This window comes from Pituophis catenifer, unplaced genomic scaffold (genome assembly GCF_029215685.1).
Source record: "Pituophis catenifer annectens isolate HBS135680 unplaced genomic scaffold, rPitCat1.0.hap2 SCAF_1, whole genome shotgun sequence".
NCBI lineage: Eukaryota > Metazoa > Chordata > Lepidosauria > Squamata > Colubridae > Pituophis > Pituophis catenifer.
In genome coordinates this window covers 309,097,946-309,170,034 of record NW_027256881.1, presented here as the reverse complement: position 1 = coordinate 309,170,034, position 72,089 = coordinate 309,097,946, and the positions used below count along the sequence as shown (strand labels likewise).

The window sequence follows — 72,089 nt, the reverse complement described above, 5'->3', positions numbered from 1 at the left end:
TGGAGATTTTGCAATATCCTTCCCCCAGGAGTGGGGAGGGTATGGGGATTTTGCAGTATCCTTCCCCTGGAGTGGGGTGGGAATGGGGATTTTGCAGTATCCTTTCCCTGCCACACCCACCAAGCCATGCCTACAAAGCCATGCCCACAGAACTGGTAGTAAAAAAATTTGAATTCCACCACCGGTACATTTTAAAAAGAACTTTACAACATAGGCATTTATTTATGTCTAAATAACTTGAGATAAATGAGAAAATGTATATAAAAAAAGAAAGAGCACAGAAATATTTGTACTTTCAAATGAGCTGTTTCGGTAATTTATACGAACAGTTTCATATACAGGCAGTCCTCAGTTTACAAGCATTCATTTAGTGAGTGGTTGAAGTTACAGAGGTGCTGTAAAAAGTGACTCATGACTATCACAGCATCCCTGAAGTTATGTGATCAAAATTAAGACACCTGGCAAATACGTGTCAGTATTTATGATGGTTGTAGCGCTCTGAGGTCCTATGGAAGCTCGCCATTTGTGACCTTCCTAGGGGGCTTCCAATAAGAAGAGTCAGTAGGGGAAACCACACTTACTGATTGTGTGATTTGCTAAAGACCACCACAAAAAAAGTTTGTGAAATTAGGCACAACTCACTTAATGACATCACTTAGCAGTGGATGTTTCTCGATATGTGGTTATAAATCGAAGAGTGACATAAACCATTCCGTGTCAAGAGTTTTACAAATATATGTAATATATATTACATATATTTTACAAATATATGTAAAATATATGGAGATATACGCAGCTGTACATCTCCACCCCAGGCCATACCAACGATGCCCTTGAAGTGATGTCCCGGTGCCTGGAGGCCGTGCGGATCTGGATGGGGAATAACAGGCTTCGACTCAACCCTTCCAAGACCGAGTGGCTGTGGCTTCCGGCATCCCGATATAGCCAGCTGATGCCAATGCTGGCTATTGGGGGCGAATCATTGCCCCCCCCGGAGAGGGCTCGCAACTTGGGTGTCCTCCTGGATACACGGCTGTCTTTGGAAGAGCATATGACGGCCATGGCCAGAGGGGCTTTTCATCAGGTCCGCCTGATTTGCCAGTTGTGGCCCTTTCTGGATCGGGACTCCTTACGCACAGTCACTCAGGCGCTCGTCACTTCCCGCCTGGATTACTGCAATGCTCTCTACATGGGGCTCCCCTTAAGGAGCACCTGGAGGCAGAATGCGGCCGCGCGGGGGATTATGGGAGCAAGAGGGCGCTCCCATGTGATGCCTCTCCTGCACGAGCTGCATTGGCTTCCAGTGGTCTTCCGGGTGCACTTCAAGGTGTTGGTCACCACCTTTAAAGCACTCCATGGCATCAGACCTGGGTATTTGCGAGACCGCCTTCTGCCGCCGATAGCCTCCCACCGAACAGTACCCTCCCACAGAGAGGGACTCCTCAGTGTGCCGTCAACCAGGCAATGTCGGCTGGCGACCCCCAGGGGGAGGGCCTTCTCTGTGGCAGCACCTGCCCTCTGGAACGATTTGCCCCCAGAGATACGAAGGATACCAGATCTCCGGGCCTTTCGCCGTGCCCTAAAAACTTTTCTTTTCCATCAAGCAGGGCTGGCATGAACCCCCCCTCTTTTTAAGCTCTTTTTAGCTTTTTAAGGGTAAATTGGGTTTTAATTGGATTGTTTTATATTGTGGGCCAAAGCTGTATAATTCTTTTAATTGATTTTAAATTTTGTATTGGTATGTTTTTTATCCTTGGCTGTGCACCGCCCTGAGTCCAATAGGAGAAGGGCGGTATATAAATTGAATAAATAATAATAATAATAAATAATAATAAATATTTGAAAAAACTTTACATCTTTTCCCTTAAAATGGATAGACTGCTATAACTCAAGATAAAAGATAAAAATGAGTGAGATTTCTATTGATTTGGTGAGTTCTATGCAAATATTTCTACCTTGAGTTTGATGATCTTTTATTGGTTATCTTGCTTTTTTGGGTGGTGATAGAGGAAAGCATTCAATTTCCTCCCCCCAGCTTTTCAGCTTCAAAGGAACTGAAAGCTGGAGTCATTTTTTGTTTTTGATGTGGATTTGGAAGCAAACATTGATCAATTTTGTTTTAATATTCTAATATTTTGCCAATATCGCTTATCATTTCGTATTTCATTCTTATTTTTGAGTAAAATATGGTATGTTTTCTATATACGGAAATTCTGCAGCTTTTCAGTTTTTGTTTAAATGCTTGTATCAGTCTAATGCTGATGATTAATTCTAGCAGAGGGGGGAAAAAACCCTGGAAACAAACATTGTCCAAATATTTAGCACACTATTATGAAATCCACCCACTATTTGGCTGAAAATCTTGTGTGTCTGTATACAGATCGTGAGTACAGACAATATTTATTCAAGAAAGGGGTTTTTTTTTGCAAGTGAGGAATAACATATTTTTAAACATATTTAAGAAACTGTCCATGTATAATGCATTTTATGTTGCATAATATATAATGACGTTGCAATCTTCCTTCTTGTAAAAGAGAAATAATTTTCTGTGCTGTAGAGTTAGGGGTTTTTAATTTCCCCCCATGATTTACTTTCTAAATTAAGCATTTTAATTTGATCTGATTTATCTAAGTTTGACCGAGCTTGGACCAAGATTAGAATCATAATTGCAATTGCTTTAGGCTGAAGCAGAAAGAACATCAATTTGGATGGGGCGATTTAGACTCAGTCTAGGGATTCAAATTAAAGTATTTGTGATAGATGGCTGTCCTCTTTCAAAAGATCAGTGTAATCAGGTTAGCTTTCTCTTGAACACGTTCAGTGAAGGGAGAGTAATGGATCTACTGGAAAACTTCACTTAGTATCAGATTTTTCCCCTAACTTTCAACATGTTGTTTCTCTGTAAATTCATTATTCTGTGTCCTGCTTTCTAGGTTGATAAGGATAGGTCTTTCAGATATTTGATGAATTCTTTCATATACCTCCTTTTTCAAAACTAAACCTTCTTTCAGTGTTTCATCCATAGAACTTAGTTTCCAGTCCCCTGTTCATCACTGTTGACCTTACAGACTCCTTTAATTTTTATTAATTTATGTATTATTTTATAATTTTATTGTGGAAAGGTTTGTAGTTACTGGTTGTCTTTAACATACTGTTTTGAATTTGTTGCTTATTATATGCCTTGCTAAAAGAAATTCAACAATAATACATTAGATAGGTATAAGACTCTCTTGAGTTAGGTTTAATTCTTGACTTATAGCAATAGCAGTAGCATTTAGACTTATATACTGCCCCATAGCACTTTACAGCACTCTCTGGGCAATTTACAATGTAGAAATATTATTTGCATATTGCCCCCAACAAGCCAGGTCCCCATTTTACTGACTTTGAAATGCTGGAAGGATGAGTCAACTTTGAGGCTCATCAGAATCAAACTCCATATACGGTACTTTTCTTGGCAGTATTATTTCTTCTGGAATTTTTAAAAATTATTATTGCTTTTCAATTGAGCTAATAATCCTAAAGTTTCCCAGTGATTGCTCCTCCAAGGTCCATCTGAAACCTTTTTAAGTGTATTCTAAGGAATAGCAATGAAACTCAAATACTTTGGCTACCTAATGAGAAGGAAGGACTCACTAGAGAAGAACCTTATGCTGGGAAAGATTGAGGGCAAAAGAAGAAGGGAGCAACAGAGAATGAGGTGGCTGGATAGCATCACTGAAGCAGTTGGCGTGAACTTAAATGGACTCCAGAGGATGGTAGAGGTCTGGAGGAGCATTGTCCATGGGGTCGCGATGGGTCGGACATAACTTTGCAACTAACAACAACAATAAAAGAAATAGCAACAATACTCAAAGTAATTTATTTATTTATTTATTTATTTATTTATTTATTTCATCAAAAATGTGATTAGATAACAGATACAAGTATAAACATGATTATAAATACATGAAATGGATACGAATAACAGGGAACATTAGGACGGGAATGGTAGGCACGCTGGTGCGCTTATGTACGCCCCTTAAAAACCTCTTAGGAATGGGGTGAGGTCAACAGTAGACAGTCTACAGTTAAAGTTTTGAGGATTTGGGGAAGAAACCACAGAGTCAGGAAGTGCATTCCAGGCATTGACCACTCTGTTACTGAAGTCATATTTTCTGCAATCGAGTTTGGAACGGTTTACCTTGAGTTTGTATCTATTGTGTGCTCGTGTATTGTTGTAGTTGAAGCTGAATTATTCATTGACAGGTAGGACATTGTAGCAGATGATTTTATGTACTATGCTTAGGTCTGACCGAAGACGGTGAAGTTCTAAGTTGTCTAAGCCCAAAATTTCATAAGGTGACATAAGGTATTTTGTTGCGAGCAGAGGAGTGGAGGACTCTTCTCGTGAAATATCTCTGGACTCGTTCGATTGTATTAATATTCGATATGCAGTGTGGGTTCCAGACAGATGAGCTGTATTCAAAATGTTGATATGTTGATCCCTAACCCCAGAATAGGGCTTGTTGCAATGCCAGTTTTTCTTTCTTCATCTATTAAGTATGATGATGAAAGCACAATGTCTTATTTTAAACAGCTGGCACACATGTTGTATTCCTAGAGAATATCAGTTGAGCAACACTGTTCTAATTTTGACTTTGTATGCTCTCACAAGATGGTGAGCCCTCCATCTCCCTGCATTTGGGAAGAGTAGAATGAAATCTCACAGAAGTATGAGGTTATTAGAAATTTGGTAAACTAACTTTGATTACCTTGAAAGAGTTTAAATCTTCAGAAGATTTGAACTCTTGTGCTCAAGTCTTGTCTAGAGCACTAAGGATGGTTCAACACAACCTTATGTAACATTTTTGAGAAAGGATGGTGTCACCTGCTAGGTGACTGGAGGAAGTCCAGTATTGCACCTATATTCATAAAGACAAGAAGAAAAATCTATAGATAAAAGACCATCTTGATATCAGTAGGATAGGAGATATTTGGCTTGGTTAGTTGGATTTTCTTTTCGGTTAGTTGGATGTTCCCTTTTTTTTTTTCCTTCTGAAAACTGTTAAACTACAGAGTATATTCTGCCTCCACATAGAGATAAATCACATTGTCAGGTTTTAGCAGTTGTGATTGGAGGGCTCTAAACACACACACACACACACACACACACACACACACACACACACACAGAGAGAGAGAGAGAGAGAGAGAGAGAGAGAGAGAGAGAGAGAGAGAGAGAGAGAGAGAGAGAGAGAGAGAGAGACATACCACTCCTTGAAGCTCTGGGTCTATCTGTAGCCCTGGAGGCCCAGATTGTTTTTCCCTGATGTGTAGAAGGTTTTGATGTTGTGTTTTTTCCTCCTGGCATAAAAAAATATAAATGAATTTTCTGCCTGGATGCAGAAAATTTATTAGGAGGCAAGCACCACTGAAGATGAAGGAAGTAACCGTTAGGTAAATGTTTGAAGGCTGCCCAAAGAGTCCTACTTGCTAGGAATAAATGGTAATATCTGCTGCCACATTCTATTTATTCTGCATGGACAAATAGAAACTGACATTTAGTAAATAATGCAATATAAATTGTTATGTGACTCTTGTATTTCTTCCTTCCTAAGGCAAGATGTAGGGCAACAGCATTTTGGTTTTCAAATGGAAAGCTTTTAGCCAAAATAATAGGAATTATTCCAGATCTGTGAAGAGAAGCTGCTTGCATTTAAAGGGAATTTTTAGTAAATGATTTCTCTTTTCTGTCTGGGATGTTGTCCACCTATAAAGCATGGCATAGGGCCAGTGTAATTAAGGGACAACCTCCCCATTGTTCCTACTCATCCCATCAGGTATGGCAGAAGGAACATGGTCCAGATCCTGATGATTAGTGAACAGTATCTTAGCAGGATCCAGGAAGCATAATGTTTTGTCACGATGGCCATACCACCTGAGGTTAGATTGGCCCCAACCCTGTTAGCTTTTTGGAAAGTCCCTGGCTGTTTTCCTCAACATGGGATTCAGGAGAAGAATTGAGCCCATGTGTGTTGGTTGCGTGGTTTCCTTGGTGGCTATTTTATGTGTCTTATGTTTATTATACTGCACGAGTCAAAAAGAGGGCCATGAAAATATTTACAGACCCCTCACATCCTGGACATAAACTGTTTCTAGTCCAACCCTCAAAATGACGCTATAGAGCACTGCACACCAAAACAACTAGACACAAGAATAGTTTTTTCCTGAATGCCATCACTCTGCTAAACAAATAATTCCCTCAACACTGTCAAACTATTTACTAAGTCTACACTACTAATAAATGCAATCTTCTCATTGTTCTCACCACCCATCTCCTTCCACTTATGACTGTATCACTGTAACTTTGTTGCTTGTATCCTTACAATTCCTAGTATGATTCAATTGCTTATTTGTACCTTATGACTATCATTAAGTGTTGTACCTTATGATTCTTGACGAATGTATCTTTTCTTTTATGTACACTGAGAGCATAAGCACCAAGACAAATTCCTTGTGTGTCCAATCACACTTGGCCAATAAAGAATTCTGTTCTGTTCTGTTCTGTTCTGTTCTGTTCTGTTCTGTTCTGTTCTATTCTATTCTATTCTATTCTATTCTATTCTATTCTATTCTATTCTATTCTATTCCCCTGTTAATATATTGTTTTCATTTTTTTTTCATTGCCCAAAGTCATATTTAGCAAGATGGGCAGCCATATAAATTGATATAAACAAACAAACAAACAAACAAACAAACAAACAAATAAATGTTACTTCCCAAAATATTTTTGGATCCTGAACAATCCCAAAAACACTCAATGTTGGTATTTTTAGAAGAACCCTGTACTGGAATTGGGGGTTAACAGATTTGCAGAGAATGACCTGTAGTCTGAGAACTTGAGATAAAGAAACAATTAAACAGAGATTCTTCTTTTCAGATTAGTTGGTATAATATTTTGATGAACATGGTTAAGATCTACCTGAGGGAATTTGACCAGTGCCTGAAAAAATTTGTTTAACCCAGGAAAGCGATAGGAAACAAGGGGGGTGGGGGGGTGAAGGAATCAGGAAGAGCAAATGTCTTCTACAGTAAACAAAACAGAATCAGAGGTGTTGTCAATACCCAACAGAGAGTCCTTGAGTGCTATAAAATAAGTGGCTACTTCTGAGTCTACAGAATTGACATGACTAAGGAACACAAGCAGCAGAAGTCTTCATCAGGGATTTCCAGGAATAATTAAAATTAAATGAAAGGGTAGTAGTTGACTTAATGGCCTTCTGTCCCTCAGCATATCCATCTCCCATCTCCCTTTCATCGAATCTGTTACTGAGAAGGCCAATAATAATTTACTTTTGCTTTTCTGTCTAAAATTCTTGAAGGAATAAACAGAGGTGAAAGCAATCAATACAAGTAACCTTACTTTAATGGCTTATTTGTGCAAAAAGAACATTTGTTATTCCCAAATGTCTTCTAAATTAAAAAAAAGTCCATCATTTGTACCAATTTACATCATTTGCTTAATGTCAATACACAAATATAATAATATGGATGTCAGAAAATTAAGATAAAGTTAATCTAAATTTATTTGCCTTGTCTGGATTGTTTGGATGCAATAAATCTCTCTCTCTCTCTGTTATTTCTCGGGGATGTCCAGATGGATGTTTGTCTGTTATATTTAATGTCTGCTAAGTGGTCATTGTTAAAGTAAGATTTCCTTGTAAAAGGGAAGTATTAAGTATTCCGGTACTTTTAGCATCTCCTGAATTTATTTTAATCTCATAGAATCCAGGGAGTTTCTAATTTTTCATAAGTAGAAATAATTGAACCTTTTCCAGGTGGCTCATAAATGTTTTCACTGTAATTTGAGAAATGAGTGGGATTAAAGCTTGATGGAAGAGCAACTACTTCTCAAAAGAAAACCCAGGTTGAAACAAACTCTAGTTAAAAGGATCAGCCAGCATGTGATAAGACCAGTCAGCGAGGAGAGGAGAAGCCTCACCGGTCACAATAAATAATGTCACACAAGATGCAGAAATAGCTTCATACAAGATCATTCTTATTGCTGAATACATCAATATGCTTTTGCATTTGTGTATGTAGATTTGCTGTGCCCCTGTAAAATGAAAGTTTAGGGCATAAAATGGCTTCCTGTTTGTAAGCAGATAGCTGTAGCTAACACTAACCATTCCAAGAAACAGGTTTTTTTTAATCAATTCATTGGTTTGCCTGTCTGGGTATATAGGCCAAGTCAATGGTTGACATAGGAAATGATTTATTTATGTATTAATCCAGGGGTGAAATATAAAATCTGTTACTACCGGTTCTGTTGGTGTGGCTTGGTGGGGGTGGGTGGGTGTAATGTGACTGGGTGGGCGTGGCCAACTTTAAAAAAAAAACTTTTCAAAGCATTTTTTCTGATGCTTTGAAAAGCCTCTCTGCTGATCAGGAACTCAGCTGGGATCATCAGAGACTTTTCAAAGCATTTTTTTTTACCACCTCTTTGGCTAAGAGGTTGCAGAAAAAAAATGCTTTGAAAAGCCTCTGATGATCCCAGCTGAGCCTCACGATCATCAGAGGCTTTTTTTTTTAAACTTTTAAAAGCATTTTTTCATCGGAAGAGGTTGTAGAAAAAATGCTTTTAAAAGTAAAAAAAAAAAAAAGGCCTCTGATGATCGTGCGGCTCAGCTGGGCATGGTGGGGGTGGGGGCAGGGATTTTTGCTACCAGTTCTCCGAACCACCCACCTCCATTGCTACCAGATCGGGTGATCCGGTCCGAACTGGGAGCATTTCACCCCTGTATTAATCACATTTATATTCCCACCTATCTCACAAGAAGCAACTCTGGGTGGTGCACAACATCTGTCCTACATCAGCAATATTCCTTTAGATTATCCAGGGAATTGAATCAGGCTTCCAAACTCTTCCTTTATAATGCATGCTCAATTAACAGATGTGTCAACCCTGAAGCTGACAGGACTGATGCCATTTTGAGGCTTCAGGGCTGCCACAACTGGAGCTAAGGGATGGGGGGAGGGGGAAGTAGAGATAGTTGGGATTTGTAGCCAAAACAAAATACTTTTTCTTGGGAAACAAGGACATTTCAGCAGGTGCTTAGAAGGAGGGGACTGAGGTCACCTAGCAACTGGACTGTACCCTGATTGGACCATGTGACTGATTGTTTTGAGAAAGTGAAAAACTTCTACTTTTAATTAGGTGAAAACCATGGGAACATTTAGAGTTGGTTTTCACCAGCCTGTGCCAATATAGCATATCCAATAAAGCTATTCTTTGAGGAATCTACCTGCCTCAGAGTTTTGTTTGCTGTGGGTATGTTACTTGGAACCCTGACAAAATGGTCCTTCACTTACAAGAGTTTGTTTAGTGACAGTTCATCACAACAGCATTGAAAAAAGTGACCTCTGACCTGTTTTCACATGACCACTGCAGCATCTCCATAGTCATGTGATCAGAATTCAGACTCTTGGCAACTGACTCATATTTATGACGGTCACAGTAATGCAATCACCTTTTGCAACCTTCTGACAAGCAAACTCAAAGGGGAAACCAGATTCACTAACTAACCGTGTTACCAATATTACAAATGCAATTATTCACTTAACAACTGTGTCAAGAAAGGTTGCATAATGGGGCAAAATTCACTTAACAACTGTCTCACTTAGCAACATAGATTTTAGGCTCAAATGTAAGCTGAGGACTACCTGTACATGCATGCATCACATTAGCCCTGAACCAAAGAAAGACTACTGCCTAAAGTATAGGAATGTCCTTGTAACAGCTATGAGTTACAGGCGAAAGGCAGAGGTGATGAATATTTGTCTTTAAAGTATATGGTAGTCCTTATCCACTGTTGTGCAGTTCATCTGTGGACACAGAGGGGGCCTCTGCAGCCCCAGTCTCAGGTATAGCTTTGGGCCACCTTTTCTGGAGTTAGTCTCCATGTCATACAGAAATATAATAATTAACTCTCAGTAGCATTTTACTATTTTGTTAGGTAATGTTAAGGGGAAAAAAATGGGATAGCAAACTGAGAACTTGTGAAGCTGCAAAGATGTAACATTTTATCATTCTGTTATTTTATTCATTCTACTTATTTCCAGAGAATCTTTTGGATGAGAAAAGGGCTGTATTAGAAAGTCGAAAGGGAATTTTCCCTCCAGGGCGATGAACAAACCACTTACAAAGACATAGAGAATGCAGAAACAACTTTTACTAATGCATAAGTATGGCTGAGTGTGCATAACAACAGCTTACTTGGCTTGGCTATTATAGGGTCCTTCAGATTCCCATTCCTAAACGTTCATCCTGCAGTAATCAAACCAGTGAATGCTTTCATCCTAAAAGAAATCAGATCTTGTCTTCAGCATGAAAACTAACTCTATCTGCCTCTTTCTATCCTCAGAAAAATGTAATGAATAATTATAATACAGTCTTTTCCACCAAAACTGTATTCCTCGTTTTCAGTTGTGTGCATAGAATAAACCATGGTTCAGAAGAAAAATGAATAATTTAGTCTGATATTTTAATGATGAAAGGATTCCCTTGTCTGGTCTTTGGCCCACATGAATTGCATACAAAATTTGTATTTTTGGTTTTTCCTTTAAATCTTATACCTTCCTTCTTTGCCTCAAACATGTCTAATTTTTATTTTTAAAATGCACACAAATGCCTCTAGACAGTTCTGTTTAGGAAATCTGCTTCTTACCCACAGCTGCTTAACATCTGAGCAACATATTTTGTTGTCTGAAAATTCTCACATTGAGAGGGAGAGGGAGGGAGGGAGACGGAGGGAGAGGGAGAAGGAGAAGGAGAGGGAGAAGGAGAAGGAAAGGAGAGAGAGAGAGAGAGAGAGAAAGAGAGAGAGGGAGAGAGAGAGAGAGAGAGAGGGAGAGAGAGATTTTTAACAAATATTGAAGCCTAGCTAGTAAGAGACTAGATTTACTTAAGATATTAATGGTTTCCTTCCCCATAATTTCATTGCTTAGGATCAAAGCAATCTGATGGCATAGTAGTAATACTAAAGACACTTTCCTTTTTCAGTAAAGTGAACAAATTACTTTGAATGTTGCTGTAGAACAACACCACATGCTGCCCTGAGGGAGTTACAGAACATGGAAACCGTGACAGCATATTGAAGTGAAAGAGAGCAAATTAGGAAATGTTAACTCTTAACTCTAAGGCATTCCAGCAAAGTGTTGGTGGTGTCTCAAGTCAGGATTGCTTGCAGTCAGGCTCTTGTGACTTATCTCCTGCACCACTACCACACTTTCTCTCACATGACTTGCATATTGAGCTGTGGCCAGTTCTGGATCTCTGCTGCTGAGCTCACCCATAAAGGATTAATACAAACCCATCTAGGATTCACAGATTCAGACAGCGGATCTAACCATATAAGGGTCACATTAACACTGGCTATTTATCAGTGGTGAAATCCTCTGCAGTTTGCCACCGGTTCACTGCCCGTGCATGTGTGGTGTGCACCAAACGCACGCTGTGTGTGCATGTGCAGTGCGTGCCAAACATGCTGCGTGCATGCACATGCACAGTGTGCACCAAATGCACGCTTTGTGTGGAAAAAAGAGGTAAATAGGGCAGGGGGGGGGAACAGCTGTGCCGCACGATTTAGATTCACTAGAAAGCAGGATTTCCTGCTTTTTAATGAATATAAATCACATTGCACAGCTGATCGTCAGAAATACTGGTTCACACAAACCGGTAGCTTTTTTTTACTACTGATTTGCCTGAACCGGTGCAAACCTGTAACATTTCACCCCTGCTAGTTATATAATTTTAGCTATTGTCTACCTGTTTTAGCCAGTCCAGCTATATATATATATTTCCAAGTTTCTTGCATTTTGACAATCAACTTTTGTGTAACAGGGTTCTATGCAGATACAGTTTTGCCATGAATATCAATTGCCATGAATATCAATTGCCATGAATATCAACACCATTTCACTTTAGTAACTAGGTTTACAAATGGTGCAATCTTTAGAGCTTTAATGTCAACCAAGAAAGTGATTGATGGAACCCCAACTTCATTTCCCCTTCTGCCCAGAAAATCATTGGCGGGAGATGTTGATGGGACATCTCTGCTTGTGTCCATATAGTGAAGGGTTTAGTCCTTCAGGTTGCCCTGAAAGGTCAATCTCTTAAATTGCTTAAGTGAGACATCATCATTCTGCAGTTGTTCTAAACCTTGACCTAAACCTAAAAAACCTAAAACCTAAAAAAACACTTGGGTGACTTTTGAACATAGATCTTGTGCTCTTCTGAAAAAATACTACATCTATATGAAAAAAGAGAGCCTGGCTGATAGGTTGCAGATTTGCAGAGAAGAAGTGTGGACTGAACTTGAGAGTAAGCATTCTTAGCAGTTCAGGACCAGGGCTATTTGCTCCTGTTTCACTCTATGCCCTTTGTCCATAACTGTAATCTGCCATTCAGGCTATTTCTGAACAGAAGCCTAGAACTCTTTGGAAGCTCACTAAACCTGTGACCAAAATTAGTCCAGGTGACAATTTGGTAGCAAGGAAGAAAGGTTGTGGAGAAGAGGGGCACTGGGAACAATTCCTGACTTTTTACCTCAATCCCCTTCTCATCTGAAGAACAGCTGCTGGAATTGGATATGTCTTGTTTAATGAAAAGAAGGGCTGGGGTGACATGATAGAGTGTTCCAATATATAAAGGGCTGCTACAAAGAAGAGGGAGTCAAGCTATTCTCCAAAGCACCCGGAGGCAGGACAAGAAGCAATGGATGGAAACTAATCAAGGAGACAACTATGATTAATGGATAATGGTAAATGGGTAGAAGCCTGTTAAAGAGAGATCCAACCTAGAACTAAGGAAAAAAATCCTAACAGTGAGAACAATTAATCAGTGGAATGACTTGCCTCCAGAAGCTGTGGGTGCTCCAACACTAGGCTTTTAAGAAGAGAATGGACAACCATTTGTCTGAAATGATATAGGGTTTCCCGTTTGAGCAGGGGGTTGGACTAGAAGACCTCCAAGGTTCTTTCCAACTCTGTAAATCTGATCTGTCAGTTGGACAAACAGGGATGGAGGAACGTTGTGGGGCAAAGCAGAAGGAAGTGCTGGAAGCAAGTGCCTGCAAAACTCATGATTAAAATAAGTTCTTGTGGGAGCAAATAAAATGGTGGCAAACTCTCCCCAAAGTAGCAATTGGCCACTGGCAAAACCTAGGTCTTTTCTGTTTTAAAGTAACATCTGCAGAGCCTCTGCATAGTAGCAACCCAAACCAGACTTTCATTTCTGCTTTAAAATGCAGGTCTATTGCTCTTGCAAAACGGTGGTAAAGCATTGTCAGAAGCAAAAGAGGTCTGTTTCTTAGTTGGGAGATATGAATGACACATGGACTGCTACATGGAATAGAATAGAATAGACTAGACTAGACTAGACTAGACTAGACTAGAATAGAATAGAATAGAATAGAATAGAATAGAATAGAATAGAATAGAATAGAATGATTGGAAGGGACCTTGGAGGTCTTCTAGTCCAACCCTAGATTAAGGGACTGGAGGCTAAAACATATGAAGAACGGTTGCAGGAACTGGGTATGTCTAGTTTAATGAAAAGGACTAGGGGAGACATGATAGCAGTGTTCCAATATCTCAGAGGATGCCCCAAAGAAGAGGGAATCAAGCTATTCTCCAAAGCACCTGAGTGCAGGACAAGAAGCAATGGGTGGAAGCTAATCAAGGAGAGAAGCAACCTAGAACTAAGGAGAAATTTTCTGACAGTTAGAACAATTAATCAGTGGAACAACTTGCCTCCAGAAATCGTGAATGCTCCAACACTGGAAGTTTTTAAGAAGAAGTTGGATAACCATTTGTCTGAAGTGGTGTAGGGTTTCCTGCCTAAGCAGGGGGTTGGACTAGAAGACCTCCAAGGTCTCTTCCAACTCTGTTATTCTGTATTCTGTATAACCCCTGCTCAGACAGAAAACCCTATACCATTTCAGACAAATGGTTAGCCAATCTCTTCTTAAAAACTTCCAGTTTCTGTGCTGTGCTCTCAGAAAATGAAAGCCAGCTTTTGAAAGGTACTTTATGAAAGTGAGGTGTCAAGATTATGGATTTTTATAAAGGAAATGTGTGAAAAACATGTCCCTTACATTGTTTATTCTGGTAGATGTGTGGCTCCGCTGTGGTCTTTAATTAAATTCACTAGATTTGTAGATTTTTTCTTTGATGTATGTGGTGTGAGGCGTCATCCCTCTGTGCCTAAGGAAATCAATATTCTAAAGGATTTCCTCTGTTTGTTTATTCTTTCCTTGAATTAATCAGTTTTAACAAGTCTGGCTGAAAGTGTTTAGTCTGGCAACTTTGTATTATTTTGCAACACTGTCTCATCTTTGTAACCTTGTTTCTTCCGGCTACTGGCAAGTCCATTTTAAGCAAGATTGGCACTAGTACAACATTGGAAAACGGATCAAATGCCAACGGATCAATTAGTAATCCAGAAAATTTACAATTGTGCAGAAATGGATAAATTAACACTTGAGTTAAAAGACAAGGTAGACTCAAAATACTATATGGTATGGAATAGATGGTATAAGTGGATAAGTCAAAAAAGAGAGAGTAAAATATTTTCTAACAACATCCTTGATCATGCCCATTGGAAAACTTGTGCTGAGAAAAAAAAGATAAAGTGTACTTTAAAAATAAAACAGTTACAGCTGCCTCTGTGTTGGACTGGAATAAGATGATCATGGTCTTTTAAAATAGTTAGTGAGATACTGTCTGGTCATGGTTAGTGAGATACGTTTAACTCTTAAATTAAACCTGCTATGAATGGAGGCAACTATACGTGTTCCAGGATAATGTTGTGGGATCCAATCTGGCTTAGTCACTGGGACCAGAGGTTTAGTCTTCCAAGCTTTCAGACTGGTGCTGGAGTTAATCATAATCTTAAATTTATTTGTCAAGCATATATAAGATAACAGGTAAAAGTATAAACATAATTTGAATACATGAAAAGAGTAAATAAAAAGGAATATTAGGACAGGGACAGTAGGCACGCTGGTGCACTTATGCACGCCCCTTACAGACCTCTTAGAATGGGGTGAGGTCAACAGTACATGGTTTAAGGTTAAAGTTTTGGTGCTTTGGGGAAGAAACTACAGTCAGGTAGTTCATCCTCAGGGAACTCTCTCTAGCAGAGTTCAATCCTAAAGGGGAAAAAATTGTATTATCATCCCTAAACCTGCTATATTAGGGATGGCAATACCTTTCCCTCCCTTTAGGATTGAAAACCTTGCTTTTCAAGGTTTGTAAATAAGGCAGAATATGCTGTGGTACAGAGGCATACTTTAGGGTGATTTCAGGTATCTTACAGCTTTCAGTAATATTACTAATATTACCAATTATTTCTCAGCTCTGCCTCTTGGTCTTTTTTACCAGATCTGCTGTCCCGTTTTTTTCATTCACAGTTCACACTGCAGTTTATCAGTTCTGATATGGCAAGAATAGAAACTGCCAAGTTCAGGCTGCCTGGGGAGGGAAGTAACAGGAAAAAACATTATGTGGAGAACTACGGCCTATTTAAGATTCTTTGCATGTGGGGAAAGGAGTGGAAGATGCATGTAACTCACTCTCTCTCTCTGTCTCTCTCTGTCTCTCTCTGTCTATCTCTCGTATGTGTAGTATAAAAAACACCATATTAGGACAGATCACTTTATTTTTATTTCCTTTTTAAAAACTTGTTCATTTGTATGCAAACCCAACATTTTTTAATATTAATCCTTCATCCACAGAAAGTAACCCTACTTGATCCTGAATCTAAAACAAGTGAAAATGCAGAAAATATAGATGTTCCTGAATAACAACCACTGGGGTTCTTAAGAAATCTTTCTCTCTCTCTCTCTCTCTCTTCTCTCCTCTCTCCTGCTGCCATTCTCTCTTAATTTTGTCAGTCATGTCCTGAAGTCAACTGTTAGGACTGCAAACCAGTCCTAAGTGGAATAGAGCAATGACAGCAGCAAAGTAGGACACTAAGGCAGTGAGGCTGTTCATCATTAATATCCCTAGAAATTTTGCACAAATAGGACCTGTTGCTATAACAACATAGGAAGAAGGCTGAAGCTTTTCCATGCTCCCCTTTGGCTCAGATAAGATAATATATCTGGCTGCAATGTCATTAGCACAGTTTCCATGTTCTGCTCAGTTTGCTGGAGGCTTTTTTTTTTTTTTTTTTTGAACAAGAGACATTTTAATCTTACCATTGTGACACAGGCTGATTCTAACCTGGCACTGAAAACACTGCTGTCTAAATTTATGCTGTTGGAAATGTCTTGCAATGACCTTATGGTATAAATCAAAGCTATTTAAAAAAGACAAATTAAATTGTTTTGATGATTGAAGTACCTAATAGGAAATGGAAGGGGAAAAAAACTTTATTGCACAGAAGACAAAAGATAGGAATGCTTTTAGAAGGGATTTAGCATTATTTCTGCCTGTTTAATGAAGTGAGAGATTAGGAGTCTCTGGGTAAGGAACTGAATGTTTATTTCAAATTCATTTTCATCTTCTGCCCTTAATGCTTTCTTAGAAATGCATACTTCGCTATGCTAGGGTGGGAGGAATTGTACCACAAAGGACAATGAGCAACAAAATAAATTTAATACTGAGGAAGATTCATTAGAACAACTGGCTATAGCACACTAGGAAAGTCTTACTGGCTGGAGCCAAAAACTTAGGTGTTTAGACCTTATTGCCACTAGCCATTCCCACAAGCTTATCAGAAGCCTAGTAAATGGGAGTTTGGAAACCAAAGCGGAAGCACTGTTGGCTCTTTTTTTTTTCTTTCCCTTTGCTCTTTCCTCCATATTTTCTTTCCTCGCCCAGAAAAGCAGCTTCTGGTAGTTTGCAACCAAAGCAAACTAACAGGGAAGGTTTGCATGGAAGTTTTGACTAGGGAGAAGAGTTGGCAGGGAGGGCTCCAAGCAACATAGAAAATCACCATGATCTGCAAAATATGTGCAACGTTTGTCATCTTGGCTGAAAGGCTCCCAAATTACTCCTTCTGCAAAGGAGAAGAAATTGTTTTCTTACTGACAGAGAAAGTGAAGGGATCCGGAAGAAGATATGTGTAGCTCATGGTTGAACTGTGGAGTTCTTAGTGCTCTCTGAGTTCGGTTATTTGCTTGCAGGTGTTTCATTATGTAACTAGATAACATCATCAGTGCTAGTGAATATGGGATTTGCTCCCTATTTATACACAGTAGCTTGCCTTGCTAATGTTGGTGAAGATAGTTTCTTGATTAGGGTATTTTCTACACAATTGTTTGTCTGGTGTTAATCCCTGCTTATCTAGGTGTAGGCTCCTGGAAAGGATGTGTTCTGCTTTTTTTTTCCTTCTTAGCATTTTTTGTCTTTTTTTTTTTGCATATGTGTAAATATGTAAATACATTTGTAAAATGCATATATGTGTAAACATTTGTAAAATGTGCAAATATGTAAACACAAGAGATATGCCACAGTTACACACCATGCAGATCATCTAGTCCACCTCCCTCCCCAATGCAGGATTGCACTACAATGGCATACCTTGCAGGTACCTATCCAAACTTCGTTTAAACACCTCCAGCAAAGAAGATACTATTACCATTGAAGGCAGTCTATTCTACTGTTAAAAATTCTATATGTAGATTTTTTCCCTTATGTTCAAAGAAATATATATCCTCAAAATTTAAGCCCATTATTTCTTGATCAGTCTTAAGAAATGTTTATATAATTTGTTTGCTCTGGACAGTCAGAAATCTCTTACCATTCTTTTACCTTCAGTAATTCTCTCAACCTGGCTTCATAAATAATTGGATTGAAATATTTTTTGATATGTATTCATTTCTTTATGAATCTTTTGTTTAAACCATGTAACTGAAACAAATTTCTTTCTGAATAATAACTAGTCACCGTTCCAATTCATTCTTGGGTCTCCGAGTAGCCCAGTTAGTTTCTGTACACGTTCATCTCATTCATATCTATTTCATCATGTTGCCTAGCAGAACAAATCTTTTTTCTCGAACCACTTAGTTCAGAACGTTGCACTCTCTTTCCTCCCAAATATTTGGTTCTTCCTAATCACTGTTAAACGGAGCGTAACATGCAGCTATTATCAACCGAAGCTTCCTACTTCCTTGCACATCCAAAACCACCGAGGTGATTCCAATTTATTCTTTCTGACATAGTTTTTAGCCCTTTCATTCATAATTAAACCTAACCTTTCACTTCACTGCATGTGTTCACCAACTGCAATGAGTACCAGTTTGGATTTCTGAATTGGTGCTGCACATGGTATCGTCTTTGAAAAACATTTGGAAGCTCAAAGTTTGTCAGGCCCAAGAAAACCACAGAAGGAGTTATTTCTGAATAGTTTATTGTTGGTTGCCTATGAACAGAAATCTGGCTAAAGCAACTATCTGCACAATTGTTAGGCCATCTCCGCCACCACTCCACAATTTATAGAGCTTCTGGATGTTCTTCAGGAGCAGCCCCATTACACTGATCTCCAATCTGGTTTTACTTGGTTTTTAAATATTCCCTTCAACATTTAGAATCGTTGCTGTGGAATGAATGACTATATAAACTGCTTAAATCAACATTCCATAAGATTAGCTTTTAATTCTGAGACAAATTGCTTTTATGGAATTTTGAAGATCGATTACAATCTTGCATTCAGAATCATGACTTTTCCCTATTTGACATAGTATTTCTTGGAATACTAGAATTTATGAATAAACAAGGGATTACTGAGGATTACATCATCATTTTTGGGAAAGCTTTTATTCAAATTCCATCTATCCACATGCAACATTCTAGACAAGATTGTGCAAGAAATTTCTGCTCGGATGATGAAAATCCTCATTCATTTTCTCCCTCTTACAAACCCTTGCATCTTTCCAAAATGTTTTGGAGAAGCTTGAGGTTGGAAGAAGCCAATAATTTTTTTCAATGGATATTTTTTCTGCTGATGGACATGGCATAAGATATAGAAGCTATAGTTGGATAGAAGTGGAATACAATATAACATTGTTGGCAAACCTCTGGGAGTTGAAGTCCACAAGTCTTAAAGTTGCCAAAGTTGGAGACCCCTGGTCTAAGAAGTCAAATAAATAAATATTTTAAAATTTCTTATTTTTAATTTTGAATACAGTTAAGTACTGATAGAAATGACCCACAAAACCCAAACTCTTTGGGTTCCTCATTTTTAAGAATGTAAAAAAGGTCCTGAGACCAAAATGTTTGAGAATCTAGCATCATCCAGCCATTCCTGATGAAACAAACTACTGTACTAAGAAAAACAGACCTTGTGTATTATCCCACCAGTGCATGGGGGAACGCTAGAAACTGGAAAGAGCAGCACCCTAGCACACACGCTCGGGAGCACAGGAAACTGGAAGAGCAATTTCCCGGTACGCAAGTGCGCACTGGGAAGCTGAGCTTCCGGTTTCCGGTGTGCGCATGCACATGCGCATGCATGCCAGTCACCTGGTCTTCTGGTTTCTGGTGTGCAAAGACCAGCTGGCCGGCATGCATGCGTATGCCAGAAACCAGAAGTTTAGCTTCCCAGTGTGCACATGCGCACTAGGGAGCTGCTCTTCCCATTTCTGGTGCTCCAGCATGGAACCCAAATTAGCAATGGGCAATGGTTGGTGTGCCCAGAGAGATGGCTCTGCGTGCCATGTCTGGCACATGTGCCATAGGTTCACCATCACGGCAATATAAGGATTATGGATAGTACAACGAAGAAAGATTGGGTTATAAGAATGAATAGATGATGAATATGTGAATGAATGTGAAATAAATAGAACAATGCATTTGGTCATAGAAACTGAATTAAGTTTCAGTTGCAAAAGAAATATATGAAGAATGAATGGGTCAAATGTGATTGAAGGTAATGGGCTGGATTCCCAGGAGTCAGGGGGCACATTCCAGAGGAGTAAGAAGCAACTCAGTTCAGACAGTTTGTGTGATAGAAAGAGGGTGAAGACAGCCCCTCCCTAGTAGTTCTCAGAATATATGCTTGATTTAGATAAGGGTGCTATAGTTTGGCAAGACTTTGTCTGTAGGTGTGGAACAATAAAGAAATCTGCTTGGAAGACTCACCATGTGTCTTTCTTGATTTTCGGGATCTGATAAGAAGAGATAGACTGGGACAGTTATGTAGAATGAGGTTAATGAGATCGTGAAAAAGGTACCAGTGAGAAGTTTAAAGAACAAAAGGTAACACATGAAGTGGAAAGTGGACTTGGTCACAGAAGAATTTGAAAGTTACAAAGCAGTAGAATGAATGACACTGCATAAACCCGAATTAGTTAAATTCATTATTTCCCCTTATCTTTCATTATTTCTTATTCTCTTTTAAAGATCTGCATAATACTAAATGTGCTACATTTATATGTACTTATGTGAAAAATCTGGCTTGCCTCAAATCCCTTTCAATAGAGTTCATAGTGTGGAAGATCCATCTTTGATTGGGGAATAAATCAGTTAAATAAATTCTCCTCTGGATCCAGAACAACGTGAGAAGTATGGGAGATAAAGGATTCATAAGAAAAAAACTCCCTTCACTGTTTGTACGTTGCCAAACCACAATGTGCTTTGGCTTAGCACATTGCATGACTTAAAACTATCTGGGCTTAGACAATAATCCCCACCCTGACCTAAACTATTCTTCTGTTGAAAGACGAATGACAACAGGAAGTATAGATTCTGGCTGGTTCCAATATTGTTATTCTGAAGACTTTTTGCCATTTTGCTGCATATTTCCAGAGTAGCTTTTACATTTGGGTCTTTTTCCAGTCAGTTTGTGTTTGACAAATCACTATAACAAAGGCACAGAATTTTCTCCACCATGATAACCTTGAATAGGATCTTCAGAACTCCTGAAAGTTGTCTCTGTATTGTGGTTTGCAATGTGACAGAAATGGAAAGACATAAATAATTGTATTATTTTAACTTAAACCCATTTCAGTATTTGACAACCTGCCCTCTGTTTTGGAGAAATGTCAAAGCACAAAAGTGGCTTTTGTCTTTAAAGAAAGCCGGACTTCTCTTGAGAACAGGCAATTCTTCATTTGATTGTAACATTAAATCTTTTATAAGAATTTCTTTTTTCATTGCAGGTGAAAATTACCTTTGTCACTAATTATTCAGGCTTCAAGATAGAGCTTGGCTGTCTTTAAAATCCAGAGAGCTTTCATAAGATTCTGTTCTGATCTGAAATCTTCTACAAAGCTTAGTGTTCCCAGATCAGCAACATTTGAGAGCTACAGTATGTTGATTTATTTTTGTCAGCTTTTGTAATGTTTTTGAAAGGCTGAGAGTCTATTTCCTTACTGGGGCGATCCTTGTCTGATTCTTCTTCATGGCTTCAAGCCCTAAAGGTAGCAGCTCAGACAAAAGTGATTAGAGATGAAACTGACTAGAAATTTTCTCTCTCTTTGCTGCAGAGTTTGTAGGGGATTATTTGGAGATGGGGCAATACTTTTTTCATCCCCTACTCATTGCATTTCAAACTAAGATCAGCCAGTCATTTGTCAACCATGTGCCCATATTGGAATGTGAAAACAGTGGCAGTGTTCTAGTACCAATATCCAACTCTTTTCATGATTAATGGAAAGCATTAACATTTACAAACATTACTTTAATATCAGGTTCTTTTAAAGCACAAGTTATCTATTTAACAAAGGCATCTGCAACCTACTCAGTCAATAACAATAATTACACCAATAGTGAAGACTATAAAGCATCATTTGCTTAACTCAGTCATAAATGTACAAGTCGTTTTGCAAAACCCAAGTAGAAAGAAAACATCTGGATTTTTCTCCCCTATTCAGAATCCCCATCTAACAAGACTATCTTACAAGAGTAAAAGTATCAGTAGACCAATTTATATAAGAAAAAAAATGTACAATTGATGGTGTTTCCAAAAGAATCAACAAGTATAAGAAAGTGTTTAAAGCGAGACTATATAAAGTATTTCATCAAAGATTACAAATTTATCATAATCTTGTCAATTAAGATGATAATCTATCACGTATTATTCTGTTAATTATCAATATGTAAACTTCATCTTTACTTGGTTCTGTAGCTTCTCATATCTTTTTCCTAGTGTCATGCAAGCATACAGTTTACCTGAGCTAAGACGTGTTTAGGATAGAACGTAATTGTTGGCCTTCATTATTTTCAGTTCTGACCATTCAATTCTCAGTCTTTGAATCACAACAGATTTAAAACAGAGTGTCTTGGTTAAAGACAACAGAATTCTCTTATACCAGGGTTTCTCAACCATGGGAACTTTAAGAAACATGGACTTCAACTTCCAGAATTTCCCAGACAGTCATGCCGGCTGGGGAATTCTGGGAGTTGAAGTCCACATGTCTTAAAGATGCCAAGGGAAACTCTACTCTACACAATCAGGAACTATATAAAATAATCTTTTCCTCAAATAAAATGTTAGAAACCTCTTCCAAGTTAACCTAGGAAGCCTGACGCTTGTGTTACAATATGTTAGCAAGTCAACTATACATAGCAGGACTTATTTGGACTTAATTTTCATTCTTTGTTACATCCCTCTGCGTTTCTTATCCTGGATAATTTCTACACCTATACAAGGGTAATATTTCACTTATCTCCAATTTCACCTGTGACTTATTCATGGATATCTTCCTATTTGCTTTACCTCCAAATCAGTAATAAGGCTTGAATCAATGGCAAATGTAAGGAGACTGATTTGGTCCCGTTGTTGGGCTTATACAGTACTTGACAATGGCAGTACAATCGTCAGTGCAGTGCAGATAAACTCCTGATGGGGTTATTTGACAATGACAGTGCAGTCCTCCAATTAGATGGAATTTATCCATGTTTCTCCAAAAATAAGACCCTGTCTTATATTTTTTTGAATTCTGAAATAAGCGCTTGGCCTTATTGCCATGCGCTCAAAAACTCGATTGGGCTTATTATCAGGGGAAGTCTTATTTTGGGGGAAATAGGGTAGTAGGGCAGCTCCACCCCCTCCCCACCCTAGCTTAATTTTTACCCGTGCACCCTGGAGTGGGTGAGTTCTTAATTAGGGATTATTTTTTGGGAGGGGTAAGGCGTATATTGAGCACACGTGTAAAAATCAAGCTAGGATTTACTTTTGGGTTAGGTCGTATTTTCGGGAAAACGTGATAGAGATATTTTAATTAAATATAGTACCTTGGTGTAATGCTCATAAAACTTTTAAATGGCAGTTTCAGTACCCGGTCTCTTGTTTCGTATGGACATTCTTAAAAATTATTAAAGGCAAAATATTTAACATTGCTCCTATGAAAATACCAGGTTTCTAACAAAACCAAATTCAGGGTTTTCATTTTGGCGTGCACTACAGTATAAATTTTAGGATTACTCTACTTGTCTGAATGACTATTGCCTTAAAATACTTAAGAAAAGCAGGGAGGGTATGTTTTGCAAAACAGTGGCATGTTGTGCAAAGCTTCATAAACATGTGAACGATTACCACCCGATTGCAAAAGAACAGCAAGAGAGAATACACACAGTCTCGCAAAATAGTTTTTGTATAAATAAATGATCTATCCACTTACTATAGAACTACTCACATTATAAATTTACATCAAAATTGTTAACATAGAACGTTGCAACTTTGTATACAAGATGCATTTTTATAAACAGCTTTGATTCTAAAGTTGTTGTCAAGATGGATTAGAAAATGCAAAGCAGCAACAGTTTATTACATCACACACCACCTGTTCACAGTTATCAAAACAAATGTTTCTCATTTACATTACTGAGGTTCCAAAATAATGTATGATATCGTCCCTTATATTTAAAATGAATTCACATAGTTTTATAAAAAAAGATTTAAGCTTGTAATTGTTACCAGGAATGTCTGAAGAAGGCAGTGGCCTAGCCTCAGCTGGCAAGGGCAAAACTACTTTTGTGTTGTTGCCAAAAAATACAAAGATGTCCATGAAGCCACCTGGAGCCAAACTCAGCTCAAGAAAGAATGCACTTTTACTGGTTACAGTCTTAATGCTCAAGAGGACACCATGATTTTAAAATGTTTATGAAAAATGGGATTCGTCTGGACGAATGTGATGTACAGAGCAGAACTAGAATTAATGCAGGATAGAGGATTTGAGTTAAGCTTCTTCATTGTAGAAATTAAACAGACTGTGTTAAGAAATGATGGGCTATTCCTTACTAGAGGTATTTAAGCAGAAATTAAATTACTATTTATTTGGATACTGTTAGTAGCAAGATTCTTGCACTGAGCAGAAAGATGGTATCCCTTTCATCTCCATAGTTCGGTGAGAATTAGAAATGACAGCAATCTCATCACTATGATTGATATTAAAAATTGGGTCCTTCTTTAACAATAATTGACACAAGGGATATAATCACGTACCTGCAGTAACAATTTTGGCTTCCTCACCATTACAAATAGTTATTTCTGATATGCTGTCATCTTTCTATTCTGTATTATAGAATTATGAACAATTACATGTTTAGTTAAAAAAAAAAAACCCTGACTGTGGTAATTACCAAGTCAGTTTAGATTTTTCAAGAAAAAAAAAATGCCTTGTCCAACTTTCATTTCTTTAATCGGGAAACTTCTTGGATATACATATTTCCTCCTCTGCCTCAATTCATCCAATCTAGCTGGATTGACGACTCTCAAAGCGCAATGCTTTGGAAGAACCTGGGCAATTCAGTGTGGTCAGGAAGAGAAAGGGTAAGAAAGTTTCTACTCTCTTCCACAAACAGATCTTGGGTTCAGACATTTTTGGAGGAGCAACTAACATTCACAGAATAATGAGAACCAGCAATTCATGAGACAATTCTCATGAATTGTCTCATGAGACGTTTCGCTGGCATAGAGATAGATAGATAGATAGAGAGAGAGAGAGAGAGAGAGATAAGCTCTGAACTTCTGCCTGCTAAATCCCTTTGATGTCCGGTTGTCATGGAAATGAAGGGGGGAGACATTCCTGGGAAATGACGTGACAAGAAGTCTGAAGAATGACTTGGAAGATAGCCAATGAGAAGCAGATATTTGGGGATCAGAAAGGGAGGGATTTGGGGGCAAAAGGTCAGTCTTATCCGCATCGAATCATGATCCGGTGGCTGTGCTCAATTAAAGAAAATATTTCCTTAAAGATTGACAGTTTGGAAATTCATTTATTTTGAGATAGCATCGAAGTCTGACACAATGTGGAGATGGAATCGTGCTTTCGAGGATAATTGCACATGTTCCACAAGATTACTTTTTATTCCTCTTTCTAAAACATTATCAATTCTATGCTAGTCTTCTTGTTAATTCTAGTCTTTTTTTTATCCACAGAGGATATTTCAAATTTTGAAAAAGAAAGTACAGGTAGTTCTCTACTTATAACCATTCATTTAGTGACTGTCTGAGGTTACAATGGCATAGAAAAAAGTAACATGATTATTTTTCACACCTATGATCATTGCAGCTTTCCTGTGGTCATTTGGTCAATATTTGGATGCTTGACAACTGGCATATATTTAGACGGTTGCAGTGTCCAATGGCCCTGCGATGACCTTTTGCAACCTTCTGACAAGCAAAGTCAATGGGGAAGCCAGATTCACTTAACAATCATGTTACTAACTTAACAACTGCAGTGATTCACTTAACAACTGTTGCAAAAAGGTCATAAAATGATCACGTGTCATAAGTAGAGGACTACTCGTACTGCTGACTTCGATAAAACAAATTAATCTGAGTGAAACATTTTGCTGGCAAAATCATAAAGAATGAGCAGCTGGGAGGGGGAAAAAGGAGTATAATTTGATTTGCTGTTTCATAGTATATGCAAAAGTAGGCCTGCATTGTAAGATGTGGTAGAACTGTGGACATTTTACAGAGCTACTAGAAAGGCAATGGTTAATCCTGAAGATGGAAATGTTCTTGAAATCATTAGGGAATGTAAAATTAACTTTACTTTTAATTTATGTTTTAAATTAAGTGAAGAAATTGGGGAAATTCATTTTGCGTGCAAAAGTAGCCAGAAAGTGTTGAAATCTCCTTCAACATGGAGACATTATGATAACTCCATGAAACATGGAGACATTATGATAACGGCAAGTCCTATTTTTGGAGGATCATCTTCTATTAGATGATCTTAGGGCCCGGTTATTTACGAGACCACCTTCTGCCTCCGATAACCTCCTACCGGCCAATACGCTCCCACAGAGAGGGCCTCCTCAGGGTGCCGTCTGTCAGGCAATGTCGGCTGGCGAGCCCCCCAGGGAAGAGCCTTCTCTATGGGGGCACCCGCCCTCTGGAATGAGCTACCCCCAGGGATACGACTGATCCCGGACCTCCGTACCTTCCACTGGGCCCTGAAGACTTTTTTATTTCAGCAAGCCGGGCTGGGTTAAAAATCTTAATTGGGGAATTTTATGGGTAAGGGGTTTTAAATTGGGGAAGCCAAAGATTTAATTTCATTTTAAAGTATTTTAATATTTGTATTGTGTGTTTTTAATTTTGGCTGTTCACCGCCCCAAGTCCTTCGGGAGAGGGGGCGGTATAAAAATTTAATAAATAAATAAATAAATAAATAAATAAAATATTTAAAGAACTATCTCATCTAATATCAGTTAAAAAAGAAATGACCCATCAGAAGAAAGAGCAGAGCTCATGAATTTTCTCATTGGTGGCTACCAGAATGTGCCTGCTGAAATAATTTGGGGAAAAAAAGTTTGAAACAACTAGGTCAAGACATTCATAGAAGATTGCCCCATCACTTTAAGGAGGCATCAATCAATTTCACAAAGTATCTTTTGAAATCCTTTACACAATCTTAACGGACAATGACTACTTGTCAGTTATTTATATGGGATAATATGAAGAGAAAGAAGAAAAGTTTGGTACCTCAAATCATATGACAGCCAATGTCATATGATGGTTTAGATATTGGATTAGGACCAGATTCAAGTCCTTCTTCAATAGCAATTTATCAGATAACCTTAAACTAATCATTCTTAGCGCCCCAGTTAAAAGTTCTTAGTTAACTTATTTCTCAGGGCTGCAGTTATAGTATAAACTTGGAAAAGGAGTTTCCTTACGTTTCTGGAGGAAAAACAGATTATAAATGAATTAGATAAACAAAAAAGATCCATTATGTTATAAAGAAAACAAAAAATTACACATAAATATGTTTGATTAAAAGGTTTCTAAAAAAGATCAAAAATATCCATTTTAAAATACGTACATCTCCATAAAGGAGAACATATTTTATAGCATAGTTATAGAATACTTCCAATAAGGTTCTTAGTCTGAAGAAAGATTGGCGCACCCTAATTTGTACCATAAGCTCGAGGTGAGATAATTTTTGGAGTTGCAATTGGTTGCCTCTAAATTTCTTTTCTCAAGCCCTTCAACCCTATTCCAACTGGATAGTTCAAATTCAGTAGTTTGGTTTCCAACCGCTTAAAAATACATAGGAAAATTACAACACTCTCGAAAGGAAAGATTCTTAATCCATCCATTTTGCAAAATTGCCCTGTCCAGTCAGTCTCCCCCAAATGAGAACTTCTAACTCCTAGGGCTGTTTTCAAACTCAGACATGTGGATATTTTTAGGACTCCTCGCAATTTCTTTTTATTCCCAGAGAGAAAGCTTTGAAAAATTAAATCTGGCCTACAATAGGGATCTATCCATCTGTGAAATTTCTGTGAATAATGTACATTTCACTTGTGAGGCTCTGTACTACTTAAGAGTAAACACCCTGACCATTTTTCCCTAGCAGACTTCAAAACAAATTGAAATTTCATTTGCTCTGTGTTTTTAGAGAGCAATAGAATTTACACTGCCATCTGCTGCAGAATGTAACAACTGGGGGGCTTACCCTAAAAAAAAAAAAATCAGAAAAAAGATGTATCCAATGTTTAATCCAAAGGTTATTTAAATAACCTATAGATTCACAATAGAGCCCTTGATGAACAAATCTGCTTTTCCATTTATATGCATTGACCTTTCATGTTAGATCCATATTTAATTGGCTATGGTGTAAATTATGTTTCAACTCCACATAATTTACAAAAGTCTTTTTTGTAAAGGGTATTTTGGTGATTCTGTTTGCCACTTGCTGTTAATTGGGACCTTAGATAAGAAATTACATCTACCTACCAATATGTATAAAGATTTACATTTTATATAGGTATGTGCACATAATGTTACATACATACACATACATCTGCTCTTAGGAATGATGGCAAAGCAACTCTTGTCTCCCAGAGTTGTCTTCTTTACTTCTCAAAACGTAAATGCATACACAACTCCAACAACTACAATGTTCCCAATTGTGGCTATAATTGCAATCCATAACAAAATGGCATCATTTGAAGAACGAGATGTCTCTTCTGGCTGGTTTGGCACTGAGGCAGCATTGTAGACATTGGCAGATGAATTAAACAAAGAATATTCCGTGCTAAATTCTTCATTGGGTGAGTCCATAAACACTCCTCCCATAACTGGAAGCTGCAGAAGAAAAATTTAAAATATAAATGTTAACATCCAGATGGAAGATGACTATGTAGACAAATACTGCATACAGGAAAGTAGCTTAAACTCCGCTGGTCAGCAAAGCTGCAGACTATGCTTTAGATAAGGTTACCTGTTTTTAAAAATAAGTTTCGCCTAAGCAGATGTACTGCATGAAATAAATATGTTTTGCATTCACGTTACAGCAACATCTCCTTTCAAAAGACATCAAAATTTCACGAGCTCTACTCTTCCATGAAAAGCATGAAGGATTAAGGGAGGTTTCCAACAGTGGGTGATGAAAGTAAAAGGCCCTTATAAGTAGAATATGACTATATGGCCCTCCAAAATAACACAGCAAGGTGCATCCTTGTTATGGATACTTCAGAACACACAATGCTTTTATTGGAGTTGATGGGCTGCAGTTAGGCAACAGAGTTAGTGGAGTCTGATATGATTTAATCACTCCTCACCTCCTCCCCCTAATGGAGTCACTTCCCCTACCAGATTAGAATAAACATAGTTTACCATATTATCTGAATCAAAGATATTATGTTTAGAATTTCATCCAAGCCAGCTGGCTGGGGAATTCCGAGAGTTAAAGACCACACATTTTAAAGTTTTCATGTTTGAAAAACAATTTTTGAAGGAAAACTCTACTTGGAGTGTATGTTGATTTAGACTTAGGAAAGGGATGTTGAACTTAAGCCAATTCATTTTAACCTTTCAAAGGCTCATTTTTTCCCCTTTCCTGGCTATTGATTCTGTTCTATCTTCACTCTTCCGCCACCACCACCAACTTGCATTGTGTAAATAAATAGGAAAATGTTGTCAACTCTAAAAGGATTGCTTTGGAATCTCCACATTTGCAAGCAGTTCATGATAAATACCAGTCAAATATTTCAAGCTTCTGTTAGTATTGTCAAAGTGCTATTAGGAAGGAGAAGGAAAATAGCATCCACAGAGATAGCAATTCTTCAAATTAAAGTATGGTTCAAAATATGAAAATGGCTTTAAACCAAGATGTGAAATTAGCATTTTAAGCTTTTATTAGAAACTTTCAATATAACAAAATATAGAAAATAAACAAGACCAAAGATAGAAAATAAGAAACACAGAAAAAAACCCTAAATTGACAAGAAACCTACAATTGTGTCTTCCATTCTTCTTTCTATTAAGTAATTGTCATAAACCCTTCCCAACTGCTTGTCTCATTTTCAACTTCCATGAAATTAGCATTTTAGAAAGCCTTTCATTTTGTACAGATTATGTTCAATCCATTATCTTCATTTCATATAACTTTTCTCATTCATTTAATGAAAAAAATAGCACTCCTGAATTTTTAAAAGATGTAGTAAAATGTTTCTAACATGCTCTCTGGCTAAATCATAGTTGTAAAGCCTAGATTATTTGCATTTTCCTCTTAGAACCGTGGTGGCAAACCTATGGCACGCATGCCAGAGGGGGCATGCAGCGCTCTCTGCGGGCACATGAGCTGCTGCCCCTGTTCAGCTCTGCCACGCATGCGTGCACGCCTCCCACCAGCCAGCTGGTTTCTGGTCTCTGCCACTCATGCGGGGTGTGTGGGGGGGGCACGTGTAGGGGGCACCCGTGCATGCACAAGGGGGTAGGGTGCATGCACAGGGGCCACGCATTGCATTTTGGGGTCCGGAAAAGGTTATCCACCACTGTCCTAGAAGATGACCACCTTGATATTGTTGGATACTTCAGTGGCTCCAATGACCTTAAGAACTCTGCTGGTGGATGTGGAAACATCTCATAGGATTTCCTCTAGTGATAAAATAGAAACAGGAAAGTAGAAATTAAGGGTAATCCATAATGGGGAAGTGAACATGTGAGGCTCTGTACACATTAGGATTTCCTAAGAAATGCAATCCCTAGCATTAAACCTGAAATAAGGGAACAAAACAAAAACCACTTCTCTAATAATGCCACAAAAGCAGTATGGGTTTAGCGGAAACATTTAAACAAGTTTGGGTGTCAAAGGATATGATCCCAGGTTGAAAAGCATTGGGATCAGTATTATTAAAGAAATAAGCTTCCAGATGAGGATTGATGGTGGATTAGGCATCTCTGTGAGTAGCTATCTGAGTAGGGACAAGACTACGGTGGAATTGAAGCCAGGAGCTACTTTCTGGTTGACAAAAGTCCTTCTGGAGGCAAAGAGAAAGCTTTGGGATTACCAACTTGCACTCTTGGAAGACCATAGAAACTGAGCTTCTTGTGTTCTGTTGTGGGTTGAAGTTTGGGAACTAGGGGATTTACAATGTGCCTTTAACCATTGTGCAGCCTTAATGGGTATTTGACCAACAAATACATCACTTTCTTAGACACATCTGGACTTGTATTCTGAATTTCAATACAGAATATTCTGTATTCTGAATGACAGTGAAGATCAAAGACTTTAGGTGAGAACCACCTTCTTGAAATTAAGAAAAAAAAAAGCTATTTCAGTGGTTTTTAAATTAAAAGCAAAATGCTTAACAGGATCAAACCAGTTTTAAACAGATAAAGGGGACAGTGATTCTCAAAAATTAGATCTTTTTTTGGCAAAATTGTTTCTGAAAATAACGAAATTAGACTGGACTTTCATGGGAATGCTGATGTTTATTTTTAAGGAGAGTAGACAATAGGTGAAGTTTTAAAAAACAAGATGATAAAGATAATATGTGAGACTACTATAGAGGTAATTGGGACTAAAGTACTAAAGAAAAGAAAATCAGGGGAAAAAAAGATGAGCCTGCCTTGACCTTCACCAAATTAACTGACATACTTTCATTTTGTCACAATGGCAACCACTTGAAAACTTGCTAAATTAGGAGAAGGATGCAGAGTTTCACTAGAACAACTTGCAGCCAAGGTCATTTTATCAGAATTATTGCAGAAAATGTTTGAAGACGTTGGCAAAAAAGATGACTGCTATGGTTAAAAAGGAAACAGAAGGAGGATAAAAAAGATTGAAAGGAGAAGTTAAAAAGATTAAAGAAGACAACTGACTAAATGTAAAAGAAATTACTGACAAAGTGGAAGTTTTGCAAAGTAAGACAGAAGTTATAAATAGAGAGATGGAGAAAGAATTGGACAACTTGGCACTATTTGAATTAACAGAAAAAGAATTTTGCTTGAGTTTTAGAGCAATTCCAGAACGTGGAAAAGATTGTTATGTCTGTGTCTAATTTTCTGGATTGTGAGAAAGATGACATTCAAAAAGAGGCTGGTAAGGTGAATAGTAGTAGTATACATTTCATAAAATTAACCTCCAAGGGACATCCTTGTGCACATTGTCAGGAAGAAAGCTGCAATTTTATTAGTAGATCCAGATGTCATAACATAAGCAGACCAATGCCACAAGCAACTGTAGATATTGAACCTGCCAATATTAAGTTAGGTTTCTTTACAAAGATATTAGAATCGGCACACTAAATGAAAACATGGAATGGAATGTGAAAATCAGTGACCCATGTGAAATTATGAAATTGCTGTGTGCTTAGCTATAAGTCTATAAACTACAGAAACCTATCTGTTAGCATTCAAAGATATTTGGTTAATATCAACACTGTGCCATTGTAATCTTCTATTACAGATGTAGTGAAAAAAATTAGCAGATAATTGTAAAAGTTTCTATATGAAAGGACACAAAAAATAATGATTGGAATGCCAAAGTTAGAGAAATGAAGGAATCTGGGTTGAGTCCAAGGCAGCTCAGGAATTTGTGGTCTCTTTTCTAATAGGAAGCTATCCTGTAAGCATCAGCAATAATGTTGATGTGTCTTAGACTTTTCTAAGTCATTGGGATAGGTCCATCATGTACATTTACATCATTTTTACATTGATGTACATTGGTAGCAGGGTGGATTTGATTTAAATCAAACTGATTTAAATCACGATTTAAATCACTAGTCAGTAAGGCTTGATTTAAATCATAGTTTTCTACATAAAGACTAATTCTTGCTGGTATAACTTTAATATGCAAGTAGATGAAGATTTTTAGAATAACAACTTTTCATATTAGTTTTTTTATCCCCCGTTTAATAGGTTAATCATTCATATTTGGACAACTTTTCTGTTGTACTTAGGAAGGAGAAAAATAATCATTACCTTAATAATAACAATTTAAATAGATTTATTCAACTGAAACAATAACATTACAGCATATGTTATTTGCTTAAACAAACATCCATGTTTATTAACTAATTTGGCTAAACAATATATATATATATATTAAGAAACTTAGACTGTCAGCCCAGCCTACACATGAAAAACTTAAATGCTGTCCTCTGTAGCTCACTCGTCATCTTCATCTTCTTCTTTGTTCATAATCTGGAAAAGAAAAACAAGCTTTCCTGCTTTATCGGGTCCCAAACGATTTCTCAATTTAGAATGAATGAGTCCAAAGGAAGAGAATATTCTTTCAACGCCTGCAGAAGAAGCTACTGCTGTTAAAAGTGAAATCATTACTTGAACAGTCTCTAAATCCAAGTGCTTAAGTGACTTCCACCAGTTCACTGGTGTGACTTTCTTTAAAATATCTTCAGCAAACATATATTTCTTGAATGGTTCCCCCTTAGCTTTGAAGTTTATTATAGTTGGCATTACAGATGGATGATTGCTGGATACCCATGTCATAGCTAACTCCTCTTCCTTAGCACTTAAGTTTTGACCCTGATACTGGATATTGACAATATTTGCCAAAAAATGAGCTGGAGATAGTATTTGTCCCATTCGTTTTTTTAATGCTTGTAATTTAATTCTGTCCATGTGTAGTTCTGTTTTTAAGTGTTCACTCAGTTTCTTCCAAATTTCAACAGCATCAGCAATAAAACAGCTATTTTTCTGTATTTTGTTTAAAGCTTCAGAGATGGGTTTCAGGATGCTCAGCATTATGTTCAACATTTCTCTTAAGCCCAATGTTGAGGATTTTGGCCATGACAGTGCCATCTATTTTATCTCGATTTTCTTCACAAACTATCATCAGAATAGCCCAGTTCTTGATATACTGCTCAAAACAGTCCACCATAGAGTTCCATCTAACATCTTGTGGGAGCATTAGCTTGGTTCCACCCATCCTTTTCAGAGCTGCTGCAGCAAAATGATTGTTATGGAAGTATTTAGCAATTTCAACAACATTAGTCTTTATTTCTGGAACACTTAAGTCTTTGGCTAAGAGGTGCAGCAAATGAGCACTGCAACCATATGTTATTAGCTTTGTATTCCCTTCTGCTCTTCTAAATTTCTTCTCATCTTGGATACATTTGCAGCATTATCTGTGACCAAACTGTGTACTAGACATTTGAATTTTTGTTCACATGTTATTATAGCTTTTACTGCCACCTCTTGTAAGTATTCTGCTGTGTGTGCATTTCCTGACGTATCAATTGTTTGTGCAAGGAAGACTTTCCCTTCTTCTATTGTTATACAAGCACATACAATAGGGTCATTGTGGACATTACTCCACCCATCAATACTTAGGTTAACAATTCTACCCTCCAGAGCTGTTGCACATTGCTCCATTTCTCTGTCATACACTTTATCCAGCAGTTTCCCTGTAACATCTGCTCTGCTGGGTGGACTGTATCCTGGTTTCAGTGACTGAACCATATTAATGAAATGTGGGTTCTCAGTCAGACGGAAAGAAGAGTTCGTTGCATAAACAAACTCGGCAATTTTTTTATCAATTAACTCTTTTTTCTAATCTGCTAGTTTTTATCACAAACTTATCTATGGTGGTTCCAGGAAGGAAGGATTTTTTCTTTCTTTTAGGTGATAGTGATATGTGGCTGTGGGTGTCTGATGATGATGATGCTAATGAAGCACTATCCTGGATGGATAACTCTGAAACTGTAGAACAGGAGGATGGTGATCTTGAAGGTGGATAGTTTCCAGAATCCATGAATTCCCCTAAACAAAAAAGTCAATGCTGTTATTTTATTGTTTATACAATTTCTGCTTATTGTACACAGCACTGCCCCAAAAGGAATATTTGCTTTTCTTCATAACTGTACCAAATGACAGTAACATGCAGTAATAATAAGAAATATAATTTTGCTCAAACATGACAGTTCAAGGCAGTCTTTAGAAATATGATTCAATAAAAATGTTCACCAACCTGAAGATCCTGCTTGTTCAAATGTGTTTCTTTGGTCATCTTCATCACAGCACTTCTTATGATGTTGCCTCATTCGGGCCACCAGACCTTGCATTTCTTTGTTGCAGTGTTTGCAGTTTGCACGCATGCCTGCCTTACCGATAGGTAAAGGAACTTCATTAAAATATTGCCAAACTGGGTCTCTTTTACGGTCTGCTGCCATTATAGGTTTTTTCCTCCAAGGAAAGAATGTGATAAACCTCAGGTCATACACACAAAAAGATCCAAAGACTTGTCTGTCTGTGGCTGTGCAGTATTGTGCTCAGAAAGTTTCACTTTCATTTTGTACTGCTTGTCTGCTTGCCCCTTCCTCCTCACACTTAGTTTCACTTTCTTCTTGTGCAGATCTATTCCACTCTAAACAATCAGAAAAATATTGTTTCTATTCTATTCACTGAACTTGGAAGGAGCCTGGATAGCTCAACAGATGGAGCTCTGTAATTTAAGACCAGCTGTCTGCAATTAAAGTAAGATCGAATCCCGCCAGGCTCAAGGTTGACTCAGTCTTCCATCCTTTCTAAGGTAGGTAAATTGAGGACCCAGTTTGTGGGGGCAATAAGCTGACTTTGTATAAATATACAAAAGTATGAAGGCTATTGCTTAACACATTGTAAGCCGCCCTGAGTCTCCGGAGAAGGGCGGCATATAAATCAAAATTAAAAAAAAAAAAAAACCTTCTTGAAACTTAGCACTGAAGGGGTTGATTCTGTATTCATAGGTTTGTAGAACAATAGGATTAAGGTCTTTTTCTCAACTCTGTTCATGTTATAACATTTTTGCTGTGAAGAAGAGGCATGTGATCTCTGCTGAGTCAAATTCAGTTTTGAGAACTGCAAAAGTAAACCAAGCATCTGTGATAATATCTTGTAAGTAGAGAAACTGCCCAATAATCTTACAAAACCTCTGGAAGAGCATGACATTGTGAATGGATTAATGGAATTTATTTACCAAAAAAATTAAACATATACAGCCTTATTCTACATAATTAAAAAACTAATCTTTATTTCATGATGGAAAATATATTACCATTGGATGGTAATATATTTTCCTCAAAAAGCATTTTATTTAAAAAAATCTGATTTAAATAAAAAAAATCCAATTTAAATCAAAAAAATCCAATTTAAATCAAAAAATCCAATTTAAATCAAAAAAATCTGATTTTTTTGATTTTTTTTTTTAAAAAATCATTGATTTTTATCCACCCTGATTAGTAGTCATAAATTAAATCTGAATTTTGTCCTGGGGCTGTTGTGATGTGAACTGGAAATGGGACATTCAAAAGCTGCAGCTGGTGCTGAATGCAAAAGTGTGGGCAATTTTTGGCATTACTACATTTATGTTGTACTACTAGAAGCTGTTCCGGATCTCACAAGGCTTCTAGGTACAGACAATCCTTGACTTACAACAGTTCGTTTAGTGACTGTTTGAAGTTAGAATGGCACTGAAAAAAGTGACTTATGACAGTTTTTCACACTTATGACCATTGGAGCATCCCTGTGATCATATGATCAAAATTCAGACGCTTGGCAATTGGTTCATATTTACAACGATTGCAGTGTCCCAAGATCATGTGATCCCCTTTGGCAACCTTCTGACAAGTAAGGTCACTGGAGAAGCCAGATTCACTTAACAACTGTGTTACTAACTTAACAACCCTGACAAGAAAGGTTCTAAAATGAGGCAAAACTCACTTAACAAATTTTTGGCTTAACAACAGAATTCAGGGCTCAATTGTGGTTATAAGTCAAGGACTACCTGTATAATTCAAGTGAGATGTAAAGCATTCTTGTAATCACGCTATTGTGAGTTTTTTATTTTTATTTCCCCCCGTGGTGAAATCTAAAATTTGTTACTACCGGTTCTATGGGTGTGGCTTGGTGGGTGGGGGTAATGTGACTGGGTGGGCGTGACCATTTTAAAAAAACTTTTAAAACCATTTTTTCTACAATCTCTTCGGCGAAGAGGTTGTAAAAAAACGCTTTCAAAAGGCTCTGACAATCCCAGCTGAGTTGCCTGATTGGCAGAGACTTTTTTCCTTTTAAATGTCTCTGATGATCAGGCAACTCAGCTTGGATCGTCAGAGGCATTTAAAAGAAAAAAAGTCTCTGACGATCAGGCAACTCAGCTTGGATCGTCAGAGGCATTTAAAAGAAAAAAACCCTTTTTTTCTTTTAAATGCCTCTGACAATTCAAGCTGAGCCGCACGATCATCAGAGGCTTTTCTTTTTTTACTTTTAAAAGCATTTTTTCGGCCGAAGAGGTTGTAGAAAAAATGCTTTTAAAAGTAAAAAAAAAAGCCTCTAATGATTGTGCGGCTCAGCTGGGCATGGGGGGGGGGGCAAGCCTTTTTGCTACTGGTTCTCCGAATCACTCGCCTCCATCGCTACCGGATCGGGCGATCCGGTCCGAACCGGGAGCATTTCACCCCTGATTCCCCCCCCCCGCTAAAAGTTTTAAGTTTGTTTTTCAATTGAATTGTACAGCTTATATGTTATATTAATGACAGAAATAATTCTTAAGTGATTTATCTTGGTCTGATTTTTTTACATCTCAAAAACATGGCCTTTTAATATGGCTGTGTAGACTTTTTATATCAATTATAGGACCAGCCTTATTTTCTTCACAACTGGCAAGAAAACCCAAGAGATCAGAATCAAATAAAACTTTACAAAAGAAAAAGAAAAAAAATGGAGGAGCGAGATTTTTAATTAAATACAGGATTCCCTAGTCTGATGATCTTTGAATGTGCTAAATTTTATAGTACCAGGCTGGGTGATATTAGCTGAGTATTGTAGATACTTCAAAATACTTGGGAGACAATTACTTGGGGTGGAGGGGGGGCAGAATTGAAGAGAAATCTGAATTATAAACCGGTCAGTCCAAAGGAGATCAACCCTGACTGCTCTTTAGAAGGCCAGATCCTGAAGATGAAACTGAAATACTTTGGCCATTTAATGAGGAAGGACTCACTGGAGAAGAGCCTAATGCTGGGAAAGATTGAGGACAAAAGAAGAAAGGAACGACAGAGAACGAGGTGGCTGGATGGAGTCACTGAAGCAGTCGGCCTGAGCTTAAATGGACTCCAGAGGATGGTAGAGGACAGGAAGGCTAGAGGATCGTTGTCCATGGGGTCGCGATGGGTCAGACATGACTTTGCAACTAACAATAACAACAAGAAGACTTTAAATCTGGCAACCTCAAGTGGAGATTAATCAAATATAAATGAAACTAAAACGTAACTCATGATAAAGTCCCAGTTCAATTTCTGGTAATTCTGGTTTAAAAAAAGACTTGTCTAAGACGCTGCTGTCAGTTAGAGAAGATTAGACTACGTAGATAATAGCGTGACCTGATACGCAAGGAAGCTTGACTTTTTAATTATTTTTTTTCCTCTGTAAAGACGCTTTATCCATCATGAAAATATTTCTAGCCTTTCCAAAGGTTAAATAACTTTCATGCAAGCAGAAAGGGATTAAATCAAGCATATTCTCACTTTCCAACTAAAGGTTTACTTAGAAAGGTCCCATATGTCTTTGACAGCTGAGAAATTGGTAGGAACCGCTATACTACCAAAAGAACTCCCCATAATAAATGTGCAGAAAGCAAACAATCTAATCACCCAGCGTTCACTTTGGAAATCCAGTCCTGATGATTTTTACAGTCAAAACACACACGGATTAGATTTTAAAGGAAATGATGCATGTATGGGCATGGAAAAGGACAACGAAACTTTGCCCAAGAAATTTAAATGAACAAAGAGGTTTAAAATGGGCCAGTTTATACTTACTAAATAATGGATAGAATGGCCTTTCAGGAGTACTCAGTATCTACAAAAGCAATTCTTCTTAATGTAGCCTTTGAATTATAGAAAGCAGCCACTTCTGTATATGTGTGTGTGTGTCTCTGTGTGTGTATACATACATAATCGCAAACACACACCATGTCCATATGAGGTGTAGCTTTCACCAACCTTGTACTTTCAAACATACAACTCCTCCCAGGTGATAATGACAATTATGGTGAATATTCTATACTTCCTCCCAAAGGATTTCCAACTGATGACTCCTGCTCCTAAGGACAAAGAAATTTATAGCCTGAAGCCAGGAAAAAATAAAATTTGGGAAGAGGCTAATGCCAGCAAGTTGATGACATTCAACTATATACCTCTTCCATCAAAACAATCTAAGTACAGGTATTCCTCACTTAGTTCAACAATTGGGATTGGCAGGTCAGTCGTTAAGCAAAGCGATCACTAACTGGGAAATCACATGATTGTGACTATGGTTGCAATTTTATTTCAGCTTTCCTTTTTTCCCCAGTCTCCCATCCTTGTACTGTTCATTCCAGCACTGGGATAATTAGAAGATAATTATTGTTTGTATTTATAGTCATTGGAGAAGAAAGAATTATAAGCAAGCTCACAAAGGGGAATATATTGGGGTTCTTGAAGCTCCCAGACTGAGTGTGCTTGGGGCTTCCAAGCCACCACATTCCTTTTTAATGTGTATTCCCCACTGTGTGCCTGCTTATTCTTTAATAATCCCTTCCTCTTCAATCGCTCCTCTCTGCAAGGGGGAAAAAAGAAATCTTGAATGAACATTCAGACATATCTTTTTAAGGTGTTTAGCTAGGTCTGAACAGAGAAAGACTATTCTGTGAGAAATTCAGACACCATCCAATATTTCAGCAGTTCTTTCTACTGTTAATGTTTTATGCGAGAGTGCTAAGTAGCAACTATAGAGGCAGATTAATATATATTCACTAACAAGAATGAATTTTAGTGAGTAGTGCTGTAGCAGAATAGAACTTTTATTTTCAGCACCTGTCAGGTGGATACTAAAAGAAACATGCCTACTTAGAAACAGATTTGTGTCTGCAATTTACAGTAATCCTATGGCAATATTAGAATATAAATCATTCACAACTGCAGGCCTAAGTAAAATGTGAACAAAAAATGTGACATTTTCACCAAGATAAAGCAAGTAAGTGAAAAGTAATTCTTCAGAATGGTTAAGATCTCTTTAAAGTTAAAAACTTTCATTCTCAAGGAAAAAGAAAGAAAGACCTTTGTGGTATATCAATATTAATAAACATTAATAAACAAATAAAATGCAGTTCTATATGTTTTGTACAATTTATACTATGGTACAATTGTACAGATGCTTACTCAGAAATAAATCCCATTTATTTCAATTGGACTTCTTCCCAGTTAATTGTGAAGTAGACTGCAATTTTATTAATCTGTTTATTACAATTATCACTACTGGGACACAAATAGAGGCACACTAGTCTTTGCCAGAAGCCTGGTTATATGTTTCCTGCCATTTTTGATTGGTGAATTAAGATGTATGAGATGTGCTTTAGAGCTGGAACCAAGCATGGAAGGAACTATTAAAACTCTTAAAATCTCTCCAATGCACACAATCAACCATATAGTGCCAAATGGCCACAGGATGTTTTTTTTTTTCAACAACTTGAACTATGTGATTGTGTAAATATATTTGCAAGCTTTATGCATCAAACTTTTTCCTATTAAATTCTCTCTAGGAAAACGTTAATTAACTTTAAAGATTTCCAAAATTTGGAAACCTGGCTTATTGAAGAGTTTATGGTTTTTGCATATGCAATTCTTTTCTAAAGTTGATACAAAACAAGAGTGTAACAGTACATTTACATTACCTTATTATTTTTTCCACTTCTGAAAGTACAGGATAAACAAGAGTTAAGTCCATGACATGAATCTGGCAACCTTCAGAGGTATGGGAGTATAATTCTCAGAAATCTTCAGCATGTGCTAGCAAGTATTTTGGGGAGTTTAATGTCTTCAAAGGTCATGAGGCTATAAACACTGCTAGCCATAGGATTACTTTGGGAAGAAGACAAACAATAGCCAGATATCAAAAGCTAACACTTAATATTAAAAAGGTGTCAAAGCAGATTTCAATTGCCTCTTGGGTGGGAAAGCCAACATGAGCTAAGAAGTATCTAATTCAGAAAGAAGTCTTTCTAGAGGGCAAGTATCAAGTTTTTAATGATTGTTAAACAAAGTTAGTGAAGGTAAAAATAGATATAAAGGTAGAGATTAATATGGAACAAAAATGAAGGATAGACACAAGAGGAATGAGAAATTCTTCCAAAATATTTATGTAGAGATAGTTATAATGTCATCATTCTGACCACTGATGAAGGGAATCATAGTAGAAAAAATGTAAGTGACATCAGAATGGAAAAGACTGATTTAGATAATTTGCCGTAATATAAACTGTAATGCTAACTAAAGGCTTATATGAGTTCAATTGAGAGTATGGCAAACTATGGAGGGAGAGTCAGCCTGTGGATACCTGTGGATGGAAAATCACAAAAATTATAATGCTCTGGGTGTGGAAACAGACACATATTGTTAGGCACTGCAGGCAACAAGATGTGGGACAAAGTAGACCTTTGGTACGATTTGGCAGAGTTCCTCTTACAACAGCATTGTATTGGTACTCAGAGTGGGGGATAACTTAATTTAAATTATAGGCAGTTTACTTATAACTGCCAATGGAGGAGGAGGAAAATGCAGGATGCAGTTGGACGGGATCAAAGGCAAAGAGTAGAGACAAAAGACTTAAGAAGAGAAGGCAGAGGTAAATATTGGAAGAAGAAGAAACGGGCAAAGCAGAGGATCCTGGGAAGTGGTGGATAACATGGGGGGAGAAAAAACTGAACATCCTGGGTAGGGCATGAAGGCCCCACAGTTGGAAGACATTTTGAGAAAAAACGTATTTATATTTATAGGAAGAAATATCTGCAAATAGTAGCATCTGGATACATTTTTATATTATATAAACCCCCATACCTTATTTCTCCCCATATACCGTTATCTACTAGATTCTCCAAATCACCCTTACTGATTCATTATTAGTCTTCATAAGCTAAATCACAGTATTCCTAAATGTTAATATACCTCAAGGTAGAACAGTTAAATTAATGCACCTACAATGATAATAGAATAATTGATAGAATTAAATAGAATTCTCATTTAAATAGTGAAGCTATTGCTACACAATATTGAAGAAACTCATGTATTCAAATTCCTTTCTCCTGCACACAGCCTGATGTGCAAAATAATGAAAGAGTGAATAATGCTGTCTTGGAAGTCTGAAGTTTACCAGCTGGCAATTAAAAATGTTATTTTCAAAAGCATTAATAATATCCTTACTTTGAAATTCCTTTTATTTTTCTTCATGTAACATTTTGACATTTTAATGGGGGGTTAAAATGCACATTTCTAGGCTGATGGCTCCTAGTATGAGTAGCCATTTCCCATATTGTGTAGATTTATAAATTATTTGTAAAAACCAGGTATTAGCCTAGATGCCTTCTGTAGTTAATAGATAAATTAACAGAGAATACAAATACCATTGATGTTACTCATAATATTATAACCCAAACGTCTTCATCTGTTTGTTCTTCAGAAGTAGTAGACATCAGCTCTTATAATTTCCAGATATGCTGACTTGGAATCATGGGGTATGAGGTCTAAAACATCTGGAGGGTGTCAGGTTGTAGAAGAAGAAACAACATGAAAAGGCTATTTTCTTGTTCAAGGCTACCTATAGGCATCTGGTTGGGATTGTGGCAAAAAAAGATGGCATATTAGATGGACCTTTGTTCTGATCTTGTAGTTAACATTATTTCTCAGAATAGCAAGTCATTCAAAAGATAAACCTACCAGATTTCATTGTCATTTTGGACATGGCACATTTCATAAACCTCAGGGCCTCTTTGAATGCAAACATATCTATAAAATAGGACCAATATAATTAATGTCAAGTCCCACTTTTCTGCCTCACTGTGATGTGTATATGTGTATGTGTCTATTCCTGGGTGGGATATGTAAAGAACCCTGGGAGTGTATGCCAAGAATACATAATCCCAGCAGGGTCATCCAAAGCATGAAGGTCATGCCAGATATCCAGCTAAAGCTAATAGGCACCTGTATTAGGCAGCAACATTACAGGAAGATGCTGTACAGGAAGATGTTCACTTTAGTGACAAGGGTAAAGGCATCATTTCATACTGTGTGGGAGAAAGCAACTTGGTAAACCACACTGATACTTTAACAAGAAAACCATATAGCTATACAGTGTAACTGGATGATGGGCCCCTCGGGTCAACTGGCACTTAACATGCTGAGGAAAAGCTGAGAATCTTTCGGAGTAGTAATTGTGGTTGTGACCTGACTAGATCAAAACCTTTGGGACATCTACTTCCTGATGTTGCCTTGCAGGAAAATAAGATCTGAAACTGCAAAGACAGAGAAACGTAAACATAGGAAAACTCAACACAGTGAAAGATGAAATGAATAATTTACACAGGCACTAGCAAATTAAAATGGACAGGAACTGGACTCCTTCAGTCAAAATATATTATTTACTACTTAGAACATGAACAACAATGAAGGGACAGCATTGTTTCCATAATAAGGGAAGATATAGTAAGGACACTACTTGGTGCAATGTAGTCAATGACCAAGTAATATCAATTAGATTTTAATATGATAAGTATCTAATTTATACTTCTACCATTCATGCAAAGAGGAGGTTTATGAGTTTTATGATTAACATCAGACTGAGATTGACAGAACATGGAAGCAAGTTGTTCTGCTTATGGTTGGAGGCAGCAATGTTTATGTTTTAGCAAAAAGGAAATCCCAGAACTTTAAATTGTGTTCATGTGAAAATCTAAACACACCAGGGAGCCAAAGTCCAACTAGTATATGGAAAAACAGAATGGCTGCAGTTGGCAAAGGAATGAGACAAAATTTATATACTGCGATATGGACATACAGCATGTGTTCTACATTGGCCTTGATGAATCTTTCAGTTTTCCATTGCTCTCTTAGCAGAATCTTTAAAGGATGCTCTAAATCTTTGTAGAAATTGTTCAGCACTGAATCACTGCTTGTGATGGACACATTTGGTTGCCCTTTCCTTCAACCAACTCAGAACAAACGTCACTGTAATATGATTTGTAGGAAATTCTACCAGTTGACCTGCCATAATCAAATTACACTGAGACAAATTTTGCCTAAATGCTGAATTAATTGTATCATGGCATTTTCCAATTAGTTATTTGTAAAATCCAGTTGAAATAATGCTGCAGCAAGGGGTTCTGTTGAGTGTCCTAAGGATCAGAATCAAATGTAAGATTCTTTGCCTGTCTTAATAGAAAATAAGAGGCTTTCTAGATTAATCTCAGTCCTTCAAGATAGCCTGGATCAACTTGACTGGAACTATACTTTATTGAGATAGGCGATAGGTGAAGAAAATGGTGGTCCATCTCCTCTTTAACAAGCCATCCTTGGACCCATCAGTACTAGACAACTTTTATTCAGTTTCTAGCTTTCCTTTTTATGGAGAAAGTGATAGGTGTACAGCTCCTGGAGGCCTCAGAGGAAGTTGATTATATGGACTCTTTCCAGTCAGGTTTCAAGCCATGTTGTAGTACGGAAACAGCATTAGACCCTGGAGGGCTTGAGAAAGAGGCAGCACATCTATCCTTGTCTTAGATTAGATTTCTCAATGGCTCAGTATCATTTTATCATTCTAGACTGGCTCTGGAGTTTGGAAGTTAGAGGAACTGTTCTACACTGGGTTTCTTCTTCTATTTTCTGGGGCTAGTTCTAGCCAGTGTTAGTGTGTATGTGAGGGGGAGATCTAGCTCTAGATTCATCTTATGTGGGTTATCTCCCCAGATATTGTTGGATTTCAATTATCACCAGCCTCAACCAACAAAAAGAATTTGGAATACTGCAAATTTCTCTTCCCTGATTTATAGAAAGACTACAATTACTGGGCAACTTAGAAAAATTAGAAACATAAATGAAGCCATATAATTTAAATGGTAATAATGTTTCATGAATAGTAATGATTTCCAGATTTATGGGTCAATTCAGATAACTGCATTCAGCAAGCATTAATTATAATGGAATTCCTCTCTTTCCCAATCTCAAATGTCTATTTATTGCCAAAAATACAAGGATTTTCAAGAGGCTGTACTAGGTAGTCCTCGACTTACAACCACAATTGAGCCCAAAATTTATGTTGTTCAGTGAGACATTTGTTAAGTCAGTTTTGTCCCATTTTATGATCTTTCTTGCCAGTGATTCTATGTGAATCACTGCAGTTGTTAAGTTAGTAACATGGTTGTTAAGTGAAGCTGGCCGCCCCATTGACTTCATGTATCAGAAGGTCACAAAAACCGATCACGTGACCCAGGACACTGTAATCATCATAAATATGAGTCAGTTGCCAAGCATCTGAATTTTGATCACATGACCATGGGCATGCTGCGACGTTCATAAATGTAAAGCATGGTCATAAGTCACTTTTTTCAGTGCCATTGTAACTTTGAACCGTCATTAAATGAATGGTTGTAAATTGAGGACTATCTGTAGTCTGATTCCTTCATGAATTTACAAGTCTAAGATCAACACTGTAAATCAGTTTTAAAAACTTGCAAACAAAGTCTACAAATAAAATACCATAATTGTATATTGTCAATTCTATTCGAGCTGTTTCTTGCTTTTAACTGGTACATTTGGGGGAAGAAATTGGTAGATTACAATAGCTGCTATTGTTAGTTTAGCAATATAACACCAATCTATTGTAGGAAAAAGAAAATAGACAGGAGCAGAGAGCTGTGTTATTATGTTACTGTTATACTAAACAGTCAACTTTAAACTATAAAAGAGATTCTTTACAGGAATACTATTATGCATAGATGTCTTGGATATAAATTAGATTCCACGTTTGGAAAATTTAGAAATGCCTCAATAGTTTATCACTCACAAACGTTTTCAAATCAAGCACTAGATAGTTCAAGCGTATGCAAATTTTTGCCTGAATAAAAACAGCAACCATCATATCTGCTCCTACTCCCTCTGCAGAGGGACATTGACATTGTCACCAGTGCCTATAGGTTCTGAGAAGGCATGATCAGAGCTCCTCCTGCTGGTTTATTATTCACATTTTACATGTGCCACAGCAGAAAAAAAACAGGGGACACCTCCTCTCATCAATCCTTTACAAGGAGAAAAGCAATTTTAAATATTACACAAAGTTGTATCAGCACTGAACTGAGGATATAATCAAAATGATACATATGATTAAAGTTTGATGGTGACATTTACCTCCAAAGTAAGGGCAAATTATAGATTCCGTAAGAATTACAAATGAGTAGAACTTATGTGATCATCTAGAAAAAGTACATACAGTGGTTGACTGATTATGTACCATCAAATCAATGTTGATTTTTATCAAACCACCTAGACAGGCCTTCTCCAAAACAATTGGTCTCTACCTTGGGCCTTAAGTCTTCTAAGGGTATAGCCATTCAGTTCTTTTGCTGGTTGTCTTTTATATATATTTCTAAATTTTCCAATATATAAATTCTTCCACATATATATTCTTCCACATTTCCCACCATTACAGACTTCTCAAGGGATTCTATATAATATAACTAAAATATAATTTAAGCCTGGTCAAAGTTCACAAGAGACAACTTTGATTTGTTCAATAACCAATTTACTGGTTTTCTTGGCTGCTCATAATATTCTCTGGAGTCTTTTCTAATAGGAAGCTATCCTGTAAGCATCAGCAATAATGTTGATGTGTCTTGGACTTTTCTAAAAGCAGGTTGAAAAGCAACTTTTCCATGTTGGGCTCCAATCTGCTTTGGAGGATTCTAACTATTATGGTACCATGTGAAATTAAGAATGTTGTATGATGATTTGCACACACTATTATATTTTGTTTCTTTACTATTGACACATAGCAATAGCACTTAGACTTATATACCACTTTACAGCCCTTTCTAAGCGGTTTACAGAGTCAGCATATTGCTCCCAACAATTTGGGTCCTCATTTTACCCACCTCAGAAGGATGGAAGGCTGAGTCAACCTTGAGCCTGGTGAGATTTGAACTGCTAAATTTGCAGGCAGCCGGCAGTCCGCAGAAGTAGACTGCAGTACTGCATTCTAACCACCGTGGTTCATAGACCGACCTCTACATGTCCAGGTATATTTATTTGATTTATAAGATCAAGACTCTTACAATTGGTAAGATCAAGACTGACATTATCTGATAATACAAAATCAATGTTTAGTTTATCATATTGTGGAACACAAGTCATGTGGACTCAAGCCAACATGCTATGGCCTAATGCTGCGTACTGTGCATTACATGAATATAGCAACTGCATTCTCTTAAGTTAGATTTAGGGTATGTATGGCACCATTCCTTCTCCACTTTGAATTTTCCATGTATTCAGCCAAGTGATCAATGATTTAAGAAGGATTTGCAGCATAGTTTGCTAATATTAAATGGGAACAACTTAGTAAATTACTTACTGCTACAGAAATAAATTCACTAGAGATTTTATTTTACTTGTGCAAGAAAACTGTTTTCTCTGATAAGGCTAGATGGAATATTTAGAGATATGCAAAGTATGTATATTTGTCTGCTACAATCTGTTGATAATTCTGTATAGAGAGATTAAAAACCTTACTGTATTTTTTCATTGCCCAGCATAATGTATTTATCTTGACACCTAGCTATGTACAGTGGTTCTATTCTGAATGAAAATCATAACATTCTCATTTTGCAGCAGCACCAGCAAAAAAGAAGAACCACCATGATTGTGGCTGTCAAGAGGGGAAAAAATACATATCTCCAAAATACTCAGAAATTAAAAATGCATTACTGTTCTATGAACAAAGCATTAGGAGGCTCAAATGAAACTAAATGAAAAGGGTATAAAAGGATAGACATACAAATATATACAAATAAGAGTTATACCCGGTAAACATGCTATTGATGTTAAAATAATTCATCTCAGCACCACTGAGTTGTTTACAAATGAGAGAGCAAAATCACTAAAACATACGTAGTATGATACATCTTTGTAAAAGAGAGAAAAACCCACTATCACTTTAAAAAACATCTGAAAACTATACTGAGATATTGTTTGGTTGACAAATGGTGGGATATTCACAAAATGACTTTTTCTACCCAGCAATCCGTATTAGGAAAGAGGGGAAGCACGATTTATGCTTTAACAAAAATGTATTTGTTTTTCAAGAGTACAGCTAAAGAGGTTTACAGTTATCAAATATATTTTCTATGGGTTTGTGGAGATGAAAATAATGACATCCACCTATCACTCAAAAGCTCAGGATAAAATGATTAATAAAAATCAGAATTAAAATCCCCTTTAGGAGTGAAAAGTATTAAAACAACATAATATAAAGGAAGAAGAGGGCCAGCTAATAATATGCTGATAAATCCTAATTGGTAATAAATTAAGCATATACAGTAAGTTGAACATCTATGCAGAGAAAAAGTGCTATCATTTGATTGAATTATCACTGATTTATCAATAATACACTCATATTCAAAACCTGGGTAATTAATATTTTAGAAGAAGCTCCAGAACTAACCCCCAAAAGATATAAACTTGTCAACAAAGCAACTGAGAAGGGTTGCAGAAATCTTGAATTTCAACTAGAGCTCTGCAAAAGATAAAAGTGACAGTGCTTATAAGTAAGAAATATAGGCTTAATTTTTATTCAATTCTATATAAGCTGAATTTGTTTTACATTTGCAAAGACAAAAATGTATGTTGTTTGCATCTACTATATACTACTAAAACTTGCTGTCATGTCCTTAACTGGGGAAAACAGTACATCATTGGGCAACAATTTTGGAACCACCTCAGATGGTTAACTTAGAGAATGTATCCAAAATCTGGGATCCATGACTACCGAGGGAATGAAATTTGGGAAAGTTGTGGCTGCTTCAGTGCTATTGGCTGCTGCTGCAACATTGCTGTTGGGGTCATGTGATCTTAATTTTCAATGTTTCTCAGAAGGCAATTTCTGAAGTTCCATGCCAGATACAACAAAAGTCAATGGGGAAGCTGGCAAGAAATCAGTAGTTGCTTTTTCTCCATTGCTTTTTTGCCCATCCTTGGTCATTCTGTTTCTCTGTTTAGTTTAAGGAAATATTTATTTAATGATGATCCTCCAGGGCACAAGTTGTCTAGTTTACTTATAATCCTAAATTGCCATTCTTAAATCAGGAACCCAAATAGCAATAGCATTTAGACTTAGCGCCACCAAATGCAATATAGAGGATGTGTAAAATGGACACATGCCCAACAATGATTCACTTGACATGGCAGAGTTGACATGCAGCATTAGGTGAAGCATGAAGGAGGAATTAATCCACTTTGACCTGCAGCCTTGCCTTGAAGAAAGAGGCTTGTAAGCCACCAATATACCTTTGCCAAAGATAATTTGGCTGGAATCAAAGGAATAATACTGCTCTTCTCTATTCCTGAGAAGTCGGGAAATGCCTTGTGGCTTTTTTTGTTTTTTGTTTAGCTTTTTTTAAAATGAAGGCAAGATTTGCTTTAACATTTTGTATAGCTTAACTTTTGATTTCACAGCCTTTCCAAATTTGTGCACAGTTCTTTGATGAACAAAAACACAATTTTGTATGCATATACAGACATGAAAAACACGTACACATTCTTAAAAAATGTCATGAAAAAATAGGATGGATTAAATAGTGAATGCTTGGTAGAGTGCCTGGCTGATTTGAAGCTAATGGACAGTGCATTTCTCTGTAAAAAATGTTGGAATGTAGTCAGGAGTCATGATGCATATCAGCATGAATGACACAAAATTATACGCATTCTTGAGTGGTCTTGAGGGGCAAAAGTTAAGAGACAGGACCTCCAAATTAACCTTCTATAAAATATTACCTGTTTCACTTCAAGATGATACATTTTGGGGCTATGGATAAAATGATGTTTTAGGAATTATAGATTTTGATTTATTAGGCATTAAACGACCATTCTGAGAAAAAGGAAGCTTACACTAAAGGAATGTTTTCCAGACTTTGGGCACTTCAATTTCAAATGTGAAACAGTCTAGGAGGATTTTTGGGGAAAGCTAATAGATGCTTGGAAGCATCTGGTTTAGGAAAACTAATTGTCCAAATGGGAACAGATATAAACATACAAACATTGATAGGAAGCCAAAGGGGATAAATGGCCATATAAGAAAATATTACACATCGAAAACAATAGGAGATACAGAACTCTTTGAGGAAGATAGTTCAGAAATGTGAAATATAAATAAACATGTGCATGTGTTTTTATATTTCAAACATGACTTTAAAGTAGAACCTGAGGTTATCAGAAATCTACTAGAATGCAAATAACCTGTTGGATATGGTTTTCTATAGAAATCAGTTCTACAGAGTAGACAATATAGGGGACATCACAATAAACAAACTAGAAATGTCAGACAGATCGACCATACATTTTGGAACTGCAAGCAATAACAGTAAAAAAAAAAAAAAAAGATCAGCACAATCTTAAAAAGAAGAATAAATCAGAAAGATACAAAAAAAAGGAAGAAATTTAGTAATGCTTAACTGTATAAAATACATGTTCTCATAGCAAAAAAGAGGCAATATTTATACTCGCAAGTTACTCTCAAAATTCCAGATGTGTCTACCAGCCCCAAAAGACTGGAAATCACTAAAGCATGCAGATACCTATGTAAGTTGATGTTGTTTCTGCCATGAATAACTTCTGCCAGAAATCCAGATTTCCTTTCCTTTTATTTCTATTTGCTTCACTACATTCTTCGAATATGATTATTGTATGTTCTTATATAAGAGGACACTGTTTAGATAAACAGCATCAGTTTTACTGATTAAAAATAAACTGTCTAAATAATTAATTTTTATTAAAGCACAATTCTACTATCTACTATCACCAAAGTACTTTGCATTTTAGTAGCAACTACAATTCCCTCTTTTAGGGCCACTGATAATTAATCAAGATTAAAATTGACAGGTATTTAGACAGATCTTTTTGTATCAAAGGTTGTAATATGATTTCTTATTCCTGAAGGTATTTCATGCCATGAAGCATTTCATCTGAAGACCAAACTGTACTAACACATTTTATCATCAATTAATTTTTTGATGCACTCATCCTAATTTTCCACATCATTGCATTTCACTTCAATCTAAGTAAGAGTTTTTACAGGGCTCTGTATCTTGCCAATGTAGCAATGACGAGTTAGAAAAGTATTCAACATTTCATCTGAATAGCTTCTATAGTTTTAATTGGAGGATGGATATCGAAAAAGAATTGCAAGAGATAAATTACTAAGAAATAAGACATCTAGAATTTAAACATCAGGCCTCATTAGTTGCAGCTGGCATGCTTGTTTCAAAAGTGATAATATTCTCTTCAATGACATCTACATAACTCTTCAATTCCTTTATGAAAATTGCACTGAATTATTTTTGTTTCATCCAGTAGAGATATAATTTTCATTATAGAAGAAAATCTTTATTAAAAATAAAGAGCTTCCTCTAATTGGGCATATATTTTCATTGCAGCATGCCTTATTGGGACTATGGGTTGGATAAAGGCTTAGACATATTTAAAAGTAGTTCCACTAAAAAATTATACATAACTTATTTCACTATCTTAAATTATACCTACACCAATTAACCAATTTTTGGTATTCTTAGCCATGGAACCTCTTCTGAAGGCTCCTGATTAAAATACATAAACTAGATCTGCACTGCATGTTTAGTCTTGGTTAACTCAATCATGGCTGATTAAGTAATCCACTTTTCTGGGTTCAATATTCACACATTGAATCATACACAGGCTGTGTTTGGTGCAACACGAGGCTAAAATATGATTAATGGATTTGCATTGTAAAGACATAAAGTAATGCAGTATCTTTTGAATTGGATTACCAATAAATCCTCTGCCTAAGAGTAATGCTGTTTCTGGTTATATTATTTGTTTGATTGCTTTAATATATACACTAGAGAGAAGCAAAAAAGAAAAAAGGAGAGGGAATGCACATGCAAACAGACAAAATGGGAAAAAAGAAAATATCAAAAAATTATATTACAAACAAGAAATTATTTAGCCTAGTTTTTGAACATTAGACCTCGGACATACAGAATAATGTTCAATATTCTACTGAGGAGGTGGGGCAAGAGGGGGAAATGTTGGATTACTTTCATAAGAAAGATATCTTTTATTCAAGAGGTAGTCATCCAGTTGAATATTAGGTAAGAGGAATTGAACCAGACAGCAAAAGAATCGGTTAGGTCACCTCACTGGATTCCTTTAAGTGGAAGATGGACAACTACCTATTAAGAATGCTTCAATCTGAATTTCTCCCCAAAAAATCAATTGCAAAATTTCCTGTAGTTTTGGCATGCAAAACATGATAAAACTTATTGTAATCACCAGAGTAAATGTCATATTAAAAAAAAAAAATACTCCCGTAAAGTACATGATGCAGCTCCAGCCACTCTGGGTTCTTCCTTAACTAAAATTACATGCAAGCCACATCTACTCCAAAATTGCCTTTGAAAAGTAACTCACTCTTCTCCAGATGCTTTCCATGATCTCTTCCCATTGCACATTTGAGATAATCAAAACTGAAGTCCAAGATTATCTAGCGATGTTGCTCCTAAGCAATCAGCATAACTGAGAATATTCACTGGTTGGAAATAGAGAGAAGCTTTCATATCAAAGAGGAATACCGTATTTTCCGGTGTATAAGACGACTGGGCGTATAAGACGACCCCCGACTTTTCCTGTTAAAATATAGGGTTTGAGCTATACTGGCCGTATAAGACTACCCCCCTTCCAACGCACACCAAATAAAAATTAAAAAACATCAACTGGCTCACCCACAATGTAAAAGCAGCTGTGCTAGACCCAAAATGGCCCCTGCAACAAGCAGGAACCTCACACAGCCACAAAAAGCCCCCCCAAAAAAACAACTTTCACACTTTACACACACACAACACAACACAACTGGCTCACCCACAATGTAAAAGCAGCTGTGCTAGACCCAAAATGGCCCCTGCAACAAGCAGGAACCTCACACAGCCACAAAAAGCCCAAAAAAACAACTTTCACACTTTACACACACAAAATTCCACATACAGCTTTGTGAGATTTTGTGTGTTTGTGTAGTTAGAGTGAAACCTACAGAAACACACTAAATCTCAGAAAGCTGCACAAATATTATTTTATTTTATTTTTATTTTTATTTTTATATGAAAACTAAATTTAAAACTTCCTAAACTTTAAATGGCTGTCTAAAAAAGAACAACTAAAAAAAAACCCAATTAACTATTTTTTTAAAGCTCCCAAAGGGGAAAAAACCTTACCCAATAGAACAGGGGTCTCCAACCTTGGCAACTTTAAGACTTGTAGACTTCAACTCCCAGAATTCCTCAGCCAGTTTTGTTTTGCTGGCTGAGGAATTCTGGGAGTTGAAGTCCACAACTCCCTGCTTGCTTGATTGCAGGCAGGGAGTGGCTTGCTGATGGAATGGATTCAGGCAAGCGAGGCAAGGCAAGCGTTGCGACTAGCAGCTAAGGTAAGCAAGCTGGAGGGGGAAAACTTTTTTCCTTTTACATGGCTCTGGTGATCCCAGCTGCGTTGCCTGATTAGCAGGCAATGCAGCTGGGATCGTCGGAGCTTGGATCGCCAGAGCCATGTAAAAGGAAAAAAGTTTTTTCCTTTTACATGGCTCTGGCAATCCCAGCTGAGTTGCCTGATTAGCAACTTCAGAGCTTGGATCGCCATAGCCATTTAAGGCTCATCAGAGCCTTTTGGGCTGGTCTGCCTGGTTACAGAAAAACGACCCCCAGCGTATAAGACGACCCCCGACTTTTGAGAAGATTTTCATGTGTTAAAAAGTCGTCTTATACGCTGGAAAATACGGTAGTATTCTTTTTCCCCCATTCCTCCCAAATAACCAAAACTATAAGGAACTCAATAATGGTCTCAACCTACAGTATAGATTTACTGGTGACAAGAACTATATATTGCTATGATCAACACAATTTATAATTCACTCCAATCTTGGTAGACTTAGAATGGTGAAGAAATAATGATGAAGAACAAAGAAAATGAAAGTTACTTAACAAAATCCTATGCTGACTCCCAAAATCATCTTGGAATAAATGACTAATTTAACTAGACTAATTTAATTTACTTGCAAGATGCAAAGAGGATTTTATGTGCAAACTGCTAAAGGGGAATAAGTTCTAAAGAGTTTACTTACTTATTAAATTTACAATATATCCCACTTATAAGATTTTTATCCCATCGTTATTTCTTTATAAGTACCTCAAGGTGACAAACATAAATAATGCTGCTTCTGCCTCCTATTTTTCCAACAACCCCCCTTTTGGGTGAGTTGGGCTAAGAGAGAGTGATTGGCCCAAATTGGCTTTCATGTCAAAAATGAGACTAGAACTCTCAGTCTCCTGGTTTCTAGCTTGTGCCTTAACCACTAGCCCACACTATACTCTTTTCTTCCATTTTCCTCCATAACAACCCTGGGAAGTAGGTTGGACAGACAAAAAGTTACTGGACCAAAATCCCTCAATGAGCTTCTGTGGACTAAGACTTGGCTTACCACAATCCTACTCTAACACTTTAATTAATGCATCACATTGGCTCTCAGTTTATAATGTTTATGTTGCTAAAACACTTTACCAGAAATAAGACAGATTTATTAGCTGACTTGATAAAACTTCAAGGTTTGCAGGAGAACAAAGAAAATCTACAGGGAAAACAACCAACAGCATACTGGTGGTCCTCACGTTATGACCATTTGCCTTTTATGGTTGTAAATTGTGATGGTCATAAATCTGATCATCCATTTGACTTAATCTGATTTTATGACTATTTTTGCAGTGATCATTAAGTACAGTGGTTATAAAGCAAACGAGGCAATCATTAACTGAATTAATAGTTTGCTATGGGCTCATTTAGCCGAAAACTGGAACTAAATGCCGGTTTTCAGCAAAACTATTTTAAAAAATGGTCATGTGACCATGGAATGTTTTAAATAGCTGTAAATGGAGGTTGGTTGCTCAGTGTCTGATGTGCAGTCATATGACTGCCGGGGGGGGGGGAACCATCGGAACTTTGAATCTCGGTTCTAAGTAACCCCAGAGAGATCCATCATAACTTTGAATAGTCACTAATAGGAACAAAGATTGCTCAACAATTATGGAATCCTGTAACTGGCTGTTACAGAGGGAATAGAATGGAATTTTTAAAGAGGATCATTGAATGGAAATAGCTTACTATATAATATTTTACTGCAACATAGTTAAATATCTGGACAGAAACAACGTAACACATGTGATCAGGCTATGCCAACTTGTTAACTCTTATTTCAATTTGTCAATTCACCTCATATAATTGTTATCTGAAAGTAGAACTGTTCAAGTTTGTATCAAATTTTGAAATTCACCATTTTCCAAAATAAAGCAAAAGTATACCTCCTTTTTACACAAAAGTAACATTTTCATAACCATTAAAAAAATAAAGCAAGAAGTCATATCAGATTCATTTTACATTTCAAGACTGTGTCAAATGGGTTTTTAGAAAATATAAAGAAATTATACTTATTACCATTTAAAGTGATCTAGCTATTTAAATGTAAACATCCATAGTGGACGAAATTTATCTCAGGATACAATTCATACTCTATTCTGGAGAAAATCCTTTCTGCTCTCATTGTTAGATGTGTGTGTGTGTGTGTGTGTGTGTGTGTGTGTGTGTGTGTATTGCCTGCTGGATGGCATTTTTATTACTTTTAATAAATTTAATAAAATTAATGCATTTTTCAAGCATGATGCCTAATCTTATCATCACAAGAAAAGTATTACACCCATCTGTAATGCAATCTAATTTGAATTAACACGAAATCACCCAGCAGAAATTTGAAGCTTTGCAAAGTAAAAATAATCCAACCAGCAGTATTTTCAGCCCTGTTACTACTATCCTATTTTTAAAAACAAAGAAAGCTTGCTTGAAATGTCCAATTACACAACTTCTGTTTGCTGCAACTCCCAATTAAGCTTTCAAACATGTTTTTTGAAATAAATCCTAAAGGCTCATTTTGCCTGGAAACAGAGTAGGGGGGAACAGAACAAAACAAAAATTGATTAGATCTTTGTTTTTGTTGCTGTTAAATGGATTTTTTTTCCTCTCCTCCAACTAAAGAGGATGCTGGGAAATATACAGAAGGCCTTTTCAAGAGGGCACCTATACTCTAGTGATAATTTCTTTGGTCTTTTGAAGAATGTTAATTATGCCCCAAACTTTCTTTGGTAAGAAACAAATATGTCTGTTCCCAATCTGATGCCCTCTAGATAGGACAGAACTATTACTGCCTTCACCTTATTATTCTCTTACCCTCCAGCCATTCTAGCTGGGAAAATAAATGAAGCTGTAGTGGAACAGATCTGGAGGGTAGCAAGGCAATGCTAGATGGTGATCATAGGCGAGCAAGCACAGCATGCTTCAAATGTACCATATTGGGAAGACTAGAATAGGAAATTATTCTTCACTCAGTAGGCATTGAGGTCAACCAGCAGACCATCTGGTGAAATATATAATTAATTAACATATGTTTATTTTTCTCTTTCGCCTAAGAAAATTAAGCTTTAATCCTTTACTTTACTCTTTGCTTTACTCTTCTGTGTAAGTAAGATAGTAGTTTTACTTCTCAAAAATGGTCAGTGCTCTGAATTCAGAGTACACCTGCCAGGATTTCACATTCACTACATGTTGATATAGATTTACATATTTCTAGTGATAGAGACATTTAGAAAGTTTAGGATATTTCCCCCCTCCCTAAAGGTTGATTGATTGTGTGGTTGATTAAATTGTTGTCAACTCTTGGTGAGCAGGTAGTTTTTCTTCCAGTCGATCTGCCCCGCCAAAGGCTACTCAAGACACTCTATCCAAGTTAGCCATTGCTACCAAAGATAATCAAAGTATTCTATATTTATCAGGCTTTCAGTGGTACCAAACAATAGTATTGTAGTAGCGTAATTTCTTTGCCCAGCTAAACAGATACCCGTTTAATACCTTCTTCAGGCGAGCTATTTTAAAAGGGACATTTTTATTCAAAGCCTGCCTAAGTCTTTTTATTCCCCCCCCCACCATCTCCTCCCACATTCAGTGATTTATCCTTAAGAGAATTAAAAAAAAAAATAAAAAAAAATTACGGGACCGTTTTCCCCAGAAAAGGACACACAATCCCCGAGTCTGAAATATGCAGAAGCCATCACTGGAAACATCCAGCCTTATGCAATTGTTTTCTTTCCCACCCGAAGGCATCCTTGCCTGGAACCGAGTCAAAAGCTCGGGCAGCTCCTCTCCTCTTTCGCTACCCTGCCAAACATCCGCGAAGGGCGGGAGGAAGAGCGAGCCCGGAGGAGACCCGAGGCTGAGCCCTTCGGCCGGCCGACGGAGGCCACTCTCGCGCCATGGCGGTCCAATTACCTGCGCGGCCATGAAGGAGAGGTCCATGGTGCTGGGGGAGTCAGAGCAGGTGCTGCTGCTGCTGCTGCTGCTGGTCGAGATGATGGTAAAGGTGGTAGCGAGGCTGCTATCGCCGCCGCCCGGCCCGGACGCCTCTTTGGGTTGGTGGGGAGCGGCCTCCCGCAGGACCAACTTGGGGCGCGTTACCAATTCCAGCTCACTGGGATGGCGGCGGCAGAGCCGTCGCGGCTGCCCGGCTGCGATCAGCTTTCTGGGAACATGGTCGGCCGACAAGCTTGCCAGGCGACGGCACCAGCGCCCGCAGGATCGACGCCGAGGCTCCAGTCTCGGCGAGAAAAAAAAAAGCCGCGCGTGGAGTCGCCTGCCTGCCTGCGCGCCCGGAGTTGGTCACGCCCCTCCCCGCGGAGACTCAGAGTCCGGAAGGGGCGAGAAAGCGGCCGCTCCTTCCAGGGAGGCTGCGAGGAAGAGAATGTGTGTGTGTGTGTAGAATTAGCCGCGAGGTGGCTTCTGCCCACCACCCACTGACTGATGTAGTCGTGAGTCTCCCCCGCCCCCGGAAGCACGCTTCCTTTCTGGCAGCAGACGGCTCGTCTGGGACGCCCGACTCAAATTATCTATGGTCGTCGGATACAAGAGCGTGTTTTTGTTTTGATCTAATAAGCGATTTAGTCAACTGAAAGGCAGGCGTATTGCCTTCAACAGGTGTCAGCCGCTGCTATTTGTTCAAGCGGGTAGCATCTTTACTTAGGAATGAAGTTCACACTTGAGGAACCGCTGCACAGCCTGATATGGGAAGAGTACGTTTTCTTTCTGGTTGAACAAATCTGACAGATTTACGGTAATAATCCAAATGAAGAGGACAAGGCTTCGGTATACTGAACTGGAAGGAATGGTTTAGGAAACTTGGGGACCCCATGGCGGAATGAGGTACCCAATTCTATGCTAGAAAGAAATAGCGTTTGGGGTTAAGGGAATTGATACTCAAATGTCCAAAACTAAATTGACAATATCAGGAAAATTGGGAAAGGTACATACAGCAAAGAATTTTGGCTAAAAGACAATACACAGTCAATCAAAATATGCTACGGGATGGGCTTAGGCTACAAAAGGGAACAAAGGAGAAAATATATGAACGTTAGCAATGCAAATAATAATAAACTTTGAAATAGCAATATAAAATACAAATATATTGTAGATAAAACAATAACATTATCCCAAATGGTTTTAAAATGTGTAAACGTCTCTTACAGATCCCTGTCAAATCTGAAAAAATATAGTATAATAATAACACATGGCATGTACACACCAAAGCACAAAGTTAAAAAATAGCCAATGCTCCAGTTCTGACCCTGAGATTTTTCTGATTATCTATACTCAGGTAGACTCAATTGTTCCTGTTTATTCTTTGTCTGATCAAATTATTCTTTGCCTGTCAACTTTTTACGTCATTTCAGGGTTGATGTTGCTAAACAGAAATTGCTTACAGTGTTGATTGTTGTATCCTGTTTTGCTGGTCAGGAGTGTGGCATTTTGGGCACTTCAAAATTTTATATAAAATTGGCAATACAGAACTATCATACAGATGTTTGATGGTTTCTACCTGTCCTGAATCACAAGGACATACTATAATGAATATAGTGTATTTTTGTATCTTGCAGCCAGAAGTCCTGAAGGAAGAGTGTTTCCAAAGCACCTGAAGGCAAGACAAGAAGCAATGAATGGAAACTAATCAAGAAGATTAGTTCCACCTGGAACTAAGGAGAAATTTCCTGACAGAGCAATTAACCACTGGACTTGGTTTCAGAAGTTGTAGGTGCTCCATCACTGGATGTTTTTAAGAAGAAATTGGACAACAATTTGTCCAGAATGGTATAGGGTCTCCTGCTTGATCAGGGAGTTAAACTAGAAGACTTCCAAAGTGCCTTCCAACTCTTGTTATGCTTTTACATATTAGCTTGATTTCATTTTTGTAATGTAGCTCTTGAAGTTGAAAGTTCCCTCTCTTCTTGTTCATCTATAAGCAGCTTCTGAGTGTTTGCTGACCCCTTTCTCATTTTATGATTAGCAGCTTCATCATTGTTGAGAGCGTCAATGGGTATGTAGATTGATTAGGTTATTGTCAGCCTTTTAAAGAAATTTTAAGAATAAAAAGTGAGAAGTAATAGCTTTCCTCTAAATAGATGGAGGGATAGTTCATTATTATATACTGTGTTTCCCCGAAAATAAGACCCTGTCTTATATTTTTTTGAACCCCGAAATAAGCACTTGGCCTTATTTTCGAGGAGGTCTTATTATTTTGGGGCATGTGGAGCAAGATGGGGCTCCTCTTGGCGTCTTACCTGATTTCCAGCTCTGCATTTAAATATTTTTGGGAAGGGCTTATTTTCAGGGGGAGGCTTATTTTCAGGGAAACAGGGTAACAAATTAGTTTGTATATCAGAATCCAAATCTGGGTCAATATCAGAGGTGAGAGAAAATCTATACTGCTTTAATTCTTGAATCTTGTTGTAGGTGTGATCTTATAGGGATAATTTCACCTTGGAACTGAATTGAACATGAAAGTTGGGAAGCTATACTCTCCTCTAAATTGTTGTCCAGCTCTTATCCTGAGGGATAAGAGATGTCAATGAAGAGGTTTGTTTTAAAATCAGGAGTCTATTCTGAAGATCTGTTAACTGAGCATAACAATGAGTCACTGGAGGAGAGAAAAATTCTCTCTACACTGAAGCATTGGTTTCTGTAGTAATTATCTTCTAGATAGAAGGCTGTAGCCTCAAGCAAGTGAGGAGAGTGCAGCTGAATCAGACTGGATTGGGGCATACAGTATTTAAAAATTCTGGAAGAGAAAACACTATATTTGCTGAATAGTCTGCCATTCTAAACACATTCTGTACATTGCATGATTTATGAACAAGATTCTTTTAAACTCTAGTAAACTAGGCAGAAAGTGAAATGTATCCAGATCTATGAGCTTGGGATGACAGTTTAGCAGATTTATTATGACTGTCTGATGCGCAGAATTCCTAGCCAACAAGCTATTTAAAGGGATAAACAGCAGAGGCTAATTCTTTGAAACCCTTGTTTTATTTCCAGACTGTTTTTAGTCCCATTGTTAGATGTTGTGACATAGCAACTACTAGCACCAAGCATTGTTAGAGCTTGAATGAGCTTATCAAGTTTAAATTGGATGTCATTTAGAGAAAAGAATTTTTGTGTGGCCTTTCCTTTCTGTTCCCTGCAATATAGTATGGCTGATGGCAACTAGAATTATATCAAACTTTGTTGGGCAATATGGAATTGGGCAGGTGTTGTCTTTCCTCCACCTACTTTAGAGAGGATGTGGAGTCTTCTTTTTCAAGATAGCAAGCTTGTTTTTAGGTAAAGGGGTACCTACAGCTCTGTGAGAAATATGGTGGACTAGGAAAGATATAATTTGTTTGTTCCTACCTTGATTTGCTGTTTCCCCATCTTTTTGTGCATTGTTGAATACTATCCGGCAGGCCTGGGGCCGTTGATCCCGCTACGGTGATCTTGTGAGACCCAGCCATGAATTGGAGTGTATGGGTTTTAATGTTTTCTTTTTAAACTTTTGTATGGGATATTGTTCGCATTGTTTTATTCTTTGTTGTTAGCTGCCCAGAGTCCCTCGGGAGTTGGGCGGCATAAAAAATGCGACTAATAAATAAATAATAAATAAATCTGGGCTTTTTGTCAGTCTTTTCTTCTTAGTTCTAGGTTGTTTCTCTCCTTGATTTCTTTTGGTGGTCATTTCCAAAGTAATCTATTTTAATTTTTAGGTTGGCATTTTCTTCCCTTGTATAGATATCATTACCACCTCTCCAGCAAGTTGATATTTCCATGTCACTACATTAGCTTTAGAGGCCTCACTACATCATCCTTATATAGTTAGTTTAAGCTTGCCAACGGCTCCCTTCAAAATGAGATTTTAAAACTTTCTATTCAAGGTAGGATACCAACAAAATCTGAACTAAAAATCAAAGAAGTGTCTAGAAGTAGCATGCTAACACAAGTCATTACACTGTAAAATCATGAACAACCCCATTGCCACTATCTGTGGGCTAATGAAGTTGGGTTAGCCTATAAAGTAGACCTGTCTACCAATAGTGGGTTCCTCTTACCTTTGCTACCAATTCGGAACCGGGAGCGTGCGTGAGTGAAGTGCATGCACAGAGCATCCGTGATGACATTCGGGCGGGTGGGCAGAGCCTCCCGCCGCCGCCACTACCAGTTTGCCCGAATTGGGGCAAACCGGTAGAAACCCACCCTGCTGTCTACCCAGATATTTAAGAGAAAAGGAGAACAAGGAAAGGAGGAAAAAGGAGGACATGCTAATTTAATATTTGCTCTACATTTATTGGAGGGAAAGAGATTCTAAGTGAGTAAACAAGCACACAATGGGAATACATTGAGAGGAATATGCTGGCCTCAATTGTTTGCCTATGGTGTTCCTGGTTAGGAGGTAAAAGCTTTCAGCTGGTGACTAATTAAGGTCCTGTCAATTTCAGGCAGCAATACAAGCGCGCCTGAAGGTAATAATCAATTAATTGGGGTCACTGCTCAGATCTTGTTAACTTGCAATTAGCACATATTAGGAAAGTGCTGCCTAATAGAAAAAAAAAGCTGCTCGAGGAGAGAAAGATGCTCAAAAAGTCAGACAATATTTGATTTTAAGACTATGCCTGCCAGATGGGGGTAGTCAAGAATAAAAAGGACACACTTTCCTTTTATTGGATGTCTAGTACCCTACATAGGTTTACTAGCGTTTGAGTAAAATTGTCTACCAACCCCCCTCATCTAGGGCCAAACAAACATTCTTTTGGACCAAAGTTGTTCTGACCTAGGCTTCCTGAGACAGTAAAGAGCACATGATTAGTCCCAAAAACCCTTTTTATTTCAATGGCTGTGAATTCTGTTCATTCACAGCCCATAATGAGTCACAAATAGTTGAGTCCGACAGAAGTCTGCCACAGTCCTTCGGGATAAGGCTGATAAGCACCCATCTTTATCTCCCTTGACATGCTGCCAAAGACCTAATTGGCAATTAGCTTTGCAAGGCCACACAGAGCAAAGTCAAAACAGCTTCAGAATTTAAATCGACCAGAACGAACAAAGTTGCTTCCTGCACAGGCTCATGTCCCTTTGCTCCACCGTTATGTCTTATGGGAGGGGCCAATCATCTCCAAGCCTTACTCCTGAGTTGCCCCTTTTGTCTTAACTGTTCTTGCCTTCTGGCAGCTGTATGCATGCGTGCACTGGGAACAAACTCCCCCTGTTCCTCTGCCTCATTGATGTCAGACTCTGGAGGCTCCGGAGTCAGCACATAACTCCCAGATGGCCCTGGCCCTATCTCTGCCTCCGATGCAGAGCCCTTGTCTGAGGATGATTTCCCATCATTTTGAAGTGGGAAAACAAAGAAAATCAAAACAATTGAAGGTGCACTGTTTAAAAAAGTAATCTTTTCTCTTTAAAATATTACCTTTCTCTTTTCCATGGACAACCTTTCTTTTTTTTTTTTTTAATTTGATTTATATGCCGCCCTTCTCCGGAGACTCAGGGTGGCTTACAATGCGTTAAGCAATAGCCTTCATTCTTTTGTATATTTTATACAAAGTCAGCTTATTGCCCCCACAAACTGGGTCCTCATTTCACCTACCTTAGAAAGGATGGAAGGCTGAATCCACCTTGAGCCTTGGAGAGATTCGAACCAGCAGAAATTGCAGGCAGCTGTGTTAATAACAGGGTGCACTAAACCACTGTACTATCAAGGCTCATGGCAGTGATAAAGGATATTATATCAGAATGTGGCCTTTTTCACATTTTACATTACATTTTGTACATTATCAACCATCATTTATATCTTAGTTTATATCTTAAACACACTAAGTTTCTAATGTTTATAATCCATGTTTAATAAACAAAGAATTTGATTCCTTCAAAAATGTGGAAGAAAAGAAAATTCAGTTTCATCCTCAGGCCTATTTTACTTTATCCCTATAGCATGATAGCCCTCACCTTCCCTCAACTATAAAACATAGTTCCCAACCATGAAAAGGTAGCCAACGACTTATTATAATAATATTTGGGGTACATATGATCAGGCATTTGTCAGGATTTTCTCAGTTTGAACATCATGGACTACTTAATTAGAAGCATCTAAAGATCCTTGCCTTAAAAATATAAAATTGCTATGTTTAATTAATGTTCTTCGTTGCTGACATTTAGTATGTAAGCTTAGTGGATTGATATAACTGATGTTTAATTTGGGTTCAGCACATTTTTGTTAAATAAATTACATTTGTGATGTTTCCATGGGAACAAAATAATTGGCGAATTGCATATTAATACAGGATGGTTCAAAGCAATATTATGTTGTAAGGAAATTCAGATGGCATCCCATCTTCCTCATCTTACTGTATTGAAATTCAAGTATCTTTTTGTGAAGAGAAGACTACATCTTAGAATAAACTGAAGAAAGCAGGCTTCAGATCCAGAAGTTATCAGTATTTGGGGTAGTTGTCTCCTTGGCAACCTGATTTAGAAGCAGCAGATTCAACAGTATAAGAGCTGCCATGGATCATCTCAAAGATCTGTTTAATCCAACACAGAAGGGTATGTTATTGGTCACTGTTAGAAAACAGTGGCCAATAAGAACCTGTGTTCCCCAGTTATGTTTTTTCAGTATTAGTGTAATATTAGTCCAAGTTAGGGACCATCACTATATCTTGTAGCAGCAAACTTTATGCACTATATGAAAAATATTGTATAACTGTCCTAAATTTAATTTCCTGAGTTGATTCAGTATTTTATTGTAATCAGAAGGTCTACACCCTTTCATCAATCAATGAGGATTGCGAGAGATGTTCATTAATTTGCAAACAATAGCAAAACTTCCAGTCCAGGCCATATACGACATTTTGCTGAGCCCAAAAATTAGTATTTGGAATAACCAGTAAAGAATTATATCAGAAGCCAGATGAATATCCTCCAATCTTCAGAGTTTTGTAGCTTGTAAATACATTAGTGTGTGTGTGTGTGTGTGTGTGTGTGTGTGTGTGTGTGTGTGAACAATTAGTGATGGGTGGCTAGAAAAACTGACTGATCCCTTCCACATCCTAGAATATGCTGACATGAATACTAATTTACAACTTTGGCTTCCTTGTACATATTATTAACATTTAAAATAACATTCATATATGAAATAAAACAGTAAGTATATTAAACCCAAATGTCTAAACAATTTTACATCTGTCATCACAGCTTAGCAGAACACTGATTGTTCAAATATAAAAGGTAACCTCAGATTCTGCAAATCACTATATAAATGATTTTCTGTTATTGTAGTATCATTATTATTTTTTTGTTGCAATAATGGATAATTTTCATCAGCCTCTGGAGAGTTGCTGATTCCATACTGTGTAGACCCTCAAGCCATTATAAATGAGAAATGGAGGTCACAGGAGAACCCATTGCTTGACTACAAATCCAGTTCCACATTTCTGGATCCAATCTAATGCTTTTCACCTTCAGCAATGTACTGTATGCTGGTTTTAAAATGGCCACTGAAATATCACTGACAATTGCCATCTGCCTTATACTAGCTTTTGAATGAATACATCTGAATAATAGTACTTGAAACAGTAAAAACCAACTGTACAATTATATAGTTCTTGTATCACTCAGAAAAATGGTAGCTTGCTAGTAAAAGGTTAGAGATTCATTACTGTTATTTTCATTGCAAAGAAATGTAGGGTATTTTAATGAATATCTGGACTATCAGATTTCTCATGGCACAGTAGGAAATCTTGTGATGCTGAATGGGAAGATAAGCTCAACTTTTGCTTTATAAAAGCCATCTAACAGTATTTGAAAATCAAATCTGACTTTGAAAAGGATTTTCAAAAGGCACTGTTTACATACAGTATGTACATTTGCATTTATGGAAGGTCACGTTTTACTCTCCAAGGATTTCCATTTCTTCAGTTCATGAAGTTTATTTAATAGAAGACTTGTTAGATTTGAAAAAAGGAAAATGCATCAAAAAGGAAACAACAATGTACATAGTATTTGCATAGGATAATACAGTGTGTAAAACTGATCAGTCAACTTTTGTATTTGGTTCAGCTTGCCTTCCTTCCTTCCTTCCTTCCTTCCTTCCTTCCTTCCTTCCTTCCTTCCTTCCTTCCATCCATCCATCCATCCATCCATCCATCCATCCATCCATCTCTATTTATTTTTGCAATAATTCTTTAATCAGTTTTGGATTGTACAATCTTTCAGTAAAGTACCACCCTCTGTAAGATATCCCTACCTTTCAAAATGTCCTTTTTTCTGGACGTTTTCCATTTTGGGCTGGTACAGCTTAATAACCTGTGATGGATTAATCCTCCATGGGTTTTGTTTTGTCTAATAATTTATCTCAAATGACCTGTGTTTATAGCCACAGGGTGTTCTCAGCTCTTGTGCTCCATTTATGAAATGCGGTCCCTGGAGAGCTTTACCTGGTGCCTGCTTCAATCTAATTTCAGCATTCAGAGCACTTTTTCATTTTCCTAGGATTGTTTGGACTCGAGCTCTTTTCATGTGCAATGAGTTTGCCTGTTCTCTTTTTCCTGATTTATTTTTGATCTGAGACATTATTTCTCCTCAGTAGGTTTGATAATGAGCTTCTCTGGAAATGCTTCTGTATTAAAGGGCAGGATAATTCTATGAACATATAAACAGAAAGAAAAAACTCATCTTTGGATGCATTCATGAATATATAAATGCACCACATCCTTTTAAAAAAAATTTATTCTGCCAATTTCTCTCCTGCATTGGTTTTTTTTTTAGTGGAGGAATTGGCAGCTTATTGCCTTTGGCAAACATCATCCAAGTTGGATGTGGAATCCTGCTTGGAGATCAAGTGCTTTTTGCTTATCAGGCTGTGGCTGTTTTTCTTGCCCAACGGCATAAAGCAGGCAAAGGATGTTGAATTATTTATAAAGAAAAGACTGGCTGGACTGCATTACCAAATGGCAGAAGTCTGTTCATTCATACTTCAGTCCTAGTTCAGGGCTACTTATAAAACTGAATAAATAGCCAATACTTTGTTAAAACCCCATCAATTTAATTTGAGAATGATGTGCCTGACTAAATATTTTAGAGAATTACTGGGCAAGCAGCACTAGATAATGTTTAAAGGCTCTGCCAAGGAGAGAGAGGCTAGTACTCTCCACACTTTCTCTACGCTATATAACCCAAAGGTTCTTTATGGTTTAATGTATAAGTGGTCAATCTTTGTCCACAGAATGCATGCACCCCTCAGTGCTTAGACCGCACAGAGTTATATGTCAGAGTTTACTTTATTGATTAGCCCTTGGGCCATATCAAAGTGCAGAGTTCCAGACACAAATGATTACTAAAATCTGATAAAAATAATTTAAAATGGAATTGGATAAAATACAATTTAAAATGAAATTGGAATAAAATACAATTTAAAATGATAGCTTTGATTAGCCTATAGGCCATATCAAAGCACAAGGTGCAAACACATACTGTATCGCCAATAAAATCTTATACAAACAATTTAAAATAAGAGTAAGGTAAAATACAATAGTTATAGGATAAAAGACAATATAATTTAATACAGAAATATATAAAATAGAATAAAATGACATAAAATTATATTTCGGTGTCATCTTTACAATCTACCCCAATCAGTCCCATGTATGCAGATCTCAGCCGAACCATTTTGTTTAAGTACTGTGCTGTGTTAAATGTTATTTTCAGGTTCTGGCCACACATAAAGTAAGTTATTTTGATATGGGGATCCCAATGGGCACAGAGTTATATGAAAGCATATCAATGGTCTTCTAGCATTACATGGAGAGAGAGAGAGAGAGAGGGGGGGGGGGAGGGGAGGGAGGGAGGGAGGAGAGAGAGAGAGAGAGAGAGAGAGAGAGAGAGAGAGAGAGAGAGAGAGACCATTCTGAGACAGGAATATTGGTAGAGATACTTTGCAGACATTTTAACTACCACCCCATTCCAGTTCATATTAATCAGGGGTGGGTTCTACTTACCTTTACTACTGGTTTGCAATGGGGCCGTGTGCCGAAGCGTTCTGATGACGTTGGGGTCAGTGGGTGGAGCCTCCCTCTGGTTTTACTACTGGTTCTATAGAACCGGTGCGAACCGGGGGCAACCCACCACTGATATTAATGCTATTTCCCAGGTACTAGTGACTGTGACACTAAGGAAACTTGTTTGGCATGACTTCTGCAGTTAGGGAAGTTTTAATATAATCTCTCCACAACTGAGATTAAGTACCTGGAAAAATAGTGGTGTTTATTGGAATCACTAATAAAGCCAGGGAGTGCACAGACTGTTGGGGAGATGATTATATAACAAAAGGAAGGTAAGATATACACAATACCTTGGCTATTCCAAAACTAAACAAGACTAATAACCTCCATTTTTAAGGCTTTGTTTTTTCAACTTTCTGAACAAATTTTATGTCATCTTTCTACGATCGCAATCTTTCTTTTCTCTTCATCTGGGATAATTTTTATCTGAAAAGAAAAGGCTGTTTTCCTCTGGCATAGTAAGTTGGATGTTTATTTAGAATTGTTCAATAATCATTATGAGTCCTTAATTCAGGTGAGTCTCTTCTATCACCATGTGATCACGCGTCTTTTCTTGAGAAATTTCATTGCTACGGAAACTGTAAACTAAACAATCTGTTTCTGGTCTCACACAAAGACTAGATGGAATGATTTACCAAGAGAGAACACAAAGTAAATTCTTAGCTTTCTATTTATAGTCTACGTTTTCTTTTCGTCAGTAGATTGTAAGATTCTGAAGACTGCACATTATTGAAATCATATTTCCAGCAGTTATAATGTGACCACATTGCAAATATCCTGGATAAATCTTTTTACCTCTAATCTTTCCAGTAGAAATGTGCAGATTAATAAAATAGGTCAGTCTCACATGAAGTATGTATAGACAGTTATCAATTATTAAACAGGCTAGAATTACAGTTGATAAATAGAGAAAGCTGCAAAAAGAAAGGAAAACGAATATTTTTTCTCCCTCTCTCTCCCAACAACCTAACCTTGATAGGTGTTATTTTTATGTTACTTGGAGGAAGACTTTTCAGAAAAAGAAAGAAAGAAAGGGAGGAAAAGGAAGCTGTTCTATATTTATTTATGCAACAGTGTGTGCTTATTAACTTTTGATTACTGCAATATATATCCTGGACAGTCCACAATTATAAACAACCCAGATCTATAATAATTATCATATAAAATCACAAAACTGAATTTAACAACAGTATTGGCAGACAATACAGCACCGCAGAAAAGCTTGGACAAAGAACAACATTTGAACTGCTTTCTGCAAAATTAAAAGGTGTAGAGGATACAAATCTATATGCCACCAAATAAAAACAGAATGTATCAATTACCACTGCAAACAGGAGGAAGAGTTGTTACACATGAAATCCAATCGTGCCTTCTATAATTTTGTAAACACCAAACTTAAAGACTCAAAAACCATTCCACCTCTAAAAGGGCCAAATGGCGAAGATCGTAATGATGATGCTGTTCTTCAAAGTGTCTTCAACACTTTTTTCAGTTCAGTCTTTGTCAACAGCAATGGCATCTCCCCCTCATTTCCTAGTCGTACCTCATCCAATTGCAATGATCTAATCCACATTGATTTTACTGAAGATACCTTCATAAGGGCACTACACAAACTAAAGCCATCTCTACAGTATCTATTGGTACTGATGAAATATGTGCCTTCTTTCTTAAAAAGCTTTCCTCTGTCATAGCTGAACCTCTAAGCACCATCTATGAAGTATCTTTTAGAACAAGCTCCTTGCCTGACATATGATCATTAGCAACATAACAGAATTATAGACCAATCTCTCTTTGTTGTGTCACGTGCAAAGTCATGGAATCCATCATAAACCAATCCATCACCTTCCACTTAGTGACAACTACTCTCTGATAAACAATTTGGTTTCAGGAAAAATTTGTCATGTAATCTGCAATTCATACATTGCAAAAACATCTGGACCTCTCAACTCGACCAGGGCAAAGCAATAGACACAATTTACATAGACTTCTGTAAAGCCTTTGATTCAGTAGTGAATGACAAACTACTTCTGAAATTAAAATCTTACGCATTTCTGGACCCCTGCATAATTGCTGCATTCCTGTCAAACAGGCAACAAGTGGTCAAAATAGGCAGTGCCCTATATCAAATCCTGTACATATTAACAGCGGTGTTCCCCAAGGAAGTGTTCTAGGTCCAACACTCTTTCTGCTTTATATCAATGACCTTTGTGATCAAATTATAAGCAGCTGTGTCCTCTTTGCCGATGATGTTAAACTATTCAACACCACAGACAGCTCTACTACCCTTCAAAATGACCTAAACTATGTATCTGAATGGTCAAACAATTGGCAACTTCAAATCTCTGCTAACAAATGCTCAGTCCTGCACATTGGCAATAGAAATAAGAACATCAAGTATTTGCTGGCACAATCTAAAAGTTGACCCACACTCTGTCAAGGACCTCGGAGTACTCAATTCAAAAGATCTAAATCCCGAGGGCTTCCGGTTTGCTGCTTGTCGCTGCCAGACGTTCCTTTGGGATCGTCAGCTTCCATCGCCTGTCAGAGCCGCCTTCACAACGGAATGGCGGCTCGAAAAAACTCCGTTTCCATGAGGAAACGGAGATAGAGCCGGCAGGGGTGGGTAGAACTCTCTGCGGAGTCCCAAAAGTTTTTTCTTTACTTTTGGGACGGAGCGGATGAGATGCCCCGTATCCCCAGCCGCTGCTCCGGGCTTTGGGAGACCTCTGCTGATGCAGAGCCAGGCGTCAAAAGCAAGCCTGCAAATTTAACAGACTACTTAAAGAAAATGCGAGTTGGACCTGTAAGACTGAACCGCAAGTATCTTACTGATTTTTTAAAAGAAATTACTTAAGAGAGAGGAGGAAAAGAAAGAGGAAAAAAAAAGCCTTTTAAAATGGCGTCGGCTGGAGGAGAGGCAGAAAGGGAAAGTCCTTCCGTTTTTTATTACTACAATGTAGCGGAATAAATACCACTGGCTACATTTGTAGACAAAACTTCGCTCCTGTGTTTTTTTTCTCTTTTTCTCTCCCTTGGAGACCTGATATTGTTGTTGATTGGAAAGAAGTCTTTCTTGCTTTTTTTTTTTACAAAGTCTGCCTGGGCGGAAACATGGCACTGAGACTCATAAAGTCAGATAAACAAGAAGGGGGGGGGATTCCCTCACCAACAACTTAAAGGAACAAGTCTTAACTCTTCAGTCTGAGAAACCTGATTTTAATATAACAGAATTTTTTATAGAAGAGATTGAAAGAAGGGAGGAGATTGTGAATCAGCAATTTGAAAAATTTAAGCAGGAAATTAAAGAATTGGTGAAATCTAAGTTTGATTCTTTGGAGAAAAAATTCTCAAAAATGGCTAATGGTTTTACAGAATTTATGATGCGGTTGGACACAAATACTAATGTACTAGAGTCTAAAATGGAAGGAATTCAAGATAAATTGGACAATAGAATCCAAAAAATTGAAAATGACTTGATAAACATTCAGGATAATAGCTTAGAAGAAAAATCTAAAATGAATGTTGATCAAAAGTATGGTAATGCAGAAAATCTGCAACAGAAGATTGAAAAAGAGATTTTAATGGTACAATATAATTTTACAGAATATGCGATAAGATTAAGAGGTTTGCAGGAAAATAATAGAGATGATTTAAGGAAAATATCTTCTGAATTTCTAGCTGGGATTCTAAAGGTTCAACCTGATGAAGTGTTTTGTAGGATTGACAGAGTTTATCGAATCAACTCCTGGATTGCCAAGCAAAGGCAATTGCCTAGAGATGTGGTGATTTATTTTACAGACAAAGAAATTAGGAATAACATCGTGCAAAATTCCTTCAATTCTAAGTTGCAATTGCATGGAAGAAAGATTTGGATTTACAAGGAACTCCCACCTAAGATATTGATGGAAAGGAAGAAATTTGGTTTTCTGGTGAATGAGTTAAAAAAGAGAAATATCTCATTCAGGTGGGACGCCCCAGTTGGTATTATATTTAGATATCAAGGAGAAAGATATCAGTTAAACACTGTTGAAAGAGCGGAAGAATTTTATCAAAATAGGTTGAAAATGAACTTAACATCTTCAGGTATAATACAGGATAAGCAGAAGGAGCCGGAAATAAAGGTAAAATATCGAAATATAGAGACTGTACCAGATGAATTGCCTTTGGATTCACTGGATACCCCAGCTGGACTATCTACAAATCTGAGAGAAGTGGCATCTAACCTTAAGGTGATGACTTATCAAGGCAAGGATAAGCATGGAAACCAATTAGGTGAAATACAAGGGATAAAAAAGAAATATGAGATACAAAAAACAAACCAACAAGACCAATCTACAAAGCAGAACAAAATCCGACCAGATGATACACAATTTGTAGAAAAGAAACCAGGATGGAAACCAAACCCACAAAAAGTAAAGAAAAAAAGAAATAGGTGGCATAAAAATAGAAATTTCTGAATCAGGCAACAGTGAAGCCAGTGACTTTAAAATATGAATGATTATGTGTAAACACAGAAGAGGCGACGTATTGGTTAATATCATCCTGAAGATTGTGGCAGATCTCTGCATGGCCGTAATTTGGGGACGTGAAATGAGCCTTAAACTGATGGATTTGAATTATCCATTTTGGAATTTTTTTTTTTGTGTTGATAAATATATTATATCATCTTGAATTACAAGGCAAGAGAATTATGCTGGGGCATGCAGAAGATCGGGTTGTTACCCACTACGATGACGGGAATTAATAATCCTGATGAAACCCACAATTATTACTATATGGAATATAATTATAATGTCACTCGGGTGGTTGTTTTTA

General features: G+C 37.4%; 1 protein-coding gene across 1 annotated transcript; it reads right to left on the bottom strand.

The window, feature by feature from the left end:
- Positions 1–28,309: 28,309 nt before the first annotated feature.
- On the bottom strand, positions 28,310–57,159 carry CUNH14orf132 (chromosome unknown C14orf132 homolog). The gene is made up of 2 exons (XM_070936141.1): positions 57,133–57,159; positions 28,310–28,534 (listed from the first exon to the last, which is right to left on the bottom strand). Exons 1-2 carry the CDS (start codon positions 57,157–57,159, stop codon positions 28,310–28,312), a joined length of 252 nt encoding a protein of 83 aa, XP_070792242.1.
- Positions 57,160–72,089: the final 14,930 nt, after the last annotated feature.

What these genes read in the sequence shown, in the direction of transcription:
- CUNH14orf132 (XM_070936141.1), bottom strand. Translation starts at nt 57,159, where the DNA reads ATGGACCTCTCCTTCATGGCCGCGCAG. An exon ending in TCTCCTTCATGGCCGCGCAG is followed by an intron (nt 28,535 to 57,132) that starts GTAATTGGACCG and finishes TTTCTTCTGCAG; the next exon opens with CTTCCAGTTATGGGAGGAGT.